Below are 72,089 nucleotides of genomic sequence, written 5' to 3' on the forward strand. Positions count from 1 at the left end.
CAATCCGCAGCCTCTGCAGCACCAGTTCGATCCCCGACCTGCCAGGGAGCAACCCACGTGGTGCAGCAGACCTCTCCTGTCTTGCCCACAGCTCTCCTCAACAGTGCTTTCGGTTGGTCTGCCTGTTCTGCTCCCCATTTTGTCTCTGGTGAATCCTCTCACCCTCCTGTGCCTCTGGCCTGTACCCCACCTCTTGTATAAATAAAATCTTAAAAATAAAAAAAATTAAAATGTTGGTGCGTCAAAGGATACTATGAAGAAAATTAAAAGAACCCACAGAATGGGGGAGGGAGGAAATATTTGCAAATCTGCTAAGGAACATTTATCTAGACTATATAAAGACTACTTACAGCTCAATATTAAATAACCATGTATTTATTACTCTAAAGCTGTGAAAAGATGTATATCCTCTCAGTTGGAGTTTTATGATTAGAAAACAAAGAATATCACAAGATTGGTACAAGTTTGGATGAGTTCTTTTGCCATTAGGCTTTTGACTTTCTATTTTAGACTTACTTTAGCTTCTGGTATTAGAGAATATTGTATAAGCTTAGTTATTAGAGGTTTTATTTTTTAATTTTTTAAGATTTATTTATTTATGCATACAAGGACTAGGGTACAAGCCAGAGGTGTGGGGGAGGAGGGGTGAGAGAATTCACCAGAGACAGAGTGGGCAACAGAACAGGATTGACTGAAATACACTGCTAAGGGGAGCAGTAGGCGAGTCAGGAGAGGTCTACGGCACCATGCAGGTCACCTCCCTGGCTGGGGATCGAACTTGTACTGCAGTGGCTGCGGATTCCTTCATAGTGCTGCGTCTTAACCAGAGAGGTCCCAGTTATTAGAGGTTTTAATGGATTAAACTGAACTTAATGAATTTAATTCTCCACTACTGTAATCTGTTTACCAAGCAATGCTAAGTTTACTAAATGTATTACAATAAGGGACAATAGAAGTTGTTTTCAAGGGAGCATAAGTCAAAGATTAAAGGACCAGTATGGTTGGGCTCTAGTGCGAGCCATTTCCCACCTGCAGACTACTGACTTCTCATCATGTCCTCCATGCTAGCAGAGAGAAGCAAGCACTCTCCTGACTCCAATAAGGACACTAAACATACCATAAGGGCTCCACTCCCCTAACTTAATTAACCCTCAAAGGTCTCTCTTCCTACAAATATTCCATTGGGGGGTAGTTTTTCAACATGTGAAATTTAGAGGAATACAAACATGCAGTGCATAATGGTGAGGCATTGAGTGGATTAGACAATTAATGACATAGTATTTTAATTTTGGTGGATACAGTGAAGGCTTAAAGTGAGTTCTGATAATTGGACCATTACATTACTTGATAGATGAGCAAATCTTGCACTGGAAGGAAAGTTTTTTGCCCAGATGAGCAAACTATGTATTCAACTAAACTAGTTTTCAGAAATTTCTTGACACAAACAGAGAAGATTTTATTGAAGTCTTATCTTTTTTGGCAAAATTCCTTGAAGCAAAGAATTAAATATTAGTTTACGTAATTAAGTACATGTGGCCTTAAGTGTTTATATATCTAGTTTATAATCTTTGTTCTCTAATAATAATTATGTAAATGTAATTTCATTTCTGATAGTATTGGAGACTGGTTACAATATTTAACTGTTACATATTCTTGACAGTAGCACTTGATCTCTACAAGTAAAAATTTACTAAAAAGTGCCTTAAACTCAGCATATTCCAACGGTTTCCCTATGGCATAACAATCATGATCTACTTATATTTATCTACAAGTTGTTTCTAACCATTTGTAAACTCCTTATAAAACTAATGATTGTACTTTGACTCTTAATGTTTTGTGGTGTTATTATAATTAATTATTATAAATAATTACTTGTATTGAAAAAGTTACATGGCATCTCTGAACTAACTCAATACCCGAATATACAAATATGTCTATTATGCCAAAATCTTTCATCAATAAAAGTATATATGGCTAGATATATATTAATGTAAAGTTGAATGGGTTTATGATTAAGAACGAGAAACTAGTTCAAAAATTTTTTTGTGATAGACAATTCTCATGAATTTTATCCCCTATCAAAGCCTAGTTTAAATCCTATACATGCCTGTAGTCTTCTGAAGATACAGTGAGTAAATCCATTGTTCTTGAAATAATTTCTTGTCTTAGTATTGTGTAATCTCATTCTTACCTAAATTCCTTCTTACCTTCTTTTTCTCAGTCTTCTGTTCTGATGTTTCCTCTAAACTCTAAAATAGAGGTTGGAGTATATTCTAGTTCTCCTACATAATGTCTCTCTTTCAGACAAGGACTTATCATATGTGGAAGCCTCTTCCACGACACTGACAGAGCCCCTAGGAATAGATTCACATGATCGTCGGGATTTTGTAAAAATTGCCATAATATATTCTAACCATCACAAGGTGATCCTTGTCTTTTTACACTACGACTTCCCCCATAATTCCTCATTTATCAGAGGCTACTGGAGTAGCCAAGCACATTTTTGAACTGCAACTAAGGAATAAATTACATGAATTCTATTCCAAATTTATCAATTTATAGTTTGTTGACAGTGCTAGAGAGATGAAAATCCTCTATTGAGTATTTTAGAAATACAGGTGAAAAATTAGATTCCTGATTTGAACTTACTTCACATAAGCACTTCTTTTGTCCTATTTATTTATTAAGGATATGATAATATCAATTGAATATGAAGCAAAACCAATAAAGATAATCAATGAAATAAACAGATATTTATGGATACATTCTAGGCAGTGGTTCAGCAAACTTTCTTTAGACCGTAAGACAGTAAATATTTTATGTTTTTTGAGCTATGTGGCCATTATAATGTGAAAGCAGCATTAGACTGCTATGTGAAAATAAATGAACTTGACTATGTTCTAATACAACATTTTATGGCACTAATATTTGAGTTTCATAAAATTTTTATGTGTCATAAAAATATTTTTTGATGATAAAAAGGTAAAATCATTCTTTGTGACTCATTCAAAACCAGGGAACAAATTTGATCTGTGATTCACAGTTTGCTGATCCCTATTGTAGTACAAAATAACAACTGAATATGTTTGAGGGGGGATTATAAACCAGGATCCAGATCAAGATGGTGGTGGGGAAATGCTAATAGGCATTTGGTTGTTTCCATAGCTTAGCTATTCTAAATAGTGCTGCTATAAATATAGGAGTGCAGATGCCCTTTTGAATTAATGATTCTGTGCCCTTTGGGTAAATACCTAGGAGTGGAATTCCTGGATCATATGGAAGCTACATTTTTAGCAGGTAAGGAATCTCCACACACCTTTTCATAGTGGTTGGACCAGTTTGCACTCCCACCAGCAGTGCAGGAGAGTTCCTTTTCCTCCACGTCCTCTCCAACATTTCTTGTAGCTAGTTTTTTAATATGTGCCATCCTCACTGGTGTGAAATGGTATCTCATTGTAGTTTTGATTTGCAGTTCCCTGATTATAAGTGATGCTGAACATTTTTTCATATGCCTGTTCACCATTTGCATTTCCTCTTTGGAGAAGTTTCTTTTTAGCTCTTCTGCCCATTTTTTGACTGTATTATTTACTTTTTTTTGTTAAGTCTCTTCAGCTCTTTGTAGATTTTTGTGATCAGTCCTTTATCATTAGTATTGTGTGCAAAAATTTTCTCCCAATAGGTTGTGTATCTCGTTGTTTTGGTTACTGTCTCTTTGCTATGCAGAAGCTCTTTAATTTGATGTAGCCCAAGCTATTTATCTTTTTCTCTGCTATCACTGCTTTGGGTGATGAGTCTTTAAAGATGTTGCTGAGGTATATGTCATGCAGTGTTTCACCTATATTTCCTTCTAAATATTTTATGGTTTCAATTCTTATGTCTAGTTCTTTAATCCATTTTGAGTTGGTTTTTGTGCATGGTGTGAGGTAGTAGTCAAGCTTCTCTCTTTTGCATGTAGCAACCCCAGTTTTCCCAGCACCATTTACTGAACAAACTTTCTTTGCTCCATTGCATATTTTTTGCTACTTTGTCAAGGATTAGTCGACCACAAATCTGTGGGTTTATTTCTGGATTTTCTATTTGGTTCCATTGGCCCATGTGTCTATTCTTGTTCCAATACCATGCAGTTTTGTTTATTATGGCTTTGTAGTATAGCTTGAAATCTGGGCATAAGATGCCTCTGTTCCCTTCTTTTATTTTTTTTTTCAGGAGAGCTTTAGCTATTCAGGGTTTTTGGTGGCTCCATATGAATCATCAATATTTGTTCTATTTCTTTCATTGGATCAAGATATAGTACATATACACAATGGAATATTACTCAGCAATCAAAAAAGATAAACTCATGCAATTTGCAGCAACATGGATGGAGCTAGAAGGGATCATGCTCAGCGAAATAAGCCGGAAAGAAAAAGAAAAATACTGGATGGTCTTACTCATAGCAGGAATTTAGAAGACCTAAATAAGAGACCAGGAAAAAGACTAATTATAATAAAGTAAAAATAAAAATCAACAAGCAACTATAAAGCAGAGAACACTATGGGAGAGGGAGGAGGAAAGAGTAGGGTCAAAATAGGAGGGGTGGGAATTGTATGGGGAATATAATCAAGATGAAAATGCATAAATTGTGCAAAAATGAAAAATGATGCAACAAATATATACAATAAAATAAAATAAAAACAAAAATGAATTAAATAAATAAATAAATAGGGGGAAAAGTTAATAGGGAGGAAAAGTGGCAGGTCCCTGTGAAAACCAGTACACGGAAGATTAATGGGTGACTCTGGCAAACTGCCTGAAGAGGAAAGTTGCCATAAAAGTGGATGAAAAGAAAGGAAAGCTCAGAACCCTACTACCCTCCCCCCACACACAAAGCCAGTACACTCCAACCAACAGAAAGAAAAAACAACAACAACAACAAGAACAAACTACAGATCAAGCAGGACTGTGAGTGGAAAGGAACTATTGCAGGCACCACATCCCGCGAACTGGAACTGTGCAGAACTGTGCAGGAATCACCACAGAGGTGAGCTAAAGGCTCTGGGTGCCTTTAGAGGAAAATAAGGACTCCCTGAGAGACCTGCAAAAAGCCCAAGGCCAGCCAGTAAGATTGTGTGGAAAAGCACCCACACACACTCAAAAAGCATACAGGGATCACAGCTGCCCATGTCCCCGTGCCTGTGACCTAGGTTCCTGGGGAGACATGTGGGAACCCTCACTGGGGTGAATGACCCTCACTGTGTAATCAAAAATCAGGCACTGGGGCACAGGTCCGAAGTGCAAAAGGCACCATTTCTGTGGACACTGAACTGGCCTACTGCCCGCATCCCAGATCTGAGGGCTTCAGAACTGAGAACTAGGGCATGAAATTCAGGGTGTGGGATCCCCATGACATGTGTCACAGGGCTGACACATCACCCCACACCATTGAGCCATTCCACTCAGTTCCCCAGAGACCCAAGGGGAAAAAGCACAGCTCTAGAAGGATACTAGGAAAGATCTCTAGTGCCACCTAGTGATCAGAACAAAATCCAAACTTCCTAATAGTGGAAGCCAGGGTTTCCTAAACCACCCTCAGGCTCTGAGAGGGGATGGGCCATGCAAACAGGGGTAAGAAGGGAAACAAGGCATGGAGCAAGACCCCATTCTGGAACTGAGAGCAAGGCACAGGATTCGGGGCATGGAACGTGCCATAGCAGTGGGCACTGCACAGGGTGACAGCTGTCGTTTTGGATCTGAGACCCTGAGATTGAGAACTAGAGCACAGAATTCAAGGCACAGGATCCACACAGCCGTGGACACCTCAATGGGTGAACACGGAGGCAGACAGAGCACACAGCATAAGCATTAGCCCCTCTGTCTATGGAGGTGCTCCCCTTCTCCCATCCATTTCTCAGCGAAGTACAGGGGAAAAGCACAGGTTGGCAAGTACAGGTTTCTATCACCACCTAGTGACCAGAGCAAAATCACCAACTAACTGATACCCCTCTGGAACTGAGTAAATACAGAGGGAGGGAACTGTAAGAGACAGTGCCCAGCAACACAGCCACAGCATCAACACACTGGTGGAGTTTTGGCCTACCACTGCTGGTCTCACTCTGGAAGACAGTTTCTACACCGCTGAAGGAGCAATCCAAAGAGATGCCCGCCAACACCAGTAACACAACATCCCAACACATATAACAAATAAGAAAGAAAACATCAGGGAGAGGAAAAATGCAAAGAACAAGCAAGCCAATAGGAGAAGGACATACCACAAAAAGAAAATCAGTCACCAGAACTCAACAATGACATGGAAGAACTTCTCTGCCTGTCAGAGGATTAATGACCATCATGATTAAAAAGTAAGAGATGAGACAAATAATGAACTGAAGAACAAAAATGAGACCTTAAGAAAGGAAATAAAAGGAGGAGATGAAAATATTACTGTAGGAGACAAAAAGCTCTTGGAAAAGCATTGAAAACAGAACTGAGGAAATGGAAGAACAGATCAGTACTCTTGAAAATACAGAAATAGAAGGAACCAAAAGAGAAAGAGAGAGAGAAGTGCAAAGGAAGAAGAATGAGAATACCCTTAGACAATTATCAGACTCCATGAAGAGAGTAAATATATGAGTTACAGGCATTCCAGAAGGTGAGGAGAGAGACAAAGGATCTGAGAAATTATTCAAGGAGATAATTGAAGAAAATGTCCCAAGTATGAAAAAGGAAACAAATATAGACATACAAGAAGCGAGAAGAACTCCCAATTACCACAATGAAAACTATAGCAAGACACATAATAGTAAAGCTTGCAAGAGTCCAAGACAAAGAAAAAATAATGAAGCTGGAAAGGGGGAAGAAACAGATAACTTATAAGGGAAAATCAATAGGTTAACCACAGACTTCTCTTAGTATTTCTCTGAAGAAATACTATGGGCAAGAAGAGAATGGAGTAACAGTCAACAAACTTCAAGAGAGTAAATGCCAAGCAAGAATACTTTACCCTGCAAAGCTCTCCTTCCTCTATGAAGAAAAAATATGAACCTTCTCAGACAAACAGAAACCCCAGAAATTCATTACAACTAAACCTCCACTCCAAAAAACTCTACAAAACGTCCTAAAGCCAAAACCAACAGAGGAATAATCAAGAAGAACATAATAAAGTGAGGAATAAAATCACAAAAAAGACAAACAAAATGGCAAATACAGATGCCAACATATCAGTAAATGGGTTAAACTCATCAATAAAAAGACACAGAGTAGCACTCTGGATAAAAATAAAACCAAAATCCATCCTTCTGCTATCTCCAGGAAACACATTTAACCACAAAAAACAAACACAGACTGAAAGTAAAAGGTTGGAAAACAATCCTACAAGCAAATGGACCAAAAAAGAAGGCAGGAACAGTCTATACTTATATCAGATGAAATAGACTTCAAATTAAGAAAAGTAAAAAGAGACATAGATGGACACTATATTATGATCAAGGGGACAATGCATCAGGAAGATATAACACTCATCAACATATGCTCACCAAATGAAGGAGCACCAAATATATATTAGACAGTTATTATCAGCTCTGAAAATGGACATAAAAGAAAATACATATATAGGGCCTCCCCTGGTGGCGCAGTGGTTGAGCTCTGAGCTGCGAAGCTGCCCACAGCCTCTGCAGCACAGGTTCAATCCCTGGCCACCGGCGAGGATCCCACATGGCGTGACAGACCACTCCTGCCGTGCCCGCTGCTTCCCTCATCAGTGTATTTCATCAGTCTGCCTGTTCTGTTCCCTGCTCTGGCTCTGGTGAATTCTCTCACCCTCCTGTGCTTCTGACTGTACCCAGTGCTTGTATAAATAAATAAATAAATAAATAAACCTTAAAAAAAAAAGAAAATACATATATAGTGGGAGAATTCAACATTCCACTCTCACCAATGGACAGATCAATGAGACAAAAAACAAACAAAGACACTAGAGCCCTAAATAAAGACATTGAACTCATGGACTTAACAGACATCTACAGGACAACTGCATGCAAAAAAATCCGAGCATACATTTTTCTCAAGCTCTCACAGCTCATTCTCTAGAATTGATCACATACTGGGCCACAAGACAAACATCCACAGATACATGAAGATCAAAATCATTCCAACTATCTCCATGGAGATTGAAATCACACTATTGGAAGACCACTGGACTAATGAGGAGATCAAAGAAGAAATTAAAAAATACTTTGAGTTGAACAACAAGAAGGACACCACTTTCCAGAATGCATGGAATGCAGCGAAAGCAGTAATAAGAGGAAAATATATAGCAATACAAGCTCACATCAACAAACAAGAAAGAAGTCAAAGAAGCAACCTAATCTCACATCTCAAAGAGCTAGGAAAAGAATAACAACAAAAAAAAAACCCTAAAGGTAGTAGAAGAAAAGAAATTTAAAAAAAAATCAAAACAAAAATAAACAAAATAGATATTTTAAAAAAATCCAAAAGATCAATGAAACCAAAAGTTGGTTGTTTGAAAAAACAAACAAAATAGACAAACCTCTAGCCAGACTCCCAAAGAAAAAAATGGAAGAAAATACATATAAATAGGATTATAAATGAAAGGGGAGAAATCACAACAGACTCAGTAGAAACCAAAAGAATAATCAGAGATTACTATGAACACTTACATGCAAGCAAATTCAAAAACCGAGAAGAGATGGACAAATTCCTAGAATGATATAATCATCCAAAGCTGGACAAAGAAGAAATAGAACACCTAAACAGACCAATTACAAGGAGCAAAACTGCCGCAGTAATCAAAGCACTCCCCCAAAACAAAAGCCCAGGTCCAGATGGCTTTACAAATGAATTCTATCAAACGTTCAGCAGTGAATAAGTACCTATCCTATACAAACTCTTTCCAAAAATTGAAATAAAAGGAATACTACCAAATATGTTCTACAAAGTCCACATTACAGTAATACCAAAACCAAACAAAGAAAGTACAAAAAAAAAAATTACAGGCCAATCTCCCTAATGAACACTGATAAAAAATCATCAACAAAATCCTTGCCAACAGAATCCAACAATGCATCAAAGGGATAATACACCAAGATCAATTGGGATTCATCCCAGGGGCTCAAGGATGGTTCAACATACAAAAATCAATTATTGTGATCCAACACATCAGCAAAAAGAAAAATAAAAACCATATAATCCTATCAATAGATGCTGAGAAAGCATTTGACAAAGTCCAACATCCATTTATGATGAAGGCCCTTGAAATTCTCAGGATAGAAGGAGCATACCTTAACATGATAAAAGCCATATACAACAAACCCACCGCCAATATTATTCTCAATGGCAAAAAGCTAAAGGCCTTTCCTTTAAGATCAGGAACAAGACAAGGATGTCCTCTCTCACCACTGCTCCTCAATATAATACCAGTGGTCCTAGCCAGGGCAATAAGACAAGAGAAAGACATACAAGGACTCCAGATAGGGAAAGAAGAAGTAAAACTATCACTATTTGCAGATGATATGATAATATACATAGAGAACCCTAAAAACGCCACAGAAAAACTACTCAAAATAATCAACCAGTTGAGTAAAGTAGCAGGATACAAAATCAATACACAAAAAATTAGTACACTTCCTATACACACACAATGAATGTGAAGAAGAAGAAATCAAGAAAACCATCCCTTTTATAATTGAAACAAAAAAAATCAAATACTTGGGAATAAACTGAACAAAAGAGATGAAAACCTATACAAAAAAAATCATAAAACATTGTTAAAAGAAATATAAGAAGGCACAAAGAAATGGAAAGACATCCCCTGCTCATTGATTGGAACAATTAACATTATTAAAATGTCCATCCTACCAAATATACAGTTTCAACACTATTCCAATAAAAAATTCAATGACATTCTTCAAAGAAACAACAAATACTAATGAAATTCATGTGGAACCACAAAAAAACCACAAGTTGCCAAAGCCTTACTGATGAAAACAAAGGAGAAAGGAGGTATCACACTTCCAAACTTCAAGCTATACTACAAAGCCATAATAATTAAAACAGTTTGGTATTGGAACAAAAACAGATACGCAAACCAATGGAACTGAATAGAGAGCCCAGAAATAAAACCACACTTATATGAATAACTGATCTTTGACAAAGGAGCAAAGAATATGCAATGGAACATGGACAGTTTGTTCAATAAATGGTGCTGGGAAAACTGGACCACCACATGCAAAAAAATGAAACTAGACCACTATCTTAAACCATGCACAAAAATCAACTCAAAAGGGATAAAAGCACTGGACATAAGACCTGAAACAATAAAATATATAGAAGAAAATATAGGTAAAACACTACAAGTCATACATCGCAATAACATCTTTAAAGACTCATCATCCAAAGCAAAGAAAATCAAGGAAAAGGTGCACACCTGGGATTACATCAAACTGAAAATCTTCTGCACAGCAAAAGAGACATTAACCAAAACAGAGAGACACCCCACTGATTGGGGAAAAAATCTTTGCACTCCAGTCAACTGATAAGGGACTGACCACAAAGCTATACAAAGAACTCACATGGCTCAACAAAAACAAAATAAACAATCCAGTTAAGAAATGGGCAGGAGAACTTAAAAGACATTTCTCCAAAGAGGAAATGTAAATGGCCAACAGGCATATGAAAAATGTTCAACATATCTTATAATCAGGGAAATGCAAATCAAAGCCACATTGAGATACCAACTTACACCATTAAGAATGGCCCATATCAAAGAAACAAGTAACAACAAATGTTGGTGAGGATGTGGTGAAAACGGAACTCTCCTACATTGATGGTGGGAGTGCAAACTGGTCCAACCACTATGGAAAGCTGTCTGGAGTTTCTTCAGTCTACTAAAAATGGAGCTACGGGGCCTTCCCTGGTGGCGCAGCGGTTGATCGCTGGGCTGCGAAGCTGCCCGCAGCCTCTGAAGCGCCAGTTCGATCCCCGGATGCAGGCGAGGGTCCCAAATGGCGCTCACACCTCTCCTGCCCCACCCGCTGCTCCCTTAGCAGTGAACTTTGGTCCTTCTGCCTGTTCTGCTCCCCGCTCTGGTTCTGGTGAATTCTCTTACCCTCCCAAGCTTCTGACTGTACCCAGTGTTTGTATAAATAAATAAATAAATCTTTAAAAAAAATAAAAATAAAAATGGAGCTACCAAAAAAAAAATGGAGCTATGACCTGGCAATTCCAATACTAGGGACCTACCCAAAGGACACAAAAACATTGATTCAAAAGAACACCTGTACACCTATGTTTACTGCAGCACTATTTACAATAGGTAAAACCTGGAAACAGCCCAAATGCCCAAAAATAGATGACTGGATCAAGAAGATGTGGCATATACACACAATGGAATATTATTCAGCAATCAAAAAAGATAAACTCATGCCATTCGCAGCAACATGGATGGAACTAGAAGGAATTATGTTCAGTGAAATAAGCCAGAAGGAGAAAGAAAAATATCCCATGGTGTCACTTATTGCATGAATTTAGGGGAACAAAATAAGACATCAGTGTAAAAAAAAAATAATAACAGTACAAAACACAACAAAGCAAAAACGGACAATGACAAATCAGAGACATACTGCAGGGTAGGAGGCAGGAGAGGGATCAGAGGGAGGGAGGGAGGAGCACAGGGGACTCAGGTGATGGTGCAAGGAGCACTGGTGAAGGAACCTTTATGGGGATTACACTTGAGGGGGTAGGGGGAAGCAAATATTGTTTAAAAATGAACAATGATGTAAAAAAATAAATAATAATAATATAAAAAAGAATGTTTGTAAACCATAAACAAAATCTAGGGAGAACATATTGTGTTTCTTACAGTAAGTACATAATTTAAACTGTTGGCCTATGAGGCTGGAGAATGAGATTTCAGGTTTGTCAAACATCCTGCAGCATTATCTCATATGTATTATAATTTTTAAGTGTTAACAGCTCACTCAACATTTCCCATACCAGGTATGATTTGCTTATAAATATATCAGAAAACACTTCAGAATCTTGCTAGAGCTGTCATTATTTTGAATATTGGCTTAACAATATATGAATCTCCTTCAAGAGCACTGTAGTTAATACTATTTTAGAAGATAAATTCATTACGTCCGTGCTCATTATCACTCACAGGACTTTGAGGAAGAAGGGCAGGTGCCATTTGAGTTGAGGAAAGTAAGGGGGAAGACAGCAGGTGGCCCTGACCACAATACAATCAGCTGAAGATTTAGGCAGCCAGTCTTGCCTCATTCTTGAAAGATTCTCCTATGAAAATGTAATACCACTGTGTGTGTGGGGGGGGGTAGTATTTAATTTTATCGTTAGCAAAGAGTTAATAAAGAAATGACAAGATATGGGCCTCCCCGGTGGCGCAGCGGTTGAGCGTTGGGTTGCGAAGCTGCCCGCGGCCTCTGTGGCGCCGGTTCGATCCCCGGCTGCTCCCCGGCCACCGGAGGAGGGTCCCATATGGCGCGCAGACCTCTCCTGCCACCCGCTACTCCCCTCAGCAGTGTACTTCGGTCCTTCTGCCTGCTCTGCTCCCGGCTCTGGCTCTGGTGAATTCTCTCACCCTCCTATGCTTCTGACTGTACCCAGTGCATGTATAAACAAACAAACAAACAAATAAATAATACATGCCTCTTTAAAAAAAAAAAAAAAGAAATGACAAGATAGAAAATGTGACACCAAGAGAGGAAAAATGGATGTGTTAGAGAAGTAGAAGTAAGTACCCATAAGTATAATCAATTTTACAGTTTTGTTTAGGGTCTCAATCATGACAAACTACTAGTTTAGATATTAAAAACAATGTTCTATAATCTGACCTTGCATTGGTTTCTAATGTTCATTCTTTCTAGTGAACCCAAATGAATCGCCAGCGTCCAGATATAACGTGTTAACAAAATTTATGTTACCAAGCTGTTCTCCCTTGTAGAGACTTTCTTGTTAAGTTTAAGTAAGGTCATAAATAAAGACATAAAACCTTTATGGGGGAAAACAAGTAAAATGGTTACTTGTAGAACTATTAATAACTTATAATTTTTTTAATTAAATTTTCTTTAGTAAACATCTTGTGAAGCAAAAAATAAATAAATAAATAAATAAATATGTTTGAGGGGGATAATTATTACTAATAAAATTTTGAAATGCCATGACATTTTATAGCTTATGTTCATATAAAATATTTGAGATTTCTTCATATTTGGAAACAATCCTGAAATTACTGATAAAATCTTACAAAGTTAAAAGAAATATTTCTGAATTATTACTTTTTTTTAAAAAATTGCTTCTTAACCATGTTAGAAGCAGAAATGAATTGCCATTCCCTTATAAAAAATATTAGAAAATATTGCAATATGAAGATGTTGTTAAAGAGTAAAAAGCCAAAACAGCTTGTGGGTAAATACTATATGGGTATATCAGGTAATTACTTAATAAAAATAAAGCTTTTCTGGATTGTATGATGTTCTTGGTATTTTAAACAACACAAAATTATAATTGGTATGGATTATAAATAATTTCTGAGTAAATATTGATTCTACTATTCTGAGTTTATTCTCAACATTCACTTATTTTAAAACTTTATTTATAATTATATATAAATACATATAAAAGAAAGTCCCCATTTATATAACATATATATAAAAGACATATCTTACATCCATCCTTCCTCTTTAAGATGATTTGATGCAAGCATATAAAAAAAAATGCATCTTTTCATGCCTTCAAAATTTGTACTTTCAGCTCTGAACTTGCCCTAAACTCCAGATATGTATATTTCATAGTATCTGTGACTCTATGAGGAGGATTAGAGCAGACTGATCATTTATGGAGTTAATGTTGTGCTTGGTAAAATAATAAAGGGGAAATGGAGAGGACTGAAGAGAATGGAAAGATGTCCAGTTCAAAGAAAGTGTGTTGTACTATTAAGAAGACTAGTGAGAGAAGGAAACATAGTAAATAAAAACACACAGAAAAATAAATAATTAACAGAAATTTCTTCTCTCCCAATTGTGGAATATAAGACTCTCAACTTGAAAATAGCCATCTTCTTCTTGTGCCCTGATGTGATTATTCTCTTTGAGTTGTCTGTGTCTAAATCTCCTCTTCTTATAGGAACTACAATCATATTGGATTAGGATGCACCCCAATGACTTTTTTTTTAAAGATTTATTTATTTATTTATACAAGCACTGGGTACAGTCAGAAGTGAAGGAGGGTGAGAGAATTCACCAGAGCCAGAGTGGGGTATAGAGCAGGCAGACTGACGAAATACACTGCTGAGGGGAGCAGCGGGCGCAGCAGGAGAGGTCTGTGCACCATGTGGGACCCTCGCCGGTGGCCAGGGATCGAATCGGCCCTGCAGAGGCTGCAGGCAGCTTCGCAGCCCAGCGCTAAACTGCTGCACCACCAGGGGAGGCCCCCAATGACTTTATTTTAACTTGACTATCTCATTAAAGAAATGGTCCAGGCACTATGGCAAAGCTGTGTGTAGGACCCTCAAAACATTAAAAATGGACCTACCTTATGATGCAGCAATTCCATTACTAGGAATCTACCCAAAGGACATAAGAACACTAGTTCGAAAGGAAACCTGCACTCCTATATTTATTGCAGCACTATTAATAGTAGCTAAGATACAGAAACAGCCTAAATGCCCCAAAACAGATGACTGGATCAAGAAGATGTGAATATATACACAATGCAATACTACTCAGCAATTGAAAAAAGATAAACTCATGCCATTTGCACCAATACAGATGGAACTAGAAGGGACTATGCAAAATAAATCAAGAGAAAAAAGAAAATTATTAAATGGTGGAGCACTGGAAAACTAAGCAAAGTGTCAGGAAAAAGACAAAACTTGCAGGCTGACCATGGGCTTGAAGCAAACAGCAAGGGAGGGAGAAGGAAGAACACAAGGGACTATGGTGACAGTTCCCGGGTTCCATCATTGTGGGAGAACCAAGGAGACTACACCTGAGGGGAAAGCACTGATGTAAGAAAATAAGTATTTTTTTTAAAAAAAGGAAAAAGAGCCTATTCCCAAACACAGTCGTATTTTAAGGGGTTTAGATTTCAACCACGAATTTGGGGAGGCAGCAAAACAATTCAGTCCATAGCAAGTCTCTCTAACAGAGCAGGCAATGAGAACCAGATGAAGTTCTCTTGCTGGTTGGGGCAGAAAAACAATAGCAGAAACCAGTGCAAGCACAGTAGAAGTCCCCAGAATATGGGCAGTGACATGGGAACAGTTTACAATTAGTTGTCATGGAAAGCAAGCACACACTGACCTCCTGCCAATACAGGGAGAGGAGCAGATGGAGCCAAAGGAAGACAAAAGCTGCAGACACCACACATGAGGATTCAGACACTCGGGACAGCTCTGGTCACATGGAGAGGTCTACCCCCCAGCTGCTCCTGGAGGGAATGAGAGAGTAGGAATGCTGCTTCCAGGAAATCAAGAAAGCATGATGCTCAGAGTACTGGCGCTGAAGCTATAATTGCAACATATTTGAGTTCTGGCGGGTAGGGATGATGAGTTCCTGTGCTGTTGCACGTGCTTGCTGTGAAAAGTGGAGCTGCTGCTGACACATTTACTGCTCCCATGATGCTGGAGGGGTGTCCCCATTATCAGTAAATAAGCTAAGATTCTGCAGCTTGAATGGATTGTTTAGTTTTCTGACTAGTTCCTATAGAAAGTGTCAAATAAGGTAGGATAACCATACATAAATTTTTTCATGTTGAAATTATAAAAATTGGAATGATTTATGTTCCTGGCTCATATACAACTTGAATAAGAAGCTTGGATCTCACATCCAGAATGAAGTACCATTGAAATTAAAAAAAAAATCACTTTAACTCCCAAAATAAGCAATTTTATTTGAGGTTATAGTGACCTACTAAATTATATATTTGCATGACTGACTCTAATAAACTTTTCAATAATTGAAAACTATGCTTGTTTAAAAAAACTGTATTAACCTGAAACACATGTGCATATTTTGCTTTTCTTTTTGTAATAGAGATAGGATTTCAGCAGAAGTCTCTTGATTTTGAACCCTTGCAGAACAAAATATAAATATCATAAATAATAGTGCAAAAAATACAGAAGTAGCAATTTTTAAAAATGGGCAGAAAGGGTGAAAGTTTGAATAGTCATGTTAACATAATTATTATGAAAATTGAACAGATAGACTTTACAGTTGATGGAATAGGAGTAGCAATTTCAGTGTAATATTTGAAGTCAGTAAACCAACAGAAGTCAAAGCAATAATAACATGTACATATATTTAACTTTGCACAAACCCTGTTGGGTATCCCAAGCATGATTTGATGTTAGTCATGTCAACTCAATACTGAATTCCCCAACATTATTTACTATTGATGTAACCCGGTGGTTGAAGCCAAAGACTGTTACAGGTGGTACCCCCTCTGGGGGTGATGGTGAGAATAGATAGCCCCAGGGAAAATGAGAACAAAGTGTAGGTGAGCTTGGAGACTCTGATAAGAAATATAAGGGACTGCTGAAGCAGTCCCCAGGATTCAGTGTTCACGATTGCAGCATTTTGGATCTTCAGTAATTCCAAGGTCAGTGATTTCTGCCCCCACCATGCCAATCTTCCAGAAGGCTGTTGTGGGCCTTTTCAGAATGTGGAGAGGCTTTCAGCTGTCAACCTCAGAAAGGAAAAGTTTGGAGGCTTTGCAAGTAGCAGAGTGACTGAAACTGTTCCCCGGCTTTTTTTTTTTTAAGATTTATTTTTATCTATGCATACAAGAATTGGGGTGTAGGCCAGAGGTGCAGGAGGTGAGAGGATACACCAGAGACAGAATGGGGAGCAGAACAGGTAGACTGACTGAAATACACTGCTGAGGGGAGCAGCCGGCAAGACAGGGGAAGTCTGCTGCACCATGTGGGTTGCTCCCTGGCCAGCTGAGAATTGAACTAGTGCTGCAGTAGCTGGTGATAGCTTGATAATGTTATGGTAGAATTCCATCAGGAAACCAAGCAGCACTCAGAGAGGAGGAGGGAAGTTCTTTGTTAATGTCAGAGGGCTTAGAGGAGATCCTTCTCCAAAGTTATAGCCCTAGCAATTAGGCAACTGGATATTTATTGCTTAAAGTGAGGGTACTTTATCACTTTAAAGCCAGCTGGGATACAGAAGCAGACCTAAGTGGTTATTTGGGGTACATGAGTCAAGCATGTGGCCTTGAGAGTGTTATTTATTCCTGAAACTTCACAGCCTACAGTGAGGCTTTGTTTCAACATAACTTTAGACATTTTCCACTTCAATAATGCTGACTTTAACCCCTGCGCCACGAGGGAGGCAATGTTCCTGGTTTTGCTGCTGTTACAAAGCCTGGCAGGGAAGGCTAAGTCCCAGAGCCAGGTACCTCACTGAGCTGTGTAAGTGTGGCTGTTTATTGGGTTGTTTGGCTGCTGCAGCTGCTGTTTTGAGTGTCGCTTGTCTGGTGCTGTGCTGTGGCATCTCGGCAGCTCCAAGAGCATCTCCTGTTGTGTCTTCTGCTGTCTTTGTGAGTTGGACCCCAGGCTACAGTCTAGCTGCCACGTGCTCCAGGTCCGCAGTTATGGTCCGATGCCATGTTTGTGTTTAGACTTTAAAACACTGGCCACTGCTTCAGGCAAGGTAAACGGCCATTTTGGGCCTCAGTAACTCTTTATTTTCCCTGGTTTGTTAAATAGATCCCATTATTGTTGTTATCTGAACCTGAGTAAGGCCTTGCAACCGCATGTGTGCAGGTGAAGAACTCAGAAGGTGACCAGTAAATTATTTGAACAGTTTTAGTGCCCCTTGCTGCCCTGTATCACCGAGACTATTTGTCTGCCCACAGACTGTCTTGGAGAGTCAGACAATGTAATAATTAAAGACTATGGCTGTAAACTTGGAATGCCTATGTTGAAATCCCAGCTCCTGCTATTACGGCTGTTATACCTTTCTTATATATATGGAATTACTGTGAAAGTGAAATGAGGTAAGATTGTAAACTGCCTGACATATAGTAAATACTCAATACATTTTAGGTATCAATATATATGAGGAAGAAGGAGGAAGAGAAAGCAGGCTGAAAAGTAACTGTATAATGATTTCTCTTTTTAAGTGACCCTTGCAGCCAAGGGATTGAGGGTTTAGATCTTGACAAAAAGACAGGGATTGGGGCCCTGGACACATAATAGGAGGGTAGGATAAGGACTGGGACCCCGGGAGACATGGGACCCCTGAGAGACATAACAAGAGAGAAAAGTTAACAACCGGAAAAAAAGCCAACAGTTAAATCCATTTTAGGACATTGGCCAAGGTTGATCAATCAAGAAACTGCATGATTATTATGGCTCACCCCCCTAGACCCAAAACATGAGCACAGCTATGAAAACCCCTAAAGTCTTCACCTGTGGCAACCCATTCAGGACCCCTCCCATGTGCTGGGAGCTTCTTATCTGTCCTTGCACACATATCCTCAGGCCTCCTTGCTGCTGGTAGGCGCCAACCTGTGTTTTAACTCTTGCAACTTAGCTGTCAGGAGCAGGCCTGTGCCTTTAAATAAACTCTCTTGGGCTTGCTTGTTTACTGCTGTTTGTGAATGGTGTTTCAATTTTTTGCTACACCAGTTCTAGGTTAGGCACATTATGTCAAGTCACAAGATGAAGAGTTGCATAAAATGATCCTTGGGCTTTGCTGGCGCGAATACGCAACTTCAGAGGTGGCATTTACATAGGATAATTTGGCACTTAACTGGGAGTTGCTTTTTTATGCTCTAGTTTACTTCATGCCACCAAGCAAGTGTCTATGTGCCTTCTAGGACAGTTCACCTATGGATTCTGTGAATACTGGTAGGTGATATTCTAATACCATCTATAACATTGCATGTGTGATTGTAGGGTGAGGGATTTAATCTGGGTTTTTAGACCACTAGCCTCTGTGGCTATCACTTGCAGCCTTGATGATGTCAATGCAGGAGGCACTTGGGGGCTTGGGCACGGGGCACGTGTGCCTGATGGTGGACATCTGGAGCATGGTGTGGGCAAAAATAAGTGTGCACATGTGAGCCTAGAGGCCAGGGATGTGAGGGCTGCATCTCTTAGAGACAGTAAAATGACTAGGAGAGGACAAATGGCTACAGAAGAGGCAAGGCCATGACAGAATGCCAGAGAGAACCAAGAGAAAAAGTGAAAGAGTAAAGATTCATGGAGGATGTAGCGCAACCATCCCATACCCAGTAGGTTCATTACCGGTTCTAGCAGCTGTGTTGGTGTCTTCATTTTTCCGCTGTTTGCTGCCACTCTCCGTCGCACTCTGCCACTCTCCATTGCCACACACCTCCGTCCACTCCACTCCCCCACCCTCCGTGCCATGCCATGCCATGCCACGCGGCGCCAAGCCATTTGGCAGTGTGCGCATGCATGTTGGGAGGGCGGGAAAGCCTGAAGCTTTTCCCCTTTAATTACCCCACAGAGGACTTGAAGGTTCAGTTGCCTGCCTGCCTCCCAGCCTCCCTACCTGGCCGCTGCCTGCCTCCTTGCATGCCAGCCTCCCTGCCTGGTGTGCCTGGGTACCTGAGAGAGCATTAAAGCCTCATAAATTCAGAAGGCTCTGGGACTCCCTCTTACCCCGTCTCCCCGTATTGAGTATGAACCTGCCCTGTGCCTGTTGGCACAACAGTGATGAACTCCATTTAAATTCACTTCTATGAGTAATGTTAGGGTGGGGGATAAGAGTAAGAATAGCTCAGGAACATGCAGTTGGGTTTAAATATGTCTGCACTAGTCTCTCAGTGTCTTAAATAATGACCTAGAGTCATGATTAGATATGGACTTCGAGCTATCTCAGCAAATGGAAATCATTAGGCCAACTTCATCCCCACTTTCTAGCTCAAGTAACCGACCAATTCTAATGCTCACTTGGTCTCACTTCTCAATTATAACAGGATTGTACCATGACTACCTCAAGTTCCAAAACCTTTTGACTTAATGGAACACACTTATGAAGTCAAGACTTAGAGGTTAAGACTCAGACTGTAACAGTTCGTAACAACAAAACAGACAAGGTAAATTGCTCCCACTGAAATTAAAGCTGCCTCCATTAGTTATACAAGCAGTGACAGAGCCAGAGGTACTGCTCTGTAGCTTCCCACTTTGTAGCTTATACCTGTGTAAATAGATGCATCTGCTTCTCATTTGTGAACTAATTTTTAGTAGCATTATACAAATATGTAAGGAAAGTGGCATTCAGAATTGCTTTTTATGATATAGTTCTTATGGAAAGCTGTGTATGGCTGCTATCCATGTTCAAAAATAATAAACCTGATGATTCTATAAAATAGCTACTTGTTCCATTGAGCATCTGCAAAATCAGTAATGACAACATCAGGAGCAACCAAGTTACTGAAGCAGAAAAGAAGTTAATTAGCTCCACCCCATTATCTCAAAACATCTAGAAAAAAGCTTTGTGTCACAAAAAAAGAAAGAAAATAGATATACCATACATCTAGACCTCAAATGATATTATAAAACCAAAAGAATTAAAATAGTCTGATACTGGAACCAAAACAGACACAAGTAAATGGGCCCAAATCTTTATTTTAGATGGGCAGTCAAATACAAACCAAATCTGTTTGGTATTATGATAAGCTTGTATTATGATAGGTTTGATAAAAGGAGACATGAATACTTTATAAATGCTTCATTTTCATTTCTATGTTTTAAATTTTAAAAAAGAGATTTAGTGTGTATGGTAAATGGTTTGGTAAATGGTTTTCAAGCTTTTCTGCCCACCCACCATTAGGATTGTCCTGCCTGATGGGGCACCTGAAGTTGTTATATTGTTGCAAACTGTCTTATTTACTTCTGTGGGCCATGGGAGGGGTATTGAGAGATAGTCTCCCAGACTCTCCTTTACCTGTCTGCGAGGTCATAGAAAACCTGCTCAATGCCCATCCTGCCCCCACAAATTGGCGTAAGTTGGAAGAATGTTCAAATGCAGATGGGCATGGAGCCCTTCAAAGATCTCAGGAGGGACTGAGGATTAGCAGACTGTGTTTGCCTCTGACAATGCTGGGCTGTGCCATGGCAGCACTGGTAGTGACCAGAGTCCAGGAGCTGTGGAAAGAGCTGAAGATGGTGCAGGAGCACAGGAGGTGGACAAGGTCCAGGAGCTGCAGGACAAGACCTCAAGTGGAGGAGGAGACAGCCCAAGAGACCAGCCCACGACCCCTGTGGCAGCAGAATCGTTGGGGAAGAAAGGACCACGATTCGGAATCAGTGCTCATGCAGGAAAAAACTGATGGACTTGAACTGACAATCCCGCCAGAAGGTGGAGGAACTTTGGCAGAGTAATGTTCTGTTTTGGGGACCTTGTGGGAGGATGGTATGGTTTGTACACCCCAGGAGATGGGAATCTGAAGGTGGCCAGTGGGCCTTGATGGCCAAAAGCAGCCTGTGTACTGCCCAGCAGCTAGGCAGAGGAAAAAAGCCAACTCAGAAAAGCAAAAGCTGCTGCTGAGATTGGGAAGCCCTGAGCAGCTGTAAGCAGCCTATGTATGTTGAAGAAGGCCAGTGAGTCTTTTAAAATTCCCTGTGGGTGATGCCCTGCTCACTGTTGAGTGAGGGTGAGGAGCTGAGGAACCCGTCCTTGGGGGACGGGTGGGGAACATGGTTTGTGGTAGAGCCCACAGCCAAAGAGGGGATCCAAGAGAGGCGGCATGTGGAGCTTGTATCCACGGATCCCCAACCCATGTGCTTGTGCATTTGGGTTGGCCTGAGTGCAAGGGTCTGTGTGTCACCCTGGTAGCTATGAAAGCCGAGTGTTTGAGTGACCGCAGACAGAAAAACCCTGAGGATTGGGCGATTACCCCCACAGAGTACACAATCGCCAATCCAAGAGTGAGTGCATCCTGGGGGTGGATGCGGTGTGTGGCTTGTGGCAAGACCTCAGCCGGATGGTTCCCTCCTTGTATGAGAGTGCCCTCGACAGGCAGCAGAAGTGGTGGATCATCTGTTGGTGCCAATAATCATCTTTTGCCACTAGGTTGCTGTCCTGCCTGAAATGATTTGTGTTCTGTTGTATTTTCTTCTGTGGTCCATGGCTGCTGTGTTTGTGGGTTTTTTTGTTTTTTTGTTTTTTTTTTTTGTTTTCCAAAGATTTATTTATTTATTTACACAAGCACTGGGTATAGTCAGAAGCGCAGGAGGGTGAGAGAGCTTACCAGAGCCAGAGCGGGGAACAGAACAGGCAGATCCACAAAATACACTGTTGAGGGAAGCAGCAGGTGGCAGGAGAGGTCTGCGCACCATGTGGGACACTTGTCAGTGGCCGGGGATCAAACCGGTGCTGCAGGGGCCGTGGGCAGCTTCCCAGCCCACCATTCAACTGCTGTACCACCAGGGAAGGCCCTGTTTGTGTTTGTTTAAGGAAACTTGTACATACTTGTATACAGATTGTATGGCAGAAAACCCTGAGGGTTTTAAGTGGTTTGGTAAATGGTTTTCAGGCTTTTCTGCCCACCACCATTAGGATTGCCCTGCCTGATGGGGCACATGTAGTTATAACATTGTTGCAAACTGTCTTATTTACAGCTGTGAGCCAAGGGAGGGGTATTGAGAGATAGTCACCAAGAGAAGCATAAGCAGAAGAGGAGGCAGGAGAGGGAAGTGTGTTAAAGAAGGCCAGAGAATCCCAGAGTGAATACTTGCTGGGGGCTTGGAGGCCTACGGATCTCCTGGCCCCCCAGCACCCTTGCCCGCTGTGTACCTGGTTGCTGCTCTATATGTAACAGCTCAATAAAAGCCTGAGAAAGCCACCGAGGGCTCCTGGACGCTTCCTATACCTGTCTGCTGGATTAGAAAACCTGCCCTGTGTATATCCTGCCCCTACAAGTGTGACAATATTCACTTTTAACAAACCATTTATGTGTACTGTCATATGCGATCATATTACATCCATTAGAGTGTTGAAGCAATAATGAATATTTACGTATTTAAATCAATTCAAAACAATAGATCGAATGTCAAGTCTCTTTGCTCTGTGGATGGGAGAAGGATGTTACTTTTGAAAACAACTTTCCATTTATTTTACTCAGATGTATCACCATTTTTTAAAATCTCATGTATTTTCTTCATATTACTTACCTGGTTCTCACTCAAATGAATTTCAAAACCTCTCCAGATGGCTTCCAAGAAACCCACAGACCCACCCACCCATTCCACGCATTGTTAGTTCATGGATGTCTCCATTATTTGTATAATTTGCTATTGCAGAAGTGATACAGAATATACCACAGTGGCAGGTGAGAATTATTTTCAGAAGAAGATATTTAAGAATCAACAGATACAGGAAGAGTTATATATATTTTTTTAATTTTCTGTACCCACATCATCTATCTAAAAGCCGATATTTCCCAAAAGAATGAACTATCATAACTTCCCTCCCAGCAAGTTCCCAGCTGGGGAAGATGGACTCCTATCACTGGGGAAGCCAACATCCAAACAGAGGTCCCAAAACTATCGTCTCTCAAGTAGTGTTCAGAGGATCCAGTTATCTTTCATAAAAGTCATTGTGTTTTCCATTGTGTTTTTTCTCCTTTTTCCTTTCCCCTAGAAAGATAGTCCATGAACCCCAAATTCTAACTACCTCTTTGATCCACATTTTCTTGAAGCTTCTGTAAGTTTATGAATTTACATGAAAATCTTCATATTTTTCTTTTACTAATCTATCTGATGTCAGGTCTGCAATTTGCAAGTCTCCAAACTCTGAACCTAATTTGTTAGAAGGACAGTACTTGATCCTCAGGATACTCAAGAAATCACATGAACTCCACATGCACATAAAGTACATACACATCTCAAAACAATATTGAACACTGTTCATTCTCTTAACATACCTACTTAATGAACTAAATTTGCCATTTCTTCCCAAGAATAGACTCTGACTTGTTAGAGCCACTATTATCCTTGTCTTGTAACATATTTCTGGTTAATTCCAATCTAAACAGTGTTGGGGCTGTTTGCCTACATAGTTTATATTCGCCTACTCATTCATTAAAACTATATCTGAGGAGGTAACTTCAAAACTAGGAAAACTAGTTTTGATGAATCTGAGCTCTCGTTTTAGCAGACTGATATATCAATATCTACTTTATTTCACATGCTTTGTATGTACTTTAGCTGATACTTACTTGGAGGTCAGAAAATTTAAGTATCACATAATAAACGTGAAAATTTGCTACTTACATTACATGGGTTGTACATCTTCCTATGTGGATTAAATAATACAAAGCACAATCATAATATTTAGGCTCAAATGAATTCATTAAAAAAATGCAAGCATTTCTTTATCCACAGAGCATGAGGTTGAACAGAGGCTAAATGTTTATTAAATTCTTGCTTATATGTGAACTAATCAAAGGGTTAGTTGATTATTGATTGCTTTAACAAACAAACAATGAAAGCAAATGGCCAGGCTCCAGAGATACAGATTTTCCCAACCAGTAACCATTCATATCCAGTTTAACCATCCTTTTGGGAGAATTGGATGGTTGCTTTTTTTTTTAATATTTTAAATCATATCTGGAAAAGAATAGGCTATTTATTTCCTATGCATTGTTTTGTTTTTTCTTAGGTTCCATAAATTTTATCAAAATACTCTTGATGTGCCTTACTTCTCTTTCTTTGCGTTTCAAGGCAGGTTTTGCTTTTAGAAATATACCTACAAACAGACTGCTCCCTCTGTCTATTTATGAACTTACCACAAATTTAATGTCCAGATTCGGCCTTAAAATATACTGTATTACTTTGGAAATCACTATATTTACATCAACTGATGTAAATACTTCTCAGAATGAAGTATTATAATTTAAATGCAATATTATTAAACAAGATATACAATTTGTTCTAATAATAATGAATTAATTAATAACATGATTAATCCAATTAATAACGAACAATATGAAGACTATAAATTACTAATGAAAGCTTTAAAATCAATTGTTCCTTAGAAAATAAATAAGGACTAATTGTTTATAAGACTAACAGACTAAAATTTAACTTTAAAAAATCTGTCAGTAAGATTTAAATTTAAAAAATCAATTATTCAGTCTATTTTAAAACAAGAAAACAGTAAGTAGGCAGATGGTAATTCCAAATTTACACCAAGAAATTCATTAAATAAATTTGTGAGGCACTTAGGTAATTACTGTAAATTTCTAGGATGTAACAGATGCTTTTCATACTTTTTTTTTTTGCTTCAACCCAACATACCCATACCCCATCTGCCTCCATGCCTCACCCCCTAACCACTCCATTCTCTCCAGTAACCATTATATTCTTTTATGCCAAGTTCAATTTTTTTTTCTATTATATTGTGCAATTTTTGGGGGGGTATTGATATTCCACAAATGAGTGAAAACATCCAAATATCCATCTTTCACTTTTTAGCTGATTTCACTGAACATAATTTGGCACCATCCATTTTGTGCCAAATGCCACCCTTTCTTCTTTCTTCGAACACATGGGATAGTCCACTGAATAGAGTTTCTCTAGTGATTCATCTGTTGAAGGGCAGTTGGGTTGGTTCCATGATTGGGCAATTGTAGGCAGTGTGCTATGTGCATAGGTATACATAGATGATTCCACCTTAACTTTTTTCATGTTATTTGAATACACACCGAATAGTGGTATTGCTGGGTCAAATGGAATTTCCATCTTTATTTTCTTGAGACAGCCCCATACCATTTTCTACAGGGGCTATCCCAATTTGCATTCCCACCAACAGTGGATGACAGTTCCTTTTTCACTGCAACCTCATCAACATTTGTTAATTCTGTTCCTTTTTATATGGGTCATTCTAACAGACATGAGGTGGTATCTCAGTGTAGTTTTGATTTCCACTTCCATTATAATAAGTGACATTGAACAATTTTCCATATGTCAATAGACCACCTGAATGCTTTCTTTAGAGTAGTGTCTGCTGAGGTCCTTTGCCCATTTATTAATGGGTCATTAAAATTCTGAATATCTTCTGCCATTTTGATTCTATTTATAGCACTGTCATAGTTTGTCTGAATTTCATTCAAAATCTCTTTTTGTGATGTTTTTGTATATTTGATCTCTACAGTGATGAACTCTTTGGGCCTGGGTCTCCTTTCTGAGATCTTGCATCTACCTGTCTCCCTTTGACTGCCCATCCAGTATCTCATTTAACATTTTTAATATTGTTTTGAAGTTGTTGTCACATAGTTTCTCTCTCCTATATGCTTGTTCTAGAACTCCTGCCTCATTTTGCTTTTCCACCTTGTATAGGCTATTTGCTTCCTAGTCATATATACCGTCTTATTTATTGCTATCTATGTGTGCGTGTGGTTGGGGTGCTGAGTATTTATCTTCCTTTGTTTCTTAGTTTGCCTCAGTATGAAGTGGACGAAGGAGGGGTGTCTAGGGCTTTAATACTTGATCTTGGTTGGAAGAGTGATGTTAGTCACACTACCTCTTATTTTGTTCCACAGTAAGTTGTATTTTATGCTTAGAATGCCTTCACTACCCTCCCCACTCCCTGTTGTTCCTTGCTTCCAGGGATGGTGACCTAGGAAGCTTGGGCCTCCTGGTGGGAAGGGCGCCATCCAGTTCTCCAGGTTCACACTATGGGAATAAATTGCTCTTGGCTCAGAGGCAGCGCTATGCGTGTAGAGGGCACATTAGTGACCACTTACCACCATAGCTGTCCACAGTGGCCCTTGTTTCTCTTCTCTTGCCTCAGCTGCTGACTCTGTAGAGCTTGGAAATGTGCGTGCCCTTGGCTTGCCTTCCTGGGGGATTTGTTAGTTCACTTTAAAGTCCTTTCTGATGTAGGGCTTTTTATGGAGTCTGGCCTGGTTCCACCTGGCTTTAATTGGTCTTTTCCAAGAGGGACTGGAGGAGAGAGCCCTCCATGGGCATGCTGCCCCAATTGTGGGGTCCCTGATTTCCTGAGTCTGCTGAGTTCCCACTGCCTGGGTTGGCTCAGGTTCCCTCTCTTGTCAGGAAAATTCCTCCAAGGAATTTCACTATTTCTGGGTTTAGTTTGGTGTGACTTGGGATGTTGACCCCCAGCCTGGTCATGCTCCCCTTGGCCTTCTCCTAGTCTTTCCCCTCAGTGGCCACCAACCTTAGTTCTTACACACTCTGGAGCTATCCTGGGTCTATAAATGTGGTTCCAAAGGTCTGGATTTTTCTAGGCACACATATCCATGTTTTTTCCTAGTTTTAAAGGGAGAGGGTGATTCCAGCAACACAGGTGATTTTATGATTTATCCACCTGGAGTGGCAGGAAGGCCACAGTGCAGGTTTTCTATGATCGGAGCACATAGGATAAAGGAGGAGAATTCTGGAGCCTTCAGTGGCTTTTTTAGGCTTTTTTTGAGTTTACCAGCACATGGCAGACAGGGGTGTCGGGGGGGCCAGGAGGCTGGCAGGCCTCTTAGCCCCCGGCGAATCTTCACTCTTTCTGGGTTCTCTGCTGCTTTTGCTCGTCTGGTGGTTCCATTCCGGTGATGCCGCCCTTATAAGCCCAGTCTCAGTCCAGGTGTACCACCTATATATGCCCACACCCTACTCCAGATGCCCATCATCAGGCATGCATTCAGGACTGCAGGGATCCATCACCAAACCTAATGGCAGGAGGGCAGAAAATCCCGACATTTACTCTATACCACCTCACTTTATAGAGGAGCAAAGAGGTCAGAGTTGTGGGCATACCTGTCCACTGCCCAGCTTTTGGGTAGCAAAACAGAGATTAACATCCAGTGTCCTGGCCCTCAAGCATCACGTGTCCCATCTCCCAATCTGTTGATGGTAGGTGGAGAATTGTTTATCTTAAGTTATATTATTATAGAACATGTTTGTGGGAATGCTGATTTGGTCACAAAATAGCTCATTTACAGAATGGAAGGCAGCCATTCTGGTCGCAGAGGCATGACCTCAGCAGCTGCAGAACTCAGCCTCTCCCTGCCCTTTGGGTCTTCAGCCTCTCCCTCTACCCTGCTGCTTTTCCTTTTCCTCCTACTCTGTTGGTTAAAAATAATTTTTTTTTCTTTTTACAGAAGTATAAAAATATAATAACTGATAAATGAGAGGTAAAATTACCTCTATCTGTAGGTTGTCTAAATTCTAACTCAATCAACTCAAAAATATTACAAACAAGAAGTTCAGTAGCAGTTAGGGTAGTTGTAAGTCATACAGAAATGAATATCTTTGAAATACACAAACTACCATTAAAGAGAAAGCTCCACTTAAAAGAGCAACGGACATGACCAAGAAATGTGCAATAAATCACTAAAGATAAACTTGAAAACTTTTTTGATGAATCCCCTATAGGTCTGAATGAGTGGAAATGCTTAACACTTTCTTGTGCATTATACTAAGCAAAATAAGGAGAAAGACAAATACTAGATTATTTCACTCATATGTGGAATATAAGGATACAAAGGAACAGACAAACCCAAAACAAGCCCTAGAAACCTATGGAAGTGAACTACAGAGGGAGAGGGTGGAAGCTGGGGTGCAAGGGAGAGAGGGGCTCCAATGGACGATGGTGGAAGGCGATGGGATGTCTTGGGGGTGGGTGTTGTCTCTGAAAAGGTGTGAACCTGTCCCTCTGAATGATACACAGTGTTGTAAACCAATGCTTTCTCAGTAAAAAATAAATAAATAAATAAAAGTCCTTGGCAGGTCTAAAGTGAATAACAACGAATACCTCCAAGAATTTGTTTCTGTGAGGGCCTCCCTGGTGGCGCAGGCGATTGAGCGCTGCACTGTGAAGCTGTCCTCCGCCTGTGCAGCGCAGGTTCGATCCCCACTGGCCTTGGAGCAACCCACATGGCGAGCAGACCTCTCCTGTCTCCCCGCTGCTCCCCTCGGCAGTGTGTTTCGTCAGTCTGCCTGTTCTGTTCCCCACTCTGTCTCTGGTGCATCCTCTCACCCTTCCATGCATCTGGCCTGTACCCCGGCTCTTGCATGAATAAAATAAATCTTTAAAAAAAAAAAAAAGAATTTGTTTCTGTGACTAAATATGGAAATTTAACTTAAAAGGGACCAGATATTACTGTACATACTAAATTTTCTGCATCATCCTTCTTAAACAATCTGGGCTTCCCTCCAATGGTAATTATGAATAGAATTTTCTTTGCTTTGACTAAATTTACTACATCATAACACCATCCATACAATGAAATACTTAAGAATAAGTTACTTTAAGAAGCCTCCTTAGGGCCTTCCCTGGTGGCGCAGCAGTTGAGCCCTGGGCTGAGAAGCTGCCCGCAAAATCTGCAGCGCCAGTTCGATCCCCGGCCACCGGCAAGGGTCCCACATGGCGCGCAGACCTCTCCTGCCGCCCGCAGCTCCCCTCAGCAGTGTACTTCGGTCCTTCTGCCTGCTCTGCTCCCCGCTCTGGCTCTGGTGAATTCTCTCACCTCCCGCGCTTCTGACTGTACCCAGTGCTTGTATAAATACATAAATCTTTAAAAAAAAAAAAAAAAGAAAGAAGCCTCCCTACTTTAATACTATTACATGTTGGTCGTTATCAAAGTAATTAGGTAGATCTATGTGTAATGGGATGGAATGATATCTAATATTATTCAGGGAGAAAATTATGTTACAAAACGGAATTTGTTATATGATCCTTTTTAAAAAATAGGTGTAAATATAGATAAAATAGATATAAACTATTTTGAATTTTTAGAGAGAAAATGATTGGCTTGCAATCAGAAATAATTGTTACATTATTTCTCCATTCAGAGCAATATTATGACAAACAATAAAATCAAATAAGTATTGTCCTCCTTCAAGAGAGAGTTGCCTTTGCAACTAAGCAAACATCAAATTTAAGTTCTAAAATATTAATTTAAACTCCCTAAGGCTCTAACCTTAGAGATATAACTCTTTATCCCAGAAGTAAATAGTTGTGTCTCTCCTGAAAACGTCTGATTGTATCTCAGGGACCTGCATCACACAACTGGGAGTGCCCTTCTTTGCTTAGTGTAGAAACACTTTGGGTCATGAATGTTCCTTTTAGCAAATGTGAGGCAGCTTACATTTGCATCTTGTATTCTGCATTCTCTCCTGAAATCATAGTATATCACTCCTCTTGTATTACCTTTATCCTAATTTCTTCTTTTTGTCTTAATTTTTCATCAGAGGTGTCAACAAATGTGTGAAATGGCTGATAGGTGTCAGATTACAATAAACAGGACTAGTGTACATGATCTCTCCTCTCAGTTTAGAGGCTACCAGAAGCAACAGTTGTCAGAAGTGAACAAGTAAATGAATAATTATTTGAATTAAATGCCATGAAGGAAAAATAATTGTTGATTTCGTTGAAAATAAGCAGGAAGAACTCCCTGCGGTAAACAGGGTACAGGCGACTTGCTCCAAAGGGTTGAACTGAAATCTGGGGCAGGGATGCAGCCTAGCATTTAGAGGTGGGAGCGAGGGGAAGGCTCAGAGGGAAGTATGTTGTGAGGCAGGAATTTCATGTCTTCTGGAAATGGAGAGAATACCTGAGTAGGCAGAACACAGCAGCCAAATGGGAGCGAGGCAACCAGGGCAGGACAGTCTAGATCTTGGCAGCTGGGGTGAGGAGCTAGTGCTCTGCAAATGTTTTGCAAGCGTCCTGAAATGCTTCTCTGAGTTCCAACAGGAACATGTGGAAAAACCAAACTTTAATTCTCTGTCTTTTCTCCATGGCAAGTTCTCAGATTTTATGGTTGTGGGACCCTTTTATGCTTCTGAAAATCACTGAGGATGCCAACATACTTCTTGCTTAGGTGGGTTATGTTTATGTTTACCATCTTAGAAATTAAACAGAATTTTTTTAAATACAAGAATATATAAACTGTACAATTTTATATTAGCTGGTGGAGAAATGAAGTCACTACACATCCTGTGATCTCTGGAACACTGGCTATACACTGTGAGAGTGAAAAATTAAAAAGGGAAATAATATCTTAGCATTATTATGAAAACAGTTTGGACATAACAGATCTCGTGTCTCAGAGACCGTCAGGGGACCCTGGCCCACACTTCAAGAACTACTAGTCTTTAGAGAAGCCATTTCTCAGATTTCCCACACCTTCCCCTACCCTCATCTCTTGTCTTACTCTGTTGGGGCTATTATAACAAAAGTACTAAGACTGAGTGACTTAAACACCAGAAATTTAATTCTCACTGTTCTGGAAGTCAGATATCCAAGATCAAGGTGCTGGCAGGTTCAGTATCTGGTGAGGAATTATGTCCTGTGCTGCAGGGTCTCACATAAGAACATGTGTCCTGGGCAGTCTGGGCCCCTGGAGACCCTCATCATGCCCACAGTGCCATGCTGAGTGAGTGTGAATATAATATCTCAAGGTGAATATATTCTACTCATAAATGCAAATTAACTACTTAAATCAGGAGGATGGGGGAGCGACTTGGAGGCCTCTAGCTAGGGTAGATGAAGTTAGAGTAAGGCTGGCTTATGTTTGTGGCACCGCCAATATCCATCCTCTCTGAGATTTGGGATGAAAGACTTGGTATTCCCTGTGCTCTCAGTGCACCTCAGTAGGTAAGCACCAGCCCCAGGCGGGGTGAGCAGTGGGTGGGAGTAATGCAGATCAGGATGCCTGCTATGCTCTTATCTTCACCAGAGACCCAGCCTGTATGAGACACTCCAGCTCCTGCACAACGTGTCCCTCTCTTTCAACAGACTGTGCCTCAACAAGACCTCCACTCCCCCCTTCCCAGGGCTCCCGGCCTGCCTAAGAACCCTGCCACCAGTGTCCCCTACACCATACTACCTCAAGAATTCTCTCTCCACCCAACTCCTTAGTGTCAACCATGTTGAAGTTTGTACTGGTCTCTATCGTCCACAGGATAATCAGTCCCCTACTATCTAGGGGACTATCTCTCCAAAAGGTGTCCCTCTGGCTCATTACTCCAAGAGGTGTAGCCAGTCAGGACCAGGCCCTATCACTGCTTCTGCTAGGGCCTGTCATTCTGTGCCCCTTGCAGGGCCTGCTTCATTGCTTACAAGGACTGACCAGCTCTGGGCAGCTTCCAGGTCCTATCCTGGGGCTCTCTGGGATCTGCAGGGGGGTTCCTCGGCAGGACTGCTTCCAGGACTCACCCTGGGGCTCACTGGGGTCCCGGGCAGGATGTTTTTTTTTTTTTTTTTTTTTTTGCAGTGGTGTTTAAGATTTTATTTGTCTTTTTTATTTGTTTTGAGGTAATGTTGGTTTGCATCATCATTTGCATTTTGGAAGAATAGGATCACCCTTCAGGTGTTGTTATCATAACATTCCCACCAGCAAAACACCCATAATCTACCACCAAAGTCCATTCGGCTTCCACCCCACATTCTCATTGCTCCCCCACCCCCTCCCACTTTGAATGCCTCAGGTCTATGGTCAGCTTTCAAGGGTTAATTTTTGAGTTTGGCTTCTCTATATTCCACATATAGGTGACACCAGTATTTGTCTTTCTCCTTCTGACTTATCTCACTTAGCATAATCCCTCCAACTCCATCCATCTTGACACAAATGTCATGAGCTTATCTTTTTGATGAGTGAGTAGTATTCCATTGTGCATATATACCACATCATCTTGACCCACTTATCCCAAGCAGGATGTTTAAAAGCAGACTATAAATAATGTTCATTAACTGCATTTGTATTTCATCAACCACCCTTCAACCACACTGGCTCACACAGATGTAAAGGGGCTGGGACAGGTGGTTTAGTGTTGTAATCATGAAGAAAAGAACCAGATGTTGATAGATATACTATAATCTGTACACACACCCTTATTCTTAGTTTTCTTGTAGACCCATGGTTAATGGAAGCCACTGTCCCATTAACTTGACATGACAAAAGCTGTCCACCAGCTACTAACCAGCCATTTTTAGTTGGATGTCAATAGAGAAGCTGCTTCCAGAACCATCACCTTCAGTGGTAAGACAGTACGCTCTTGTTGGACACTCTGCTGTCCATCATGGGCAGAGTATAGGAGAAAGAGTTCACATCTGGGTCACTGGCTCTGTAGCCAAACCATTTCCCCAGGGCATCTTTATGTGCCCAGAAATAGTATTTGTTCAGCATATGGCTTGTTGAAAGATTTTGTAAATTTTTTCTTAATTTGAAATGTAACAAATGTGTGTGGAACTGGGCCTCCCTGGTGGCACAAGGGGTTGAGACACAACCTGTGAAGCTCTCCACAGCCACTGCAGCATGAGTTCAATCCCCGGCCAGGAAGCTAACCCACATGGCACAGCAGACTTCTTCTGACTCGCCCTGCTGCTCCTCTCAGCAATGTATTTCAGTCAGTCTGCCTGTTCTGTTCCCCACTCTGTCTCTGGTGAATCCTGTCACTCCCCCACACCTCCGGCCTGTACCCCAGATCTTGTATGCATAAATAAATAAATCTTTTTTAAAAAAAAGTATATGGAACTGAGGATGAGAGCAGTATAATAGAGCTAGGGCAGTGGCAGAAGGGAAGACTTTAAAATGAACAAATAAAGCTTCTTTACATCTATCTGCTGTGGTGGCAGGGAACTCTGTGTGTGCAGGCCAGCTTACAGGCCAGTGACTCTGGACCCTAGAGTTGGTGATATAACATACCCATGCAGGCCCCCTGCACCCCAGCTTCCTCTTCTTGCTGAAAGAGCATAATAGACTCATCAGGGAGAAGACTGATACTTTAGGTCCTCTTTCCAGATTCAGCTGTCTTAGCACCAGACAGACACTAATACAGGAAGCCCTAGTCACAAGCTTTCTTGAGGTCATAGCTAAAAGAGGATGAGTAAGACACTCAATTGCATTGTCTCATGTGTCAACATTTTATAAGCAGGATTCCTTAAAGCAAACATTTAAAGTTCTCTATTTTTAAACAATTCTCCATCTGCTTTAAAAAGAGGCATCATGGTTCCCTTTTTCACTTCGCTAGAAACTAAAATTGTGATTTTATGAGTGATACTGCAGTAGCCAAACTGCACACACAATTGGAAAATCCTAGCTGTGAAACTGAGAAAGCAGGGGCTCCACTTCCCTACACATTTAAGAGCATCTCTCCTAGTGGAGGGCTCAGATCCAAGAGATTAACCACAGAGGACAAGCAAATCCTTCCCTTTTCAGGCCTCTGCCTGTACCTCCAGGCTTCTCTAGTCCCTTTATCCCCACACCTCTGTGTTCCTGTCTCCATACTCCTGCCTGGGGATAGAGTGCCCTTACATCCTGGACATGAGGCCCTGCTGTGTGGTGATGGGACAAAGGCCAAGGATACATGCCCATCCAAATCCCCCACATCTTGCAGATGGTGCTCTGGCCACCCTAAAATTCCTTTCCCTATAGCCCCATACCACTTAAAGGGGTCACTCAGGACATTGTCTTCAGTCTGGTCTCCTCTGTTATCTTCACTAACATCAAGGAACAGCCAAGGGGCAGCTATTTGTGGGGTGGAGCCAGAGGAGAGAAGGGGAGCATTCTCAGCCCCTCTTGTGGGACATTGCCAGGCAAAGTTGCTCCATAGGACATGGCAATTTCAGTCTCCATCATCCTCTGAGGCCTCATTATGGGGACAGACCATTAGAACCTGCTCCCTGTGACACACAAATCCCCATGAGCAGGACCAGCAGGAGCACGTGGGCAGGTACACACTCTCACTGTCCCTCAAAAATCCTCTTCAACCCTGTGCGGATGACAGGGCATGGAAGGGCCTACTTAACATTCATAGTCAAGGCGTCACTAGAGATTTGAAGATAAGTTCCATTTTGTTACATCTGAAAATCAAGGATTCATCTGTTTTCCAATGGGAGGTAACTACCAACTTCTCTTACCTCCTCCACCGTGATTTAAACCACCACCTTCCAAAAGCATGGTTATCTCCTGGCACCTGAGGGTTAATAGTTCTTTCCAACACTTTACATCCAAAGTAGAAGAGGCAGCAGTGTTCAGTGGCTATTGCTCTGCATTTTAGAGATCTCTCTCTCATCCACAGGCCTATAGATGGGGTAGGCTTTTGTATTACTCTTATCTTTCAGAGCCCATGTTCTGGATCTTGAGACTGAAGGTAAGAGATTCAAACCTGGGCCTCCCTGGTGGCACAGGGGTTAAGACACAACCTATGAGGTGATACGCAGCCACTGCAGCACAAGTTCGATCTCTAGCCAGGGAGATACCCACATGGCACTGTAGACCTCTCCTGACTCACCTGCTGCTCCCCTCAGCAGTGCATTTCAGTCAATCTGCATGTTCTGTTTCCCACTCTGTGGTGGATACACTCACCCCTCCCAACTCTGGCCTTTACCCCAGTTCTTGTATGCATAAAAAAATCTTTTTTTAAAAAAGGAGATTCAAGCCTTCATAACACCTCTCATGCATGAGAAACTGTGCCTGTGCTTTCACACATGCTACTTAATATTCATTTAACCCTCCCAGTAACCCAAAATGTGATGTGTATTAGTTTCTTAGGGCTGCAGTAACAAATTACCACAAATCAGTGAGTTAAAATAATTGGAATTTATTCTCTCACAGTTCTGAATGCCAGGAGTCCAAAGGTAAGGTGTTGGCAGGGCTGGTTCCTTCTGGATGCTCTGAGGGGGAGTCTGTTCCACGTCTATGGTGGCGTCTGATGACTGCCAGCAGCCTGTGGTGTTCTTTGTAGATGCTAGTCTCTGCCTCCTTCTTTGAATGACATTCTCCCTGTGACTACTGTGTCTGTATCTCTGTCCAAATTCCCCTCCACTTACAAGAACACCAGTGATTGGATCAGGGTCCACCCTAGTTCAGTCTGACCTCATCTTAACTATATCTGCAGAGACCCTATTTCCAAATAAGATCACCTTATAGACAGAACTTTAACAAATCTTTCGTGGGGACATAATTCAACCCACAACACAATTCAAAAATTAACAAAATTACAGGTTGTAAACTGAGATTCAGAATAACTTACACAAAGATACAGGAAATAGGTAGCATAACTCAGTTTTTAATTTGTATAAACTTAACTGTTCCCATTTTGAGAGCCCTTTCTAAGTAATCCATCTTGTCAGTTACACTTCATAAAAATGAGGCTCCAACATTAGCTAGACACAATTATTCAAATACAATTTAAAAAGTATAAAAGACTCTAAAAAATAGCAGCAAAAATATTGAACAGTCGTAAAAATGAACCACCAGTGACAACCCTGTACTACCCAAATAACAGTCTGAATTCTTTCTAAAACATTAAATATATACAATAAAGAAACTATTGGAATCTTTTTTCTTAATAGAAAATATTTGATATCTAAAACCATCTTATCAATAATAGACAGAAATTGGAGTTATCACAAGGCGGGTTGAACAATCTTTTTCACATTCTTCAAGAACATCATGTTGCTGCAGAGGGCAAGCTTTCCAAAAGTTTTCTTCTTGCTTTGATCCTTGAACACCGGGGGCACTCGGAGGACTGGAAACACTGCTTGTGAAAGCAAGCTCTGCAGGCTGCAAGCAAGGAGGACAGCTATCAGCAAACAAGCTATCTTGTTTCCTCACATACATACAAAGGGAGTCTATATCCAGAAACCAAGGCCTTCCAAAAAGAAGTCAGTCAGGTTGAAACTCAGAGGGATTATAAAGTTCCCAATAAGTCATGAACATGAAGCTGAGAGAGTCTGACATTGTGGGTGCTACGGTGCCCGCCAGATCCACCCAAGAACCATTCCCCCAGCTACTTAGAGTGTTGGAGGCTGATGGTTCAAGAAGCAACATCCTTTCTGTGGAAATGGCCCTAGCTAGAGAGAGCTGCCTCTCTCAAAGTCATGACCCCTTGCTGGCATTGGTCCATATCCAGTGACTGGGACAATGCTGAAGGCCATCCCAGCTCCAGAGTTCCCCTTAAAATATGCTGAGCCTCCATTGCAACCACACCACAGTTCAATTTCTCCCTCTGTTTAATCCTGCTGCCTTCACACCCCCAAGGGCATTGGACCTCATAACACACTCCAGTAAACTCTGTGCATGCAAACCCTGCCTGCATTTCTCTGCTGGGGAACCCATCCTGTGATGCTGCCTAATAAGTTAGAGAGATCAGGGTGAAAGCAGAATTCAGACCCAGATCTCACCCATGAGACAGCTTGAGAGCCTGGGATTTTGTTAGGTAATTAAACAGTAAAACACGGGTCTGCAAATGTGTTCTGTAAAATCAGATAGTACATATTTCAGGCCTTGTAGTCCACCTGGCCTACATACCACCTACTCAACTCTGCCATGACAGTATAAAAGGAGACAAAGACAACACTTCAGCATAGGCCTTGACGGTAGCCAATCACAAAACAGGGGCAGCTATAACTTCCCTAGTACAGAAGACCTTGGGCAAAGGTGAACAGCCACCACCTCTCTTCTCCCTAAACCTTATACCAGGAGATGTTACCTTTCACCCCTATCCCATGTAAATACGCTTCCCTGTATAAGCAAAACTTGATTTGCTCCAATCTAACATAAAGCACACACCAGCATTACTATACTGTAAAGAGAGAACATTGTGCCTTAGTTATTAGACTGCTGTTAAGCCTATGTTAATTTTGTTTGTATTATTAAACTCAAGCTAACTTAACTTTATGCTTACATTATTGTGCTATTATTAAGCTTCATTTATTACATTATTAAAATACCTGAACATCTTTTACACGTTGAGGTCTGAAATGGAAAGATGACAGCTGTGCTCCGGCAAAATTCACAGATGAAGCCCTTTCCTTGACACAGCTGAAAGAGAAGAAAAGAAAAGCTGCACTCCTCACTGGTGCTGCTGCTTCTCATGGAGAGCTGAGTTACCCCCACTTTGAAAGCTCTCTATAAATATCAATGTCTCAATGTCTGTTGTGCCAACCTCTAGAAGAAACAGGATGTTATGTCCTGCTGAAAAGAATGGGTAAGAACAATAAATGTGCATTTGTTTTATATGGAAAAATTCCACTTTGAAGTGGTTTGAGGCACCAGAGAAGGATTTTAAATGTGTGTTCTTAACAGATCTAACTCTACATCAGGGAGCTGTGCTACAGTCTTTACCCACACAGGCATGGCGCTTCTGTCCCACTGGATACTGAGTCCACGTGGCTCGGGGCAGGTGGGAGGCCAACAAGACGCCCAGCGTAGCTGGACTGCCGGACTGAGAAGGTGCCCATCCCAGGCCTGCTTCCCAGCCCGATCACCAAGGATGACCATGCCTATTACCCAACAGTCCTGAACTTCTTTATTCCCACTTGGAGATAGTGTGGCCACCATCTTCCTCAGGTATGGTGAGGGAAAAAATGAGGTACACGCACAACCCAAACATGGCTCTGCTGCCTAAGGAACAGCCCAGGAGCCTCACCTCGCAGCTGGCCACGTGGACAAGGGATGCTTTCAGAATGTCCTTGAGCGAAGGTGCCAGCAGCCCCTTCTTGACTCTGACCAGGTCCTCCAGGGAAAACAGGTGGAGCTCATCCGTTAAGTGTCTGGGCACCTGTTCAAACTCCTTTAATGCACTGCCAGAGAGTAAGAGAAGAGGAATTCAAACCACCCACACAGAGGCTGTGGAAAAAGAAGGGGGGTAGGAGGGAGCAGGCAGTTGTTTTCTCCTGGCACTCATGGTTAATTTTTTAACTCAATTTTTCAAAACAGGTTCAAGAACAAATTAACCTTATTCACCACTTTATATTTTGCAAGTTTGCTTAAAAGTCAGAAAGTTAGAATTTCTTAAAAGCTAATCTCAAAAGCTGAATGAGCAGGAAAATGTGTCTCTTGCAGCTGCTCATGCATCTGACAGTTGTCCCAGCCAGCAGGAAAAGACAGCTCACGAACAGGCATATGACCACCACCGCCCCTCCCCAATCCAGGAGCCCAGTTCTGAGTTTAAGATTCAAATGTCACTTGGTCACAGGTACCTGGATGTCCTGAGGCCAGTCAAAACAGATGTAACCTTCCCCAAACTCACCTGTGCCCCTCCTGAATGCCCTCATTCAATGAGGAGCATCACTGTGCAGTGCATGCCCCAGCCAGCCACTGCCCCCACTGGACTGGACTCTAGGGATGCCAAACTGCATAATTCTCCATCCAGCCTATGAGAGGCACACTTACACTGCTTCCTCTGCTGGAGGCTCCCTGACCTTTTCTTTGCTGACTTTTTCTTTAAATTTGGCTTTTTCCTCCATGAAATCTTGCTACTCTCTTCCCCACCTCATGCCTTGTTAATTAAGTGCAGCATCTGTGTGCCTCAAGCGCCATGCACATGTCACTGGTTGGCAAGAACCTATTTTTGCTGACTTTCTCCCTGATTTAACATGAGTCCTGTTCCATGTTACAAATGAGAAAAATGGGACTGAAAAGTAATTAACCTGTCACACCAATGCCATGAAGTAGAGATAGGTCTAAATGATTACAAAAAGCATGTAAGAAATTTAATTCAAAAACACATATCATCATTAAGTAAGGATCATAACCTGAAAAATGCTTTAAAATAGCATTTAAATAAAGTAACTTTTAAAAACCTATCATCTTATCCAATCATAACAAATAATCAACCCTTTGAATGATCTACTCTATTTAAAAAGCTGTCTTTTTTTTGTTTATATACAAAATTTTATGTTTTGTGCATTTTATCACAATTTAAAATAATAACAATTTAAAAGGTCACTAGCTATTGTTTCATCCTTCTACTGATGCATTCCTCTGGAGTTAATTTAGCTGCTAGTGAAGGTTTGGTAACTTTAAATAGAGGGTCTGCACTCCCAAAGGGCAACATGAGCTAACTGCTGTGCTGAGAGAGTCTGGTATTCGACAGGAAGACCAAGCCCAGCAGCAGTGGTACCTTTCAGCAAACCTGCAGGTCTTCAACAGCTTCTTGATATGGAAAAGCTGCTCCTGGGTATCCTAATGTAAGAAAAAAAAAGATGGAAACGATTACATGTGTTATATAACATTGGAGATATATAAATCAAAATTAAATATTATTTCTAACCTGACATGCTATGATTCTCTGAGACTAGCTGTATTAAATACTTAAAATTTACAAAGAGTAGATTTCAAACAATCTCATTACACACACACACACACAAATAATTATGTCCTCATATAAGATAATATGCTAGTTAGCGCAATTAGTTACCATTTCACTATATATATGCTTAGTAAATCATTGTGTGGTGCACAATAAACTGAAGAGCTTTTATTGAAAAGTAATATTTAAAACAATTTAATTTAAAAATAATAAAGGGCCTCCCTGGTTGAGCAGGGGTTAAAGTCTCAGTGCAACCAAGCTATCACCAGCCACTGTGGCATGCATTCGATCCCCAGCCAGGAAGCTAACCCACATGGTGCAGCAGACCTCTCCTATCTCAATCTCACCTGCTGCTCCCATCAGCAGTGCATTTCAATAGATTTGCTTGTTCTGCTCCCCTCTCTGGTGAATCCTCTCACTTCCCACACCTCTAGCCTACATCACAGTTCTTATATGCATATATAAATAAAAATAAATCTTCAAATATATAAAAATAACAAATACATAAAGCTAGGTGTAAATGCAAAACTACATGGAATTTGGTATGGGGTCTTGGAAAGACCCCATGCAGGCAGGAGGCCCTGAAGCTTCAGCTTCACAGGCTTGAAGGCCAACTTGCTGGGCACCGTCTGAGACCCCCTGAAATGGGCATGCAGGGCAGGGGCAGCAAGCGACTCACCCTCAGTCTGTCCAGCTCCTTGGCCTTAGCATACAGGCTGCGGTTGATGTTCAACAAGTTGAAAACAGGCTGGTGCCAAATGCTATCCAGCAGCCATTTGGAGAAGTTGCTGACATAGTATTTCTTGAAGTCCCACGCCATCAGCATGCGGGCCGGGATGCAGGACTCCATGGAGGTGTGGCAGCAGTCACAGAAATACTTACCCAGGTACTCACAATACCTGAGCCGCTTCACAAACTCTGCAGAGCACAGGGGAGCGAGAGCGCCGCTCAGCAAACACTGAGTCCAACCCCTCTTCTCCCCTCAACACCCACCCAAGGGTTGGAAGGCAGCTGATTCCTGCTGCTGAAGTCACACTCTGCTTCACAGGAGTTGGTAAAGTGGGGGCGGGGACTGGAGAACTTAAATCAAGGCCATTCATGAACTTGGCTTTTGTGGAATAGACATTGGGAAAATAATACCCTCCCCAATATCAGAATGTGGATGACAAGCATTGTAAACCGTGACGTAGTCAAAAGAACATGAGAATTAGGTCTGGAAATCTTGTGGTAGCCCAGACACTGCCACTCCCTGGCAGGACTGAAGGCAAGTGGGGATCTTTTCAGGCTAACTGCCCTGAGCCCACAAACAGCACCTCAAAACTGGATACACATCTTAAAAGAGGTCTGTGAATTGTAAAGCCCTACACAAGGTCAGGAAGTTACACCCAAGAGTTCTTGGATAAATCTGTGAGGGAAAAGATACAAAATGCACAAAATATGGTAAAAGGTAATACACAGAAAGATGAAATGCATAGTATGGGCAGGGCTGTGAAAAACATTCATCTTCAGTAACAATGAAAAACATACACATTGAAAAAAAAATACACATTAAAAGAGTGAAACAGGGCCTCCCTGGTGGCACAAGGGGTTAAGCTGCAACCTATGTAGCTAGCCGCAGCCACTACAGCACAAGTTCGACCTCCAGCCAGTGAGCTAGCCACATGGCGCAGCAGACCTCTCCTGGCTCGCCCACTGCTCCTCTCAGCAGTGTAGTTCATTCAATCTGCCTGTTTTTTTCCCCACTCTGTCTCTGGTGAATCCTCTCATCCCCACACCTCTGGCCTGTACCCCAATTCTTGTATGTATAAATAAATATATCTTTAAAAAAAAAGCTTTAAAAAAAAAAAAAGAGTGAAACAACTCTTTAGTTATCCCAGGCTGTCACAGATGTAGAAGCTGCAAAACTGTTGCTTTCATAAGTAACTGACAAACAAATGGTATGGAGACTAATGCAACAAACACCCAGGTAGGCAGTTTTAGGGTCTTAAAGGAGCAAGCTTAAGGGTTAAGCTTGGGTTTCTTTTTAATTGAAATATCATGCAAATATTAGTTGACATATACTAGGAGAATTAAATGGGACAATGGATGTGAAAGAAGCTATCACAGTACCTAGCATACTGTGGATTCTAAGTATAGTCAGTTGCCTTATAATGACTGAAAATAACCTGGAGTGCCTACAGGAGCAAAACTTTATTGAGCACTTACTCGGTGTTCCTCACTGGTTAAATGTCTGATATATATATATACACAAAAGCATTTGTTCTGGCACCTCTGTGAGGTAGGGACTATTACTTCCCCTATTTCAACAGTGTAAGCACAGACAGTGTTGTGAAGCCATATGCCAGAGACAAACAGTAAGCAGACAAGCAGGATTCCAACTCAAGTCAGGCTGCTGAAGTTCCAACTTTTAGCCATCATCCTCCTCTGCCTTGATGGTTGGAAGGAATAGGAGAGGAACTAATGCCTTCACATTTGCCCAAGTTATCTCTCAGAACCAAGTCACACTCAGAGCTGATTTTTAAATGCAAACAAACCAATACTATTGAGTATTATTATTTGTGGTCATTATTGCATAAAGTTACCATGAATGGTGAATTAGTGAATACTGGAGCAATGCTTCTGGGGGAAATACAGTGTGAGGGTCTGGTGAGCCAAGGGAACATTTTTATCAACAGATTAAAATATAACTGGTTTCTGTTTAAAGATGGCTTATTTCAGATAGCTTGTTGATTCATACATTCAATTCAGAATCAACAGTGTTATAACTCATGCCTGAATGAAGTTTATCTAATTAATGCATGTATTTTTTCTATATGGCACATACCCAGGAGGTGTACCCTGGCCACCAGACTCTACATTTCTGGTAAAATTTAACAAGATTGGAAGAGAAAGGAGGACAGAGGAGCCAATAAATTTTCCTGATATAATTCTTCTTTTCCTAATATGTGAAATCCTAATATTTCAATAGCTAGTCACTCATTCATCAAATTTCATTGAATATATATACTAAGCATTATACTGTAATTACAGAATAAATTCTGTCCATCTATTTTTGTTTCTTCAATTCTTAATTGCAAGAAAACAAAGTATCCTAAACCAGCGTCCTCAAAAGTATGGAGGAAAGACACTCCCCCTTCCCCAGAGAATACTTGGAAATGTCTAGATACGTTTTTGATTATTGCAGTTGGGGAGCAGCTAGTGGTGTTCTGTGATGCTGCTAAACATCCTACAATGCAAAGGACACCCCTTCACACACAACAAAGTCAATAGCCCTGGGTTTCAGAACCCCAAGCCAAACCACAACTGTTCTCATTTTAGGCAAAGGCAAAGTCATAGGAGAAAAAAAAAAAGGAGAAAAAATTTCTATAACAGTGGTATCTGAGAGAACTTTCTGTGAGGATTCAATGCTTTCTCTGTCTAATCTACCAGCCACATGCAGCTACTGAGCACTTGAAATGCAGCTAGTGTGTCTGAGGAACTGGACTTTGAATTTAATTGAATTTAATTTTAAATAGCCACATGGACTTGTGATTACCATAGTACAGTTCTAGAATAAAGTTGATAAAAGAGAAATAATAATGAATGTACTTGGTTGGAATCTAGATGAGAAAATTAGCTATAAATGACATTGGATAAATGGTATATAGGATGTCTCTGTACTATTTTGGCAACTCTTCCTTAAGTCTGAAGTTTTCTCAACATTAAAAAAAAGGTTTTAAAATTATCCTCAGCCGTATAGGAGGTCCACAGGAAACGTAAAAATTGTTTACATGGTTGACCATGATTTTCCAATAGTCCTAGTGCTCTGCCTATCTCTGCAGGACATATTCTCCCTCTTATTCTCTAGCCACACAGGATTTCTTTGCAATAGCCAGCCACGGAAACTTTGCACATGATGATTCCGCCAACACAATCTTCTGGGACTGTCACTTCCTTTTGAAACCTCTCACTACCAGCCTCCACACCCAGACAAATTTCCTTTACTCAAAATTTCATAATACTCTTGACGTTCTCTGTAGTTGCATGCATCATCCTTTCTATTTCCTAGGCTGATGACTATGTCTTCCTTAATAAACCATGAGTGAAGGACCAAGTTTGTATCAATCATACACAGTCACATTTTCATTTTTGAATAAACCTGGGAAGTACTTAGAATGTTGGTAGAATCATAGTCACATGTCCAAAGTTTCTGACTCATGCACTGTTTACAGAGGCACCAGGATATAGTGGTTAACTAAACAGAGTGCCTGCTACATTAGCTAGGAAGATGAGTCACTTAAAAGAAAATCAGTTATAACTATAATCCAAGACAGCAATTTTCATTCAATGTGATAGAAGGAAACCCAGATAGATTTCTGCTTGCTACTTTATTTCTGAAGGTGTTACTCCTCTAAGTCTTTGTTTCCTTTCAAACCTGCCTAATAATAGAACAAGGAAATACTTTCCAGCAAAACTCCTCTTTCCCACCTTCCATAGGTCAGACCTATGGGTATCCTCATAGCTGAACAAGTGATCACCACTCTCAGGTGGGCAAGTTGCAACTGGGACTACATTAAGCCAGATTTTTCTAGTCCTCCACTGGCCTAGAAATAATGCCCTCAGGCTTCCTTTTCAAACATCAAAAGATTTTGGACAGCTTATTAATAAGTCTATGATTCATTCAGCAAGTACCAGGCACTCTGATAGGAGCAATGGATAAAGCAATGAATAAATCAGACAACATGTCTGTCCTCTGGGAATTCGGGAGCTAGTGATAAGTAAAATTTAACAGTATTTTAGGAAAAAAAAGTACTAGAATAAAAAAAAGGAAGGAAGAGTGATATAAAGTTAACATGTATCTGTTTGTGTGTGATGAGATGGATATTTCCATTAGGCATCCAGGGAAAACCTCATCAATTTTGAGTGAAGATATAAAGTAAAGAAACCATTCGTAGAGATGTCTGGGGGAGGGACATTTTAGGCAGAGTAAACCACATATGCAAACCCGTAGAAGTGAGCCAGACACTCCAAAACAACCAGTAGAGAGAACATGTAGCTGCAGCTGAGTGACCAATAGGGGTAGAAATAAGAGACAGAGTCCAAAAGTTAACAGGCCATTACATGACCATATAGGTCACAACGATCTCTAACTACAAGAGGGGGCAACATCATGAAGCTCTTACAACAATTTTTTATCAAAGACATCACTCACAAAAACAATGTATTGCCAAACTCTGTTGTTCTTTGCCCCGTCATCACATAATAAATAGGTAATTCATCAGCCATACTTACTAGGTTCTACTGGAGTTCCACAGCCAGCACAGAAAAAATTCTGGGCGGCTATCACAAGGTCCCTCCTGAGGACAGAAAACAATAAGTTAAATTTCAGAAAAGGCCAATGAATATTTTTCACTGACTGGAAAAGAAATTGACATCATGACACTTTCTTCACTTGGGGCTTTAATTTTGTCATTTTTCATTTGGGAAAGAAATAGAATATTTCAATAATGATTTCTGACTGAAATCTCTTAACTCTTTTAACAGCAAAGTCAGTATTACAAATAACTATTCTAGCCTCCCTGGTAGCACAGGGGTTAAGACGCAACCTAGGAAGCTCTCCACAGCTACTGCAACACAAGTTCGATTCCTGGCCAGGGAACAACCCACACAGCACAGTAGCCCTCTCCTGACTTGCCTGCTGCACCCCTTAGCAGTGTATTTCAATCTGCTTGTTCTGCTCCCCACTCTGTCTCTGGTGAATCCTCTCACCCCCCCCACACCTCTGCCCTGTACCCCAGTTTTTGTATGCATAAATAAATAAATCTTTAAAAAAAAAACAAATAACTATTCTACCAAGGGGTCTTGAAGAACTTCCCACTGCATGTGCAGTTTTCTCTCTTGAGAAAGAACTAGACACAGAATGCATGAGAGAAAGTTCACCAAGGCAAGATACTAAGAGAAACTTAGTTTTGTCTTTTAAGATTTTATTATTTTTTAGAAAATAAAGATAGTTTTATTTGTTACATTTCTTAAATATGGGTCTCCTCAAGATGAAATTTTCCTTTTTTTAAAATTATTAATTGATTCTTGGTTCACACTGTACTGGAAAATAGAGTGGTCTCATCTTTTACAATGATTGCACATGATCTTTAAGGCTTAATAATAGTCATTTTAAACATCCCATTAAAGACAGTTTAATTTTCAATTGCTATGTAATGTTCGTAACTAGTGCTACATAGTCAAATTTTCAACTTATCAAAATGTACAGGGCCCCCAAAAGCCTATGATAAACAGGGTGCTAAGAAAGCTGACCCAAATTTCCTTTTTCCTAAAACAAAATATCCTGTCCCTTAACATATTCTTTTTTTCTAGTACTTGCTTCCACAAAGAGTTAGATGGGATCCATCACAGCTTATTAATATTGGATTGGTTTCCCAGTGGGTTCCCAGACTTACTTGAGTGGTGGGTGAATGTTAAATATGATTTGAAACCTAGGAGGTGCCCAGTCTTCAGTTCCTCTGATCCTCGACTTAAATTTAATTTCCTGCACCACATTCACACTAGATTCAAGGTCTTTTTGCTTATTCTCTTCACTTACAACCTGCGTAACACAGAAGGGGATATAGAAACAAGTTAAACTAGCAAATTTTAGGAATTGAAATTAAAAAGGACATTCAAATGTGTTTCCAACATTAAAAATTACCATGAAAAATTAAAGCTGCTTTCCACGGAACTATAAAGAACATGGCAAGAACTCTTCATAGAGCTAAAGCCCCATGCAGATCAGTTAAAAGACACCAAGCTGAGGTCATTTTTCACAGTATTTTTGGTTTAGGTCATTCGTTTCTATAGATCAAATCTCTGTAAGTTGGCTTGTGAGTGGGGCTACTTTCATACAGGGCAGAAACAGCTCTACTGAGACCAGTCTAGAAATATTCTGTGACTCCCCTTCAAACCACTAAACTGTCCTATTAGCATTAAAAAATACAAACCCCTCAAATTAGCATTCAGAATCCTCCACAGTTGGGCTACCTTCACCCCATAAAGACCAACATGCCCCCCTTACATGCACAGAGGCACAGAAACGCATTATCTAGCTGCAGCAAACCACTCGGCTTAGGCAACACACCAGGCCCCTCCAGGGCACCTTGGCTCTTGTTCACTTTTCAGAAATGTCCCTCCACAGGTTTCTGCCTGGCCTGCTAATACCTCCCTTAAGTCACCCTAATAAAATTAAACATCCCCTCCCCTGCACTGCCAGTGTGCTTTGCCCTGCCCCTATTTTAGCCCTGGCCATACGTTCTCTCTCAGGCAGTGGGCTGAGAGGGGGCAGAGCATCATACAAGGGGACCAGCCTGGACTTTCAAATTCGGCAGCCTGGACATGACTCCTGCTCTGCTACAGATCAGTCCCACTGGGGATCTGAAACTAACACTTTAAAATAAAAATAACACTGACACCTACCTAACAGGAAGCTTAAGAGGGTGAAAGCATGGATTGTTGAACCCAATTCTGGGTGCATACGAGGAGCTCAATAAATATCAGTTTTTTCCTTCCTTTTAAGTGTCCCTCAACACCCAGCAGCCATATAAGGAAACACATGAATGTCTGAAGTGAAAGGCAAAATGAGAACGTAGGAACTTTCAATTCAAAGCAATGTATTTGGTACTTACTACTGAGCCAGCTGCATTGAGAGAACCTGCCAACCGATAATTAACTTGTGATGATATCCAGCACTTGCGGAACACTCTGTACAGCTCTTTGGCTATTAGCTCCGCAGAATTGAAGTTTGGCTCACAAATGACACTGAAATGTAAGAGATACAAGAAATGGAAAACTGTATTCATGTTTTATATTTATATTCATACCCCTATATGATAAGGGTCTTCTTCAGGTTTCCAATTACCCTTCCCTCTCCAGAAACTCAGAGGAGGGATCTTATAGGAGACAATGCATCAAGCACTCAGTTTTCACACTCAACAGTTCTTCCTTGATCACAAGAGTAGCTTTTATTTATCAAAGTTTGAAGGTATGGTGGTTAAAAAAAAGCACTGGGTTTTGAGTCAGAAAACTTAACTTCAAGTCTTATTTGACAGTATTGCATCCTGAGGCATATCTTACACAAGTTTCAGTTTTTACATCTACAAAATTAGATTAAAAACAAAAAATGCTCAGCCTATCCATGAGCATTAAATGAGAATATATACAAATTTTTAATACTATTAAAACACCTCAGGAAGTTCGGTGGTGATCATTTCATTTCTAAGTGGTAATCCCTGTCATTGAATTGGCTGAACTTGGCCCAAGACATCAGAGGCTTGAGGTTCACAACACCTCAGAGGTGATGGGTAGCCTGGTTTAGGTGCAGATGAAAGTGGAAGCAGATACCTCTTAGAGGGGCTGTGTGAACATCCATAGTTTTCTGTTGTGTTGCTAAACTCTCCAAGTTCTGTGTAAAAATGAAAGAAAGAGTAGTGAGGTCTTCCAGTCTGTTTCCCTTAATCATAATCAATTTTATAAGAACACATGAGCTCTCTGCCTCTCGGAAAGAAACAATTATTCAGCAGCTCCAAACTTAAGGTTCTTTGGAGTTCTACTGAGGTTACAGCTAATCACTAAAGATGGGATTTCAAAATAAACTCACCTGTAAAGTTACCAAAAAAATAATTGAGAGGCCAAATAGATATTAATACCTGCTTTTTACATTCAATTCTACAACTAAGATGAGAGATTAACTACCAATAAGAAGCACATCTTATTTTTTTTTTTATATCAGGGACATGATCTGGTCTTGGGAGAAGTTTCCTTGAATGCCACTATAATATTTATGGTATTGAGTGTAATGATTGCCAATACATGTTGGGGGGTGGGGGTGATCCTATTCATATCCAATGAGTTCTGAAATCTCACCTGCAATAACAAATTCATCCAAGTCATACTTGCAGGTCTCTTTCATTACATCATAGTAAGCAGGTGTTTCAACCACAGGACTGACGTGTAATACAGCACAACCTATGGGGAATATAAAAATAAAATTTATTAATTAAAGAAAAAAAAAAAGAAAAGAAATGGCAGAGAATAGACACTTCCCCAGAGTAAACAAACAGATGGCCAATAGGCACATGAAAACTAAGTAGGTAGGGGTGTGTGTGTGTGTGTGTGTGTGTGTGTGTGTGACAATTTGCAACAATGTGAATGGACCTACAGGGTATTATGCTAAGATGAAATAAGTTCAACAGAGAAAAATGAAATAAATACCACATGGCTTCACTTATATATGATAAAGAAACAAAATAACTGAAGAAAGAAAACAAAATCTTAAACTACAAGAACAAAATAGTGATTACTACAAAGGATGGGGGAAGGGTAGGTAAACTGTATAAAACTGGCCAATTACATGATGATGGATGGAAAATAAACTTTTCGTGACCAGTGTAATATTTACAGATATGTATCTGAAATCTCTGTCATGTCATAAACCAATGTTACTTCAATTAAAAAATAAGAACATAAAAAAAAAGAAATAAGAAAAAGAAAGATTGAAACACTGATGAGTACATGGAGTTTCATAAGAAATTCTACTTTTATATGTGCTTGAAGATCTCCATTAAAAAATCTATCAAATATAAGAGAAAGAAAAAAGTGGTTCCCCTGGGCTGGAGCTAAGAGTAGAATTGACTGCAAATGGGCATGAAAAGCTCTTTATTTGGAATATTACTCAGCATTCAAAAAAGATAAACACATGCAATTTGCAGCAACATGGATGGAGCTGGAAGGTATCATGCTCAGTGAAATAAGCCAGAAAGAAAAAGAAAAATACCGGATGGTCTCACTCATAATAGGAATCTAGAAAACCTAAATAAGGGACCAGGAAAAAGAATAACTATAAGAAAGAAAAAAATCAAAATCAACAAACAACTATGAACCAGAGACACACTCTGGGGGGGCAGGCGGGGAAAGGAGGATTAGGGGTCAAAATCAGGGGCTTGCAATTGTATGGGGAATATTAAAAAAAAAAAAACTCTTTCTTTGGATTGTGGTGATGGCTGCAGAATTCTATAATATTAAAAATACCCGAATTGTACACAAACACACACACAAAATACAAAGTTCAAAAATAAAATGAAAAATAAACAGCCAAACAATCTTAGCCTCCCAGTAAGGCCAAGAATACAGGTAACAAAAAACACTGTACTGGGGTGAATAGTGTTCCCTAAAGTTCATGTCTGCCCAGAACCTGTCACCACGAACTTATCTGAAACTAAGTCTCTGTAGATGTAATCAACTTACTCACTTTTAAGTTCAAATTGTAGGTTCATTAGGTGAGGTGATGATTAAAATGTCTAAACAATTGACAAGCACTCTGGTCAAGACCATGCTGCATTAGCCCTAAATTCAATATGACTGGTGTTTAAAAGGGGGTAAATTTAGACACACAGGTGCAGATACCCAGAGAAAGCTCCATGCAGTGGTGGAGGTGGAGACCAGCACCAAGTGGAGACTAGCACAGTGTGTAGACCAGGAAGGAACGCCACAGAAGCCAGGAGGGAGACATGGAATGGATTCTCCCTCACCAGCCTCAAAAGAAACCAACCTTCCCGACCACCTCATTCTGACCCCACACCAGGAAGGGAAAAATTTCTGCTGGTTTAAGTCTTTCAGCTTACGTTATTTTGCTACAGCTATCCTAGGAAACTAATGAAAATAGATGTATGCTCTTCTTTTCCTAATACCAGCCTGGGGAACTCTCCCAGAATGCCATTATAAAGAAAAAGTGAAAGAGGAAGGCTTTGATCACAAAGGAGCTATTGAGATATTTACAGTCCATTTAAAACATTTCTTGTGCCAACCTCAACCTCAAAATAAAAAAAAAAAATTTAAACATTAAGATATTGAAAAATACTTAAATGTTAAATCATAGGGAATGGAATTTGCAAATGCATTATCAATTCAAGGAACATCATCACTGAAAAATGTGAAAACAGTAGCAACATGGAAAAATGGATGTAAAACATCGTTTATCTAGTACAATCACATTGTTAATATAGTCACATTACTAAGAAACTGTGTTCACTTGAATAGGAAAGAAACAGAGCTATGAATATAGTTGTTTAGGGCAATACTCCAATCCATAGGTTATGGGGGTTATATGAACAGGCTTCCTAGTGTGCTGGCCTGGGTTTAAAACCACACTGTCCAATCTTAGTGGGGTGACCACAGACAAGCAACTTCTCAGCTTTAGTTTTGTCACAGCAAAAATGGGGACAATATCACCCAGCTCTATGTTTCTCACAATAACACGCAATTAGCACTGTGACTTAAAAAAAAAGTTCCAGGAAGCTCTGCTGAACCCAAGTGGGGTACCTGCTGACACTTTCAAGTGTCTCTTTTTTTTTAAGTGCTCTCATGACCAAGCTACAGTTTGAAAAACCCAGGCCAACCTCAAGGAATAACTTTTATCATCATCAATGTCAAGAGAAAAATATTCTTATTTGAATTCAAATATTTTTAAATTCAAATTTAAAAATTTAATTAACATTCATATTTGTAAAATTTTCAAGTAAACATGAACTTTCACTCAACCATTCAATAAATATTTAGAAAATGCCTAATTTAGGCAAGATACTATCTTTAATGAAATACAAATAAGACAATTGCTCATCCATCACACAGTTCAAAATCTCATGAGGTAACTAAGACATTGACACATTTAATCATAAGTGTCCTGGGCTTTAAAAAGTTCAGAGACAGGGCTCCATCATGCACAAGCCAAGGTGAGCTGTACACAGAGACCACTGTGGAGCATTCTAGAGCACAAATTGCGTTCATTCCACATGAACGAAGGCTGTGCCCTGTGATACATTTTAGGGAACATGAGACAGTGGTGGTGAGACGAGATTGCTTTTCAAAAATGGGAAGGAAGAAGGAATTGGGGTGCTGTTCCAGTGGAAGCCAGTACTCCAGGGGAGCCTATCCACAGCAAAGGGATTAGGCAGCAGCTTGTGAGAAGTGTGTAGCAGTGAGTGTAAGCGGCAAGTGCAACCAAAGCCCATAGTACAACATAGGGAAATGGTAGGAGATGGCTGCTAGAAAGGCAAGGGGAAGCCGAATCACACAAGACTAAAAATCCCAGGATAAATGTGGCACAAGCTCAGCAGACTATTTTAGAGATCTAAAAGAAAGATACGTAGGATCAACAAGTAGAAAGAGACTGATGGAGAAAAAAGAAAATTATAATTAACAGACATCTAGGGAGACGTGTATGGAACCTACAAGCAGTCCTAACAGAATCACTCGACTAAAGGCAACTGTGGTCTCAGTCCAAGAAAAAGACAGAAATGAGGACTAGATGAAAGGGATGTCACTATTACTGAGTGAAATTTGTTTACTAACAAATGAAAAGTGGGGCAAAGGTACAGACACAAGAAAAAAGAATTAAAGAAAAAGTGCAGTGTACTAAAATACAATGATCTCTTTTCCACCCATATGCCTTCCTCCCCTCTGCTGGCCTCCAATGGGGTGATGGTCCATATCACAAACCCTAGTTTCCCTGGCCAGCTGACCAGGGACGATGCTCTGCCCAAGTGCTCTGTCCTGGGGATCTGCACTTGGGGTCCTACAACACTAGGCTGCACTGTGAGAACTTGGCTGAGCAGTCAAGGAGACTATAGAGCTGGATCCACATGTGAGGGGGTGGGTGGGAGAAGCCAGGCTGCAGAAAAAAGAAGAATGAAAAGAGAAATGAAGTAAGGGCCTCCCTGGTGGCCTAGGGATTAAGGCTCAACACTTATCATCATGACGACACACCGCGACAGCCAGAGTTCGATCCCTGGCAGCCAGCCAGGGAGCTAACATACATGGCGCAGCAGACCTCTCCTGTCTCTCCTGCTGCTCCCCTCAGCAGTGTATTTCAGTAGATCTGCCTGTTCTGCTCCCCACTCTGTCTCTGGTGAATCCTCTCTCTCTCTCTCTCTCTCTCTCTCTCTCTCTCTCTCTCTCTCTCTCTCTCTCTCTCTCTCTCACACACACACACACACACACACACACCTCTGGCCTACACCCCAGTTCTTCTACACACACACACACACACACACATACACACACACACAAGAAGAATGAAGAAGAGATGGAAGACCACAATGCCCCACAAAAGACAGATGCCAGAGTTGCCACTACACTAGTCTGTTCCGTATTTCTACCACTGGATTCAAATATAATGCCCTATCTCCTTTTTAAAAAAATGTCTTTTAATTTAAGCCTGGGAGTGCACTTGACTATTTATTGAAATCCTATTTTGTTCTGGGCATTGTACAAGCCACATGGAGTTGAGTTCTTCCTCATTACTAAGAGGTTCATGGCTAAGATGGCAGGTAAAGGAAGTCAAAAGGAAGGACATGTTTTATTTTATTTTTTTTTTTGAAGGAAAGGAGTTGTGCAGGAGAGATGGATGGTTAGTTTAGACATGTTGTTAGCAATCCTGGGGGACCAACCAGGTGTGCAAGTTCAACAGGTGCTGGCCTTATAGAGCAAACACTGAGAACAGAGATGCTGGACTGGAAACATATTAAGGAGTTATCAACTGAGCGGGAGTGATGGACAGGTGTTCAGTGGATATAATCTCCAGCAAATGAGTACAGAGAAAGAATATAGGACATAAGCCAGGACCACATTCAGTAAATTGCAGGAAAATGATAAACCCTAATTCTGCTTCTCAGTTTAGATGCCCTTCTCTCCTGGATCCCAGAAGAAGGCTGCTGCTTCTACTCTGGGACTCACCAAGCTTTGTCTTTACCTGTAAGCTGAGTGACCCCACACCACCTCCTTGACCTTGGCCATAGCACCAAAGATCCTAGATAGGAGGGGTATTACTGGTTCCCTGGATGTCATAGTCTCATCATGCTGAACAAATGAAAGAGGATGACTTGCACAAGGAGGCAATGTTCAGAAAGAACTAGGGGACCACTGTGCAACAGGCCCCAGGGAAGAGGGACTATGGTGGTATAGTGATGAGCACAGCTGCCTTGCAATTGAGGAGGAAAAATACTAGTCACTGCCCAAAAGAAAAGTATGATGATATCCAAGAAAAAGCAGCACATCAATTTGGCAATTAAATGAACATGATCACCAATCTGAAATCCAAAATGGCAGAACAGAAAGGTAATAATCTAACTTACTCAAGAAGTTTTAGACAAAGAATTTAAAGATATACTTGAGGATGACAGAGCAGGAGAACTGTATGTTGAGAAAAACAGCATAAAGCTTTCTGGTAAAGCTTTCTCCCACTTGCCTTCATAGCCACTGTCTGAAGAAGCAGAAGACCCAGATTCTTGTTTTATGTTGGTAGAAAAGGTCACTTCAGCGTCAGCCTGATTCGCAAGTGGTCCACTGACTTCGTCCATACTCCAGTTCTCTGTGTGCTGTTGACTCCGGAGATTATACTTCATTTTCTCCATGGCAGATATAAGCATATCTGCAACATAAAAGTGTGCATTTTCCTGCAGGAAAAAAAATAGTTAAAATACAAGCACAGTCAACATTTTATTTTTGTGGGTGTAGTAGATGGAAAAATCATGATACTATATTTAGTGAGTTAATACCTAGGAATGGAAATATTTGCTGATTGGAATTATCATAGTCATTATATGATTTAGAGCAAATACATTCCAGAGACAGAAGACTATCTACAACCATCATTGAATTTCTTCTGATAGAAAACCTTAGGCTGGTGCCCCTATGGCAGACATTATTCAGTAATCAGGGAAAAGCTTCAGTGGAGCACAGGTGTTGCCTCAAGGTGCTTCTCAGTTGTGCTTCTGGCAGCCTTTCCCAATCAGATGCTGAAATGAAATCTATTTGCCTCATTAAGTGAAGCTTCTAGATGTGAGTCAGAACCGCACTATCTAGGGAATTGATACTTTCTGTGGTTTTAAAAGGAAAAAAAATATATATATATATGATTTTACCTTTTCTACATCAACAGGGAGCACAAAAGCCTCTGGTGAGAAGGAATTCAAAGAAATGTTTCTTCCACAGACTTGAATGGCACCTGTCAACACAGCAATTTATTAAAAACAGAGGGGGAAAAAGCTTAAGAATTATCTAAGAAAACAAAAACAGCTCTAGAAAGTGACTTGTAAATATTGTAAAAATACAACAGCACACAACCTAGCACAATTCTAGAACAAATTAGGATGAAATAAAAATAAATACCCTTCTGGTGAAAGTTCTCACAGATATTGTCTTAGTAGGGATAATTTCTGCAAAAAGGCTATTGCTGTAACTTAGGAGGAATCCTCAGTAGAGAAATGGGTGAGCCACTGAAATGAAGGAGACTAATGAGGCAAACAGGGTGGAAACAGAAGAGAATCATGGAAAATACATGAAGGAGGTAAAAAAAAAAAAAGGTAAGAAGGAAGGGCCAGAGAATTATGGCATCACTTCTACAATTCACCCAAAGCTTCCTGTTTACAGAAACAAAATCTTTCTGAAAGAGGTCAGTGTTGCTTCTCCAAAACCATCTTCCTTAAGTCAGAGTCAAGAAGAAACTGGAAGAGAGGATATTCACCAACTTATCTGTTCCTCACCTGAAGTCAATTCGTAACTGGCAGTGACCACCATCAAAACAAAAACTGATTTCTGTCATGTGATTTCTTATTGCAGCATTTAGGGCAAGACATTTCTGTCAGAGACATAAGTTGTCATGAACTGCTATGTTAGAACCAATGGCTACAGATGGCTTGAGGGCTACACAGCTCCAAGGTCAAAGAGATGTGAGCAGGAGCACTCAAATCTGGGGTCTCATCTTCAAGTGACTGGTCCAGGGAGAACCTTGGGCTCTTCAGCTTCAGAAGTCATACGGTTGACAAACTTTTTCTAAAACAGACTAGGTGTAGGGTCAGGAAAACCACAGTGCAGGTTTTCTAATATCCAGCAGACCGGGTAAAGGAGGAGTAAGAGTCCTCAGTGGTTTTTGCAGGTCTTTTATTGGGATTTACCCGGTACACAGCAGGCAAGGGTGCTGGGGGGCCGGGAGGCTAGAAGGCCTCCCAGCCCCCAGCAAGTCCTCACACTGTCTGGGCTCTCCGGTGATCTCCGTTTCTGCTTCTTTGCTTCTCTCTCGGCTTCTTTTTCGGCTTCTCCTTGGCTTCCACTGGTGTCCCCATGACGCCGCCCTTAAAAGCAGTCTTAGCCCAGGTGAATCCCATCTACCTATGCCCACACCCTATTTCAGGTGCCCGCCATCAGGCATGCATTCAGGACCGCAAGGATCCATCATCTATCCTGATGGCGGGAGGGCAGAAAAGCCTGACATTTTTCCTTACCCTACACTAGGTAAGCAAACATTGTAGGATTTGAGGGCCATTGTAGGGTAAGGAAAAATGTCAGGCTTTTCTGCCCTCCCGCCATCAGGACAGATCCTTGCGGTCCTGAATGCATGCCTGATGGTGGGCACCTGGAATAGAGTGTGGGCATAGGTAGATGGGATTCACCTGGGCTAAGACTGGGCTTTCAAGGGTGGTGTCACCGGGACGCCAGCAGAATCCGAAAGAGAAGCTGAGAGAGAAGCAAAGAAGCAGAAGCAGAGATCACCAGAGAGCCCAGATAGAGTGAGGACTTGCTGGGGGCTGGGAAGCCTGCCAGCCTCCCAGCCCCCCAGCACCCTGGCCTGCTGTGTACTGGCTAAATCACAATAAAAGACCTGCAAAAACCACTGAGGGCTCTTACTCCTCCTTTACCCGGACTGCTGGATCAGAAAACCTGCACTGTGTCCATTCCTGCCTCTACAATTGGCATAAGTCGGCAAGATGATCCATGCAGACGGGTATGGAGCCCTCCGAAGACCTGGAGGGACTAAGGAGTAACAGACTGTGTTTGCCTGTGACGACACTGGAGGCGCCATGGCGGCACAGAGGGTGGACACGATCCAGTAGCTGCAGGATGAGACCTCAGCTGGAGGAGGAGACGCCCAAGAGGACCAGCCAACGAACCCTGATGTAGCAAGAATCGTTGGGAAGAGAGGGCCACGATTCGGAGCTCGCTGGTGCTGATGGCAGGGAGAGGCCTAATGGACTTGGACTGACAATCCCACCAGAAGGCAGAGGACCTTGGCAGGTTATGTCTTTTGGGAATCTGGGGGTGGCCAGTGGGATGGCCAAAAGCAGCCTATGTGTGCCCAACAGCTAGGCAGAGAAGAAAAGCCAACTGAGAAGGCAAAAGCTGATGCTGTTTCTAAGTTGAAAAGCCCCGAGAGGCTGTTAAGCAGCCTGAGTATACTGAAGACCAGTGAGTCTCATAAAATCACCTGTGGGTGATGCTCTGCTCGTTGTCAAGTGAGGGTGAGGAGCTGAGGAACCTGTCCTTGGGGGACGGGTGGGGAGCGTGGCTTGGGGTGGAGCCCAAGCCAAATGTAGAGTTTGGATCCCCGACCCATGAGCTTGTGCAGTGGGTTGGCCTGAGTGCAGGGGTCTGCGAGTCGCATTGGTGGCTTTGAAAGCCGAGTGTTGGAGCGACTGCAGACAGAAACCCTGAGGGTTGGCAATTACCCCCAACAGTAGAATAGAATCGCTGATCCCAGAGTGAGCGCATCCTGGGGGTGGATGCGGTGTGTGGCTTGTAGCCGAGACTACAGCCAGAGAAGGCCAGGAAGCCTGACGGCTCCTGGTGTGTTACAGCAGATGCCGTGAGTGGTTCCCCTCCCTCGTATGAGCAGTGCCTTTGGCAGCAAAAGTGGTGGATCATCTGCTGGTACCAATAATTGTCTTTTGCCACTAGGTTGGGGCCCTGCCTGGACTTATTTGTGTTCTGTTGTATTTTGTTGTTGTTGTTGTTATAGTGTGATATATTTGCTTTTGTGGGCCATGGCTGCATTGTTTATGTTTGCTAAGAAAATTGTATATATGAAGACTGTATGGCAGAAAACCCTGAGGGGGTGGACTGTAGGGTAAGGAAAAATGTCAGGCTTTTCTGCCCTCCCACCATCAGGATAGATGATGGATCCTTGTGGTCCTGAATGCATGCCTGATGGTGGGCACCTGGAATAGGGTGTGGACATAGGTAGATGGGATTCACCTGGGCTGAGACTGGGCTTTTAAGGGCGGCATCACGGGGATGCCAGCAGAAGCCAAAAGAGAAGCCGAGAAAGAAGCAAAGAAGCAGAAATCACCAGAGAGCCCAGATAGAGTGAGGACTTGCTGGGGGCTGGGAGGCCTGCCAGCCTCCCATCCCCCCAGCACCCTTGCCTGCTGTGTACCTGGTAAATCCCAATAAAAGACCTGCAAAAATCACTGAGGACTCTGACTCCTCCTTTACCCGGTCTGCTGGATCAGAAAACCTGCACTGTGTCCATTCCTGCCTCTACAGCCATATACCATCTGTGGCAATTGCTCCATTTTGCCACTGCAGTGAGAAAGCAGCCATTGACTAAATAAAACTTTATTTGTAAGAGGAAAAGGCTAGCCAGATTGGGTCCACAAGTCATAGTTTTCAAACCCTAGGTATAAAGGAAAAAGCACAGAGAAGTTGATTCCAGGCCCAGATGTCAATGCAGTCCCTGCTACTGCATTAAAATCCCTCATCCCTTAAATTGGATTAATCATCTACTAGGAGACTAGAGAAAATTAAGAATGTGAAGTTTTGCATTATATAAATGTATTGACCCTTTAAAACTCTATGAAACCCTTGGGCCTCCCCGGTGGCGCAGGGGTTGAGCGCTGGGTTGCGAAGCTGCCCGCAGCCTCTGCAGCGCCGGTTCAATCCCCGGCTGTTCCCCGGCCACCAGAGGAGGGTCCCACATGGCGCGCAGACCTCTCCTGCCGCCCGCTGCTCCCCTCAGCAGTGTACTTCAGTCCTTCTGCCTGCTCTGCTCCCCCCTCTGGCTCTGGTGAATTCTCTCACCCTCCTGCACTTCTGACTGTACCCAGTGCTTATATAAATAAATAAATAAGTAAATAAAAATAAAGGAATGCAGATTTCCTTAAAAAAAAAAAAAACTATGAAACCCTAAGTTTCTTTTCACTTATTTTTAATTTTTCTAAAGTTTTTAAATTGAGGTAACTTTAGTTTGCAACACTGTATATGTTTTAGGGATATAGGTTCACATTGTGATGAATAAATGTTGCCAAACCACATCTAACTCCAAAGCAACAAAAACCTACCCCAGTACACTGGTCATCCTCTGCTCTTTGCCAGCCATCTTCCACCCTGCCCTTACAGTAGACTTTCTGCAGACTGCAGCCAAATTTCTAAGTTTGCTTTGGTTTACTTTTGTCTATTCCTCTGCATTTTCTATATTTGTGGAGTTGTTTCTTGTGGTCTCCAGAAATGCTTACAGTCTCAGGTGGTCTTTCCCTACCAAACTATCTAGAAAAGGAAAACCCTGGTGCTAAAATTGAGATGCAGCAGTCAGAAGAAAACCCCACATCTTAGTGGCACAGGACTGCCCTCCCTGTGCAGCCCCACACCACAGAAAGACTGAGACAGAGCACTTAGGACTACTTTTTCTTATCCCATGGAATACTTCCCCTTGTCAAGTTTAAGAGATATTCTCTTAAGCCCAAGGCTGGGGTACCTGTTCTCTTTCTGGAAGGAAGACAAAGGTCCAGGATAATTTTAAATTGTAAGACCACTTCCTGAACAGTTATACAACAAAGGACTTCAAGCAGAGGTATCCTAGATGATCCTACAGATCATCTTCAGTCACTTCATAACTTGTCTGGGTGGTGGTTTGCAGGGAGAGGGTGTTTTCTTTTCTCCCAGTTGTCATTCTGTGACACAGTGTAATAGCAGACTAGTCTCTTACTTAGTAACCACTAATTTGAAAGTCTATTTTCCTGAGAACTATCTGGGTGGGTGAACAAAAAAAGATTACATGTTATAATCAGAGTGTGACATTTTGCTAAAATTTGATTCCTATCTCAAAATTTTCCCACTGAAAGATTTTCTAAAATCTGTTATTATTAAATGATGTGTTAAAGATTGTGGTTATTTTGTATTTCAAGTTTTCGATAAACCCCAAACTTAGGAATGGGGAATAGGTTCCTGCTAGTGAGGAATAAACACACACTCACACACATACGCACAGAAATGGGGGGGGGGGACACTTTTGAAATTGTTTTGAATGAAAAATTCTCATTGACTATTTAAATATTTAAATTAAGGTTCTAAAAGAAAGATAATGCAAGTAATGAATAAAATACAATCAATACTTACAATTTATAATAACAAAAAACAGTATTATTGATTCTTGAGTGGCATTTTGCACAGATTACATCATTTTAGGAATTTTAGAATTTTAGGAATATGAGTATTCTCTTGTAATAATGAGAGTCCTTGTTTTAATAAAAGAAAGTTTTGTGCAGTCTTTGGAGGAATTGTGGTTACTATTTTAAATCTTACAGCTTTTTAGACACACATATATAGCTAATATAGCAGAGGAGGTGCATTCATCCCCGACTATAGTTGGGCTGTAAAACCGACCTCCCCCACTTGTCTGGAGCCCTTGTCCGCCACATGAAGCGACGGTCCTTCCAATGCTCCCTTGTAGGCATTTTAATGAACTGGAAATTCTGAAGGTAGACACCAGCTCAAACGCGCCAAGCGGAAAGGATTATCAATTAATTGAACTAAGAAGAGATTTCCCTGATGTCTAAGGCAGAAGGAAATACTTGATTTCACCCGTTATGACTGTCCAGGAGTTTGGGCCGAGGGTATCAATTGCTAATGCATTAGTTCTGGGCTAAGGGGACCAGAAGTGGATCCTTTTTTTTTTTTTTTTTTTTTCTCGTGAGGAAGAGTAAGTCAGGCTCTAGGTAACACAAAGCAAGCTGTGAAGCAACCAGAATGAAGGAAGTTCCGACTAAAGTTACCGTCCTCTGTGGAAGTTGCCTGGTGGGCGGGCTGCAGCCAAGCACGGCCAGCCTCAGGGCGTGGGCACGTGACCAAAATCTTGGGGCGAGCGAGCGGAGGCGTGTGCGGAGAGTGTCCCAGAAGCTCTGGCCGCTCTTCTATTGAGGTCAAAGAGGAGTCGCTGTTCTGTTCACCCGAGTCACAGAGGAAGCAGCTGCGCAGGGAGCCCACAGCGTCCTTTGTCAGTGATGTCTTCGCCACCGAGGGGCCAAGGGACGTCGGTGAAGAGGCCAAGGGAGCGGCAGCATCCGCTGCTGTTAGCACCTGGGGGGGTGAGTCTTGCAGCTGTTGCTGCGCACACTGGGGGTTAATCCAGGCAGCTTTGGGCCTCCTGAACCTGACCTCTGATTGGCGAGGGCAGTGGTCAGTGTATGAGAGGCTGGGCGAAACCTCAGCATCACCGGAGTCATGGCTGATGCCTTCCCAAGCACTCATGGGAGAATCCTGCCGGCCCGAAGACTGTGAGACCATCTTGCCAGGCTCGGCTGTGGGCCTTTCCTTGCCCCGCTGGGTTAGGACCTTGTGCTCACCACATAGCCATTGGGAGAGTTTATCTGCAATGAACAAGACTCAGTCAGGCAAAATAGGGGCTCGACCGTATTTTTAAACTCCCAATTCTTTTCAACAAGGCAAAAAATTAAAAGTCTGTGCTTTGTCCTATACCACACAGTAAATTTCACTTGAATTTTACAAATTCAAAAAAAAAAAAAAAAAAGCATGGCGAAAGCTAAGGACAAACCCTGGAGTTTGACACTGGGTTAGGAAAAGGTTTAAGAAAGACATAAAATTGTATCAAGTTTAAACAAGGATAAAGCTGTATAAGAAAACAACTAATCAAACAGATAAAAATGGAAAATATCCATGTGTTATTCTAGTAAAGTTAAATGTCAAACTCAAGTTGGGAATATCATCTGGAAGTACAGACACATTTTCATATTTTGAAATTTTTATTTAGTTTTGTGTTTGTATCTCAACAAAGGTGCCCTGTGAAATGAGAACAAACAAAAGCACTAAAAACTTTGCTTCCTGTAACTTACATTACCTTATATTTGTTTTGCAATAACAATGTCAATTTATGACTATAATAATTTAAGAACACTCAATCTAGAATCTACCTTAAAATGGTCAACTCACTTCTAAGCTCAAATTTTAGCTTCATTAGATCAAGTGAAGATTAAAATTTCTGAAAAATTGAGCAGCACTCCTATCACAGGTCCAGCAAATGTTTCTTTCTTGTTCACGCTGTGTAGCGCCAGGAAGGCACAGAGCTGGTTTTTTATGATTTGAGCAGACAAGAGAAGGAGATCAAAAAGCCAATTTAGAAAGGCAAAAGCTGGTGCTGAGATTGGGAAGCCCTGAGCAGCTGTTCAGCAGCTTGAGTATATTAAGGAAGGCCACTGAGTCTCTTAAAATCACCTGTGGGTGATGCCCTGTTCATTGTTGAGTGACAGTGAGGAGCTAAGGAACCTATCCTTGGGGAACAGGTGGGGAACAGGTGGGGAGCGTAGCTTGTGGAGACACCACATTGAAAAGAGAACGCCAGAGAGCCCAGTAAAGAGTGAAGATTTGCCAGGGGCTGGGAGGCCTGCCAATCTCCTGGCCACCTGACACTCCTACCTGCCATGTACCTGGTTGTCGCACTACATCAACAACAAATGTTGGCGAGGGTGTGGAGAAAAAGGAACTCTTCTGCACTGTTGGTGGGAGTGCAAACTGGTCCAACCACTGTGGAGAGCTGTGTGGAGATTTCTGGACCTACTAAACATAGAGCTTCCATATGATCCAGCAATTCCACTCCTAGGTATTTACCCAAAGGACACAGAAACATCAATTCCAAAGAACACCTGCACCCCTATGTTTATAGCAGCACTATTTACAACAGCTAAGCTTTGGAAACAGCCCAAATGCCCAAAAATAGATGACTGGATCAAGAAGATGTGGTACATATACACCATGGAATATTACTCAGCATTCAAAAAAGATAAACACATGCAATTTGCTGCAACATGGATGGCGCTGGAAGGGATCATGCTCAGCGAAATAAGCCAGAAAGAAAAAGAAAAATACCGGATGGTCTCACTCATAGCAGGAATCTAGAAAACTTAAATAAGGGACCAGGAAAATGAATAACTATAAGAAAGTGAAAATCAAAATCAACAAAAAACTATAAACCAGAGACACTTTTAGGGGGGCGGGAGGGGAGGGATTGGGGTCAGAATGGGGGGGGGCTGCAATTGTATGGGGAATATAAAAATAAAATTTATTATTTAAAAAAAAATTAAAAAAAAAAAAAAGCTCTATAAAAGCCTGCAAAGCCACCGAGGGCTCCAAAACTCTCCTTTACCTGTCTTCTCCGATCAGAGAACCAGCTCTGTGCCTTCCTGGCACTACACACTGCCCTGCCCACAGTAAAGATAGAAGCAACCTTCAATGAAAGCAGGTCCCACAAAGGGAAGGCTTAGAAACAGAAGCAGTCCACCTAAGCGAGCTAACTGTTGATGAAGTGCACACACTGAGGGCTTTAGAAACTCTGAACTCCATTTTCTTTTAAGAAGGCAAAAAGACTTTGGAGAGCTTTATATACCATCCTTAGGAAGGAGAGGGAGGGCTCCCAGGTGTAAATTTCTATTCCTGACTTCCTTCTGAACTCCAGCCTGGCATATCTTACTTCCTACTTGACATCCATACAGGGGCATTGCAACCAGACACATTCAAAATAGTTACCAATTCACCCCCAGACCTGCTCCTCCTTGCTTTCTCTCTCTTAAGAAACACATCTACCAGCTATTGAAGCCCCAAATCTAGGAATCATTTCTTATCCTCTCTTTCCCTAGCTCTTCATTCAACACGTTAGCAAGTTTATATCTATATGTACAGCTACTGTCCCAGTCTAAATCACCATCTATTCCCATCTTCCTAATGGGCCTCCACGCTTCTACTTTACATATAGGTCTCCCCCACAATCCAAAAATCAAACATTTCTGTTTGATTTGATATGGGCCTGGGAATGCTAGAAAACATTTCTCTATGAATTAATTATAATAGCATTCTCAGATCAAAAAAAAAACCTGCCAAATTATATCAAATAGGAAAGTTCTATTTTTGGACAACAGACACCTGTACTTACACTCCAGAGGTATTCAGGAACTCTTTTATAAACCTGAGTCAGATGTCATTCTCCTAGCCAATAACTTCCCATCAAATCTAGAATAAACTCTAAAATCCTTACCTTATCTTTAAAGCAAAAGAGAATCCAGTCCTGCAATTTCTGTCAATTACCATTGTCCACCCTCCATAAATCCCAACTACAGAGCAAGGTCTTGAGTACTTGTTATCTTGTTGCCTGCCTTGGTTTATGAATTACTTCCTCAAAGAAGTCTTCCTTAATTAGCTTTCTTAAAGAGTTCCCCTGGGCTTCCCCGGTGGCGCAGCAGTTGAGCAGCTGGGCTGCGAAGCTGCCTGCAGCCTCTGCTGCGCCAGTTTGATACCCAGCTGCTCCCGGCCAGAGGAGGGTCCCACATGGTGTGCAGACCTCTCCTGCCGCCTGCTTCTCCCCCCAGCAGTGTACTTCGGTCCTTCTGCCTCTTCTGCTCCCCGCTCTGGCTCTGGTGAATTCTCTCACCCTCCTGCACTTCTGACTGTACCCAGTGCTTGTATAAATAAATAAATAAATAAATCTTTAAAAAAAAAAAGAGTTCCCCATTTATTCCCTTTTACTTCATCTTGCTTAATTGCCATCTTAGTAGTTCTCACTTCTTTGTAAGTTTTCATTTTTTTTCTTTTTTTTAATTTTTTTTTATTTTTTACATAATTGTTCATTTTAAAACATTATTTGCTTCCCCTCACCCCCTCAGGTGTAGTCCCATAGAGTTTCCTTCACCAATGCACCTGTGCACCATCACCTCAGTCCCCTGTGCTCCTCCCTCCCTCCCTCCCTCTGATCCCTCTCCTGCCTCCTTCCCTGCAGGATGTCTGATTTATCATTGTCTGTTTTTGCTTTGTTGTGTTTTGTACTGTTATTATTTTTTACACTGATATTTTATTTTGTTCCCCTATATTTAGGAAACATGGATTCATTTTTACCCCTGTATGAATAGGGAGCTTTTACTCTTAATTCTCTATTCATATCTTTTTTTAAAAGATTTATTTATTTATGCATACAAGAACTGGGGTACAGGCCAGAGGTGCTGGGGGTGAGAGGATTCACCAGAGACAGAGTGGGGAACAGAACAGGCAGATCGACTGAAATACACTGCTGAGGGGAGCATCGGGCGAGTCAGGAGAGATCTGCTGCACAATGTGAGTAGCTCCCTGGCTTGCCGGGGGATCGAACCCACACTGCAGAGGCTGCAGACAATTCACAGTGCTGCGCTCTACCACCTGCACCACCAGGGATGCCCTAGAGGAACGTTTAGAGGAAGAAAAATCAAGTTGCAAAGCTTATCATTTTTACTACTTCTCTATAGAGGGTAAGCATGGGTCAGATTACTAGTGTAATCTGTGTGAAGCAGCAAAGGCCCTGGCAAAGGAGAGGCTCTAAGAGCCTACTGCTAAATTGTTCTGTTGGTTCCTTGCCTCTCAAATTCAGCAGATCTCCTGGAGAACAGCTGCATCACTATGGCCACTGCAAAGATATTACCTTGGAAAGGGGGATGACTTGGTTTAGAATGAGGCACCATGGCCTCTAGAGTAACCTCACAAAAGTCTTTCAGACAATAAGCAGCTAGAACCTTGGTGGCAGATGATCAGTTTGATCTCTAATACCCCTAACAATCTTTTAAAGTACTTCAGGAATAGCCACAAGCATATCAGATTTAGGATTTTCTCTTCCCAGCAATAACTACTTACTGATTATATAACTGGGGGCCTCAGAGTAAAGACTAATCTTAAATGTCACCACCTTGGTGAGGCCTACCTCATCACCCCTAAAAATATGGCAACTGCCCCTCCCCAACTCTATTTTTCTCCATATTCCTTAATACCAATCCTTACTTTAACCGCAATGACTAACACCCACTAGAATGTAAATCTATGAAAGCAGTATTTTTAAAAAGTTATTTTGGACAGTGCTCTGTCCCCAGAACAGAACAGGGGAACATAATAGGTTCTCATTAAATATATTTGAGGGAAGGAAGGAAGATTATGGTTATAACATTATTGGTTATTTCTGTTGCCCAAGAAAGGAAGTCAAGAATATATGTCACCCTTTAGGAGAAACTGGAGATCAGGACCTAAAATGCTTGCCATTTCTTTAGAATAAAGGGTTTTGGAGAATACAAATCACAAATAAAAGCTGAGGACGAAAGGTAAAATCAATTTCTATCAGTGAATAAATCCAAGCAAGTAGAGCGTGAACCAGTCTTTAACCAGAGCATGTGAGCTGTTTGGTTAACACTGTTCCTTTGAACATCTTCCCATCTTTTGATACCTACTTCCCTTTTTGCTTTGACTTTAAACAAAGATTCACATCCCCAAGCATGTAGCAGAGTATACCACTATCACTTATCAAACAGAAACCATTTAGTTGCCCAAGCACTATCACTCCACGGCTTCTACAACAGTGGCCAAGAGTCAGAGTAAATTGCAATTTGCGTGCAGCTGCACCTTCCTGTAGCATATGCTGAACACTACATTTTCACACTAGAAGCACCAGAGAGGAAACAGTCAATGTCTGGTTGCAATGGTGGTTGGTGATGTCACACCAACTCCTCTGTAACCAACTTAACCTCTGGCAATGACCTTTCATTTGAGAGAAACAGGGTGATTGGAGTGAGAAGATGGAAACCCAAAGAAAACAAAGATCAAGCAATGGCAGATCCTTCACTTACGAAAACTTCAGGGTTGCTCAAGACATACAAATGACTGACTTCCCACAGTCACTGCATATGTCATACTCACCACTCTTGCTTTGCACAACAATAATTGGAAATATTCCAGTTGTTATACAGATTTGAGGACCGAAATGGAAGCTGTTAAGGGAACTTACCCCAGAATCTCACAATTAGTAACTAGCAGAAGTAGAACAAGAACAAAAGTCTGCCACCTGACCCAGAGTTCTTCTCACAGGCATTCACATGTTCCATGTGGGCTGAAATTAGCAAGATATTTTCTATTTCACAAAGTCACAAAGTCACTGTATCTATTTCCCTTCAGATTTGTCACAAAATATAGCTATATTTGATTCCATGTCTTTAGAACAGTTGTCCCCAAATCTTATGCTTTTCCAATTGTAAAAAAAAAATCTTTGAATACACATTGCTAATAAAAGATTATAAACTTTATGTATGCACAACTACTGTAACACATTAAATAACTTCAAGGCACACATAAAAATACGAGTTTGTTCTTGCCTTTCAGTGAATCCTGTTAAGCTAAAGATACATACCCTCCACTTTGGGGACAACTGCTCAAATAATGATCTATTTAAAACCTTATACATGAAAAACAATGACAAACAAAAAATACATGCACAAATATAATTATATAACTAAATAAGACTTACAGAAAATATTGATATAAAATTTATCTAATGCAAGGGCATTACCTGCACTTGAAAGATGGCTAGATTCCCATGTTTGGGCAAAATAAAATGAGGAGTCATATTAAAAAATATCCTGGCAGGTTCTCCAGTGGTTAAAGACATATTCAGCAACACACCCAAGAGAAACGTTCACACAAAAACTTGTACAAGAATACTAACGGAGGGCATCCCCTGGTGGTGCAGGCAGTTGAGCACTGCGCTGTGAAGCTGTCCGCAGCCTCAGTGGCGCCAGTTTGATCCCGGCCAGCCAGAAGCAGGCAAGGGTCCCACATGGCACGGCAGACCTCTCCTGTCTCGCCCGCTGCTCCCCGCAGTAGTGTATTTCGTCAGTCTGCCTGTTCTGTTCCCCGCTGTCTCTGGTGAATCCTCTCACCCTCCTGTGCATCTGGCCTGTACCCCAATTCTTGTATAAATAAATAGTCTTTAAAAAAAAAGAATGCTAACGGCAGCATTAATCATATTATCTCAAAAGCAGAAACAGGGCCTCCCTGGTGGCGCAAGGGGTTAAGAAGCAACCTACTAAGCTGTCTGCAGCCACTGCAACATGAGTTTGAGGCCCAGCCAGGGAGCTACCCACATAGCCCAGCAGACCTCTCCTGACTCACCTGCTGCTCCCCTCAGCAGTATATTTCTGTCAGTCTGCCTGTTCTGTTCCCCACTCTGTCTGTGGTGAATCCTCTCACCCCCACACCTCTGGCCTGTGCCCCAGTTCTTGTATGTATAAATAAATAAATCTTTAAAAAAAATGGCAGAACCATCCCAATGGCCAACACCTGATGAATGGATAAACAGAGAGCCCGACAAGCATGCAGTGTAGAACTGTTCGGCCAGAAACAGGTGAAGCGCTAACACATGAAGCTGCACAGAGGGCCCTGGTACACGCTATGTGAGAGAAGCCAGTCACGAAAGTTATTTCCTATTTATATACATATTTTTATGAAACGTCCAGAATAAGCAATTTCAGAGACAGAGGGTAAGCTAGTGATTGCTTAGTGGGTGGGAAGACGGGGGCGGCTAGCAAAAGGGTTCAGGAGGATACCTAGCCGAGGTGATGTGAGTATTCTGAAATCAACTGTGGTGATGACAGCACATACCTGTGAATATACTAAAGCTATTAATTGTACATTCTAACAGGTGAATTGTTCAATTTGTGAATTCTACCTAATCTCATTATTGTTGTCAAAAAAAAGGGTGGGGAAATATATCTATCTCCCTTCAAAAAGATCTAGGAGGACTAGAGAGAGCTAGCATTTTATGGGCTACATGGGGTCAAGGGAACACATGCAGGCTGTGCACAGGCTGTGAGCAAGGCACTGAAAGTGAAAAAGGGAAATAACACATAAAGGGAATGCTGAATAAATGTGCCTAAAATAAGTGTGGAGGGAAGCAGCATAAATGAAATTGTACAAAAGAGCTGTCAAGAAACAGGAAAAATCAAGGACTAGTAAAGACAATATCACCAGCACAAATGGCTGAGAAGACTTGGTCATCTATAGCCAGAGGCTACCCGAGGCCTTCAGGCATCACTGCTTATCTTTAAACCAGCACTGCAAAGGAAGTCCTGCTGGCCCAATTCATAGATGGCAAACAAAGTCAAAGAGGTTATGTATTGTGGTTATGTTTTTTAAGTGTCTATCTTTTAGAACTATATACAGAAGTATCTAGAAATATCAATAATTGAGTTGTAAGATGGTATAATGGAAGTACCAGTGGGTGATATGGGTGAAACAAAATTGGCCATGTTGTGAGTTATTAAGTTTGAAATTTTCCAGAGCACAAGGTACCATCATGACAGTCGACAGGTGAAGTGGTGTTAGGAGATTTATGGGGAGTACACATGAGGGGAGATATCAAGTAATGTACAAAAGTGAACAACAATGTAAGAAAACAAAAGGTTGAATAAAAAAAGTAACTACAAAGATAAAAAAATTAAGGGCCTCCCTGGTGGCCTAGGGGTTAAGTCTCAGTGCTCTCACCACTATGACCTGAGCCTAAGTTCTATCCCCGGCCAGGGAGCTAACCTACACACGCCCACTGCTCCCCTCAGCAGTGTATTTCAGTAGATCTGACTGTTCTGCTCCCCACTCTGTCTCTGGTGAATCTTCTCATCCCCCACACCTCTAGTCTGTACCCCAGTTCTTCTACAAAAAAAAAAAAGAAAAAGAAAGAAAGAAAGAAAGAAAATTCCCAAGTTAAAAAAAATAAAAATCAGCGTTTGCTACATCTATCCCTGTATCCCTAAGTTATCTCTCTGGCCTTATTTACTACTTCTACACCCCTCTAAACTCTCTCCACCCTACCTTCCCCTTCTTTATTCAAATACTACTTTCCTGGGCTTCCCCGGTGGCGCAGCGGTTGAGCGCTGGGTTGCAAGGCTGCCCGCAGTCTCTGCAGCGCCAGTTTGATCCCCGGCTGCCGGGTGAGGGGCCCACATGGCGCGCAGACCTCTCCTGCCATGCCCGCTGCTCCCCTCAGCAGCGTACTCTCGCTCCGCCTGTTCTACTCTCCGCTCTGGCTCTGGAGAATTCTCTCACCCTCCCGTGCCTCTAACTGTACCCAGAGCTTGTATAAATAAATAAATCTTAAAAAAAAAATACTACTTTTCATTGACATGTCCCCATCACCCTTTTAAAAGCAGATCCATATGGGTATACACTATCCCCACACTATCTCCATTTATTGCTGGATTTTTCCGTAATACTCATGTTCTGATATTTTACTCATCGCATCAGTTCACAACTAATACTTATATGGCATTTACTTACATGTACCTGGTACAGTTCTAAATTTTTCACACACACACTCTATCCTAATAATTTATTGGTTGATGTAACAGCACTATCTTCATTTTAAAAAAGAAGAAAAACTATTTACAGCTGGTAAATTTTACAGCCAGGCAACCTTGATCCCAAATTCACATTCTTACCCACAACAGCACAGTGATGCAGGAAAGACCTTTAAATTTCTTAAATCCAGACATTTCTCTAAAATGACAAAATTTACCCAGCATGGAGCAGCTGCTGTGAACTGGCAATATCAGTGGCACTGACATACTTATCTCCCTCACCACCACATTGAAAGTGGCCATTACCAAAATTGTCTTTTAAGAATGATTTCCAAATAAAGAAATAGGAAAGCACCCTATATATATTTCCAGAATTCAGTTTTTAAAAATCTGTGCATTCATTATTTCTGTGTGTAGTTTTAATTTTTTTAAATATGTATCACCAATAAAAGAAGGTGGGGTAGTATGAGTAGATTAACATGCAATGTCCTTACATTGTCAAGATGGAGTTGAAAGGTATTAAATGAAATCTCTGGATGAGTTTTGTCTATTATGATGAAATTTCTAGGTGAAAAATGAACAAATACAAGTATACAATTCCAAGGAAAAGGAATGAAATTGTACACTTACTTTTTTAAGAAGAAGCAATAAGATGTTTTAGTTTTAGTTTGGCAACCAATACGAATATATATATGCTATCTTATTAATTTTTAACTTTTTTCTTCAAAATTAATCATCCCAACTAGCTCTAATAAGAAAATGTTTTTTGCAAATCTAAATCACATTCCTTTTTAAAAAAGACAAATGACTACAAATATAAGGTATTATTTCTGAATTCTCAATTTATTCCATTATCTATTTCTATTCTTTTTTATACATTGTATCACCTTTTTTTTACTGAGGCAATATTCGTTCACAACACTGAATGTTATTTACAGGTATAAGTTCACCCCTTCAGATGCACGCTACCATACCACATTGTACCTACTACTACCAACATACTCATACTTTCCCAGGGTAGTCTATCAGGCCTCGACCCCCCACCTTCTTGTTCCCTCACACACCTTCTTCTCTGGTAGCTCCAATTCTATAGTCATATTTCTAGGGTTTGTTTGATTTCATTTTGTCTGTTCCTGTGTCTCTATATTCCACAAATAAATGAATAACTCAATATATTTCTTTCTTCTTCTGTTTTATTGCTCTTAGCAGTTCCATCCATGTTGTCACAAATGGCAAGATTGCATCTATTTTTATAGCTGAATAATATCCCATCTTCTTAATTCAGTCATCTTTTGTTGGGCACTTAGTTTGTTTCCATAACTTGGCTATTGTAAATAGTGATGCAATGAACATAGCAAAGTATATATATTCTTTGAATTTTGCACTCTCTTGGGTAGATATCTAGAAGTGGAATTGCTGGATCATACGGCAAATCAATTTTTAATATTTTGAGAAACCTCTATACTGTTTCCCATAGGAGCTGGAGGACCAGCTCACATTCCCATCAACAGTACATGGGATTCATTTTTCTCCACATCCTGTGACAACACTTGTTGTTTCTGGTTTTTTGATATGGGTCATTCTCACAAGTGTGAGGTGGTATGTCGGTGTGGTTTTGATTGACATTTCCCGGATGATAAGCACTTTTTTATGTACCAGTTGGCCATCTGGATGTCTGCTTTGGGGAAGCATCTATTTAGCTCTTCTGCTCATTTTTTGATTGGGTGGTTTTCTTTTTGTTCATTTGTATGAGTTCTTTATAGATCTTGGGTGTTAGCTCCTTGTTGGAAGTACGATACGCAAATATTTTCTCCCTTTCAGTGGAGCAAATT

The 72,089-nt window shown here is 41.1% G+C and overlaps 1 protein-coding gene across 2 annotated transcripts; it reads right to left on the reverse strand.

Moving 5' to 3' along the window:
• Window positions 1-36,403: 36,403 nt before the first annotated feature.
• RUBCNL (rubicon like autophagy enhancer) lies at window positions 36,404-55,080 on the reverse strand (the record flags this gene model as incomplete). 2 transcript variants are annotated; one of them, XM_084235686.1, is made up of 12 exons in its annotated part: window positions 54,991-55,080; window positions 54,315-54,522; window positions 48,938-49,039; window positions 48,416-48,476; window positions 47,701-47,833; window positions 46,483-46,628; window positions 45,320-45,384; window positions 40,728-40,966; window positions 39,860-39,921; window positions 38,384-38,537; window positions 37,686-37,776; window positions 36,404-36,516 (listed from the first exon to the last, which is right to left on the reverse strand). In XM_084235686.1, the coding sequence occupies exons 2-12, from the start codon at window positions 54,493-54,495 to the stop codon at window positions 36,404-36,406; spliced, it is 1,347 nt and encodes a 448-aa protein (XP_084091812.1). In that variant the 5' UTR covers window positions 54,496-54,522; window positions 54,991-55,080. The 2 variants fall into 2 exon arrangements, with proteins under 2 accessions (XP_084091812.1, XP_084091813.1); XM_084235687.1 differs by having other exon boundaries at window positions 54,306-54,522; window positions 54,991-55,050.
• Between the last annotated feature and the right edge of the window lie 17,009 nt (window positions 55,081-72,089).

The sequence above is a fragment of the Talpa europaea genome (genome assembly GCF_964194135.1).
Source record: "Talpa europaea genome assembly, chromosome: 6".
In the NCBI taxonomy this organism is placed as follows: Eukaryota; Metazoa; Chordata; class Mammalia; order Eulipotyphla; family Talpidae; genus Talpa; species Talpa europaea.